The 72,089-nt window shown below is 43.9% G+C and overlaps 2 protein-coding genes across 2 annotated transcripts; one reads left to right on the forward strand and one right to left on the reverse strand.

Moving 5' to 3' along the window:
* The first annotated feature begins 26,211 nt into the window (after positions 1-26,211).
* Positions 26,212-27,180, forward strand: LOC139536706 (odorant receptor 131-2-like). Its single transcript, XM_071337312.1, has one exon. It carries the CDS (start codon positions 26,212-26,214, stop codon positions 27,178-27,180), a length of 969 nt encoding a protein of 322 aa, XP_071193413.1.
* A 186-nt stretch (positions 27,181-27,366) lies between these two features.
* LOC139537291 (protein phosphatase methylesterase 1-like) lies at positions 27,367-51,351 on the reverse strand. The gene is made up of 14 exons (XM_071338431.1): positions 51,080-51,351; positions 50,416-50,510; positions 40,955-41,046; positions 37,249-37,306; positions 37,082-37,133; positions 36,431-36,585; positions 36,130-36,220; positions 35,959-36,024; positions 35,762-35,888; positions 32,479-32,605; positions 32,304-32,348; positions 32,053-32,117; positions 28,346-28,413; positions 27,367-27,828 (listed from the first exon to the last, which is right to left on the reverse strand). The coding sequence occupies exons 1-14, from the start codon at positions 51,163-51,165 to the stop codon at positions 27,825-27,827; spliced, it is 1,131 nt and encodes a 376-aa protein (XP_071194532.1). The 5' UTR covers positions 51,166-51,351; the 3' UTR covers positions 27,367-27,824.
* Between the last annotated feature and the right edge of the window lie 20,738 nt (positions 51,352-72,089).

Here is a 72,089-nt window from a genome sequence, read left to right on the forward strand (position 1 = left end):
ATGATGATATTAAAAAAAGTGTGCAGCGCATCAACTCTGCATTTAACGGATTACAGTTTGAATCGGACAGCAGCCAATCAAATTGTGCCAGCTGAGAAAAAGTTGTGCGTTGCATTGCAGAGGGACGTTGGCGGGTGAATTCAGATGGAGCCCTCGGAAAGATGATACTCCAAATTGTTATTTTCGGATATACAGACTGCGCTAGTTCAACAAAAAACGGATTGCAACTTGCAAAACATGCAGGATGAAAATTACAGACGTAGGCTTTGTAACTTTGTTCGACATTTGAAGCTGCACAAACGGTAAGTCGTAGCTAATATAGCCGACAGCTATATATTTTATTACTTTACTGGTGTTTCATGTAGGCTAACGTAACGTTAAATCAATGAGCCTCCACACAGTCAGTCAATGCGGGAACGTGATCATTGCACCTGTCGTGTCTTTGACTATGCCAGATTAATTGCTATGACATGCTATTCTATAAAATAATTTCTCCGTAATTAATATTACCTGATTGAACTAATCAGGTAAATGTAATTAACTAGAGAGGGACACCACAAAAGAATATTTATAGAGCTGTTATCTTCCGAATAAACTCTTAAAGATTTAGTAATATTTTACATCCATAGCAGTCACATTAATCGTAATTTTATTCAGTCTCATCTGAAAGTGGTAAATCCTTGGTTATCTGCAAGAATCCTGGCTAACAAGTTGAATCAGCAATACAAAATTGGGTTTAATTATTTATTTACTAAATACCTAACTAATCACACAGAAACACACATACACAATTAAATCATAACTTGATTACAAAGTGCCGTCATAAAGAAAACGTCCCTAGCGGGCAGAATAGATATGACAGCTTGTTACACAAAGGAAAGGGGCGGGATTTTAGTGAAAGAGCGGGAGACTGGAACATAGGCGACCTGTGCTATCGTAAATACAGTATCTTATGCATTCTAAATTACCGCCCATTTGAAAAAGGAAAATGCAATAAATATTTACTCTGAGCTGCGCTTCAGTAGGTTGGTGGTAGATGGAAGACCGTATCGCCAACCCGAGTCCTCTGTCCTTTGAAGAATGTCTCTGGTGGTCACTGGACACGTTGGAGTAACGTCGTGTGTAGTAGACGGGATACTCTGACTGTCCTTCCTAACCTGCGTTTGTAGCAGCTGTTGCCAACTCAACGGCTAGGAGGTATCACTTCGGTAGTGAATACGAGTTCAAAGTTCATACCATTTACAACCAAAGTCCATGCTGATGTTGGCTTAGTTCTGTAGTTATTATCTGAACCATTCTGACATCGGATCGTCATCCTAAATGTACCCGGAACAGGAAGTTATATTTTTGTCAATGGCTTTTATAGTGGAGGGAGAGGGGTGTGTCTAAAAAGTTTATAACCCATGTCTCTTCACAGGGGCGGGCCCCTGGTTGAGCAGAAGCCAAGCTTATGAAAACACAAATCTCTCATTTGGAAGCTAAAATTACATTTAATCTCTTCACAAATAATTTCATATTCAAACATTTGAATTAAACAACAATTCCATGTGAATCCCATACCTCTGACGTTTAGACTTTCCACAGTAGAGTTTATGTCATTCTATCATTGATGAGAATGTGTCAGAGGGCAACCGAACTGACATAATATACCTTAAGTACCACCGCATATGTTCAGTTGGTCGGATTACCAGAATATAGTTCATTTCCCCCCACCTTCTGATGTCCCCAGAATCTCTATGTTAACCAAGGGGTTTTCTTATGTCACATCAGTTATAGTAGGGAGAGAGAAAAAGGGGGAAAGAGGTATTTATGACTGTCATAAACCTACCCCCACTGCCAACGTCATGACACACCCAAGATTGAGCTACAACTGGCTAGGCAGTTGGTAGTCTAAATCCTGCCTGATGTTTCTGCTGTTCCTATAACCATTGACATACCTTAGCCTACTGTTACCACACAGAGAGAGAGCGTGTGTGTGTGTTAAGGTTGGGCAATTGTGTACAAGCCTATATCGCCCGATTGCGCCCCATAGCTATCCTCGATAGTCGATCACTATTGGGGGGGGGGGGGTCTTTCTCATGGCTACCCATGGAAATATAAAATGTATTTGGAAAGTAATAAATATATAGATATTTTTAAAAGCATTCATGATTTGCGTAATTGTAATATACTATTACTCTTGTTAAATATGAAATAGTATTACATTTGGTGAAGAGCACATTATGACTTGTTTAGGACACGAAACTCAAAGTTTAGGACTTGAGACTTGACTTGATACTCGACGGTCTTGACTTGAGACTTGACTCGGGCTTGCCTGTGTCGTGTCTTTGGCTATGCCGGATTAATTGTTATGACATGCTATTCTATAAAATACTTTCTCCGTAATTAATATTACCTGATTGAACTAATCATGTAAATGTAATTAACTAGAGAGGAGGGGCACCACGAAAGAATATTTATAAAGCTGTTATCTTCCGAATAAACTCTTAAAGACCTAATAATATTTTACATCAATAGCAGTCAATATTAATCGTCACCTTATTTCAGTCTCATCTGAAAGTTGTAAATTCTTGGTTATCTTCACGAACCCTGGCTAACAAGTTGAATCAGCAATACAAAATTGGGTTTAATTATTTATTTACTAAATACCTAACTAAATCACACAGAATTACATATACACGGAAAAAATCATACCTTGATTACAAATTACGTCATAAAGGAAAACGTCCCTAGCGGGCGGAACAGATATGACAGCTTGTTACACAAAAGAAAAGGGCTGGGTTTGAGTGAAAGAGCGGGAAGACTGAGGAACAAAGGGGCGAAGCTGTGCTATCGTAAATACAATATCTTATGCATTCTAAATTACCGCCCATTTGGAAAAGGAAAATGCAATAAATATTTACTCTGAGCTGTGCATCGGTAGGTTGGTGGTAGATGGAAGGCCGTGTTGCCCAACCGGGTCCTTTGTCCTTTGAAGAATGTCTCTGCTGCTGCTGCTGAGTGGTAGACTGGACACTCTGTCTGTCCTAATTTACGTTTGCAGCTGCTGTTGCTAACAACGTCTAGGAGGTATCACTTCTATAGTGAATACGAGTTCAATGTTCATACCATTCACAACCAAAGCTCATGCTGAGGTTGGTTTAGTTCTGTAGTTATTATCTGAACCATTCTGACATCGGACCGTCGTCCTCACATCCTCGGAACAGGAAGTTACATTTTCTTCAATGGCTTATATAGTGGAGGGAGAAGGGTGTGTCTGAAAAGTTTATAACTCATGTCTCTTCACAGGGGCGGGCCACTGGTTGAGCAGAGCCCTAAACTTATGAAAATCCAAATCTCTCATTTGGAAGCTAAAATTACATTTCATCTCTTCACAAATAATTTCATATTCAAACATTTGAATTAAACAACAATTCCATGTGAATCCGATACCTCTGATGTGCAGACTTTCCACAGTAAAGTTTATGTCATTCTATCATTGATGAGAATGTGCCAGATGACAACCGAACTGACATAATATACCTTAAGTACCACCGCATATGTTCACTTGGTCGGATTACCAGAATATAGTTAATTTCCCCCCAACTTCTGATGTTCCCAGAATCTCTATGTTAACCAAAGGGGCTTTCTAATGTCACATCAGTAGAGTAGGGAGAGGAAAGGGGGGGGGAGAGGTATTTATGACTGTCATAAACCTACCCCCAGGCCAACGTCATGACACCTGTCTTGACTTGGGACTTGATTGCTAAGACTTGAGATTTACTTGTGACTTGTAAAACAATGACTTGGTCCCACCTCTGGTATTATTGGCCAACGTACTATCGTTGGATAATAAAGTGGACAAACTACAAGCATGTATATCCTACCAACGGGACATTAAAAACTGTAAAATCTTATGTTTCACCGAGTCATGGCTGAATGACAACATGAATAACATACAGCTGGCGGGTTATACTCTGTATCGGCAGGATAGAACAGCAGCCTCTGGTAAGACAAGGGGTGGCAGTCTATTTATATTTGTAAACAACAGCTGGTGCACGATATCTAAGGAAGTCTCAAGGTTTTGCTCACCTGAGGTAGAGTATCTCATGATAACCTGTAGACCACACTATCTACCAAGAGAGTTTTCATCTATACTCAATCATAGCTGTCTATTTACCACCACAAACCAATGCTGGCACTAAGACCACACTCAATGAGCTGTATACGGCAATAAGCAAACAGGAAAACTCTCATTCAGAGGCGCCGCTCCTAGTGGCCGGGGACTTTAATGCAGGGAAACTTAAATCTGTTTTACCACATTTCTACCAGCATGTTAAATGTGCAACCAAAGGGAGAAAAAAACTCTAGACCATCTTTACTCCACACACAGAGTACAAAACTCTCCCTCGCCCTCCATTTGGCAAATCTGACCATAATTATATCCTCCTGATTCTTGCTTACAAGCAAAAAATAAAGCAGGAAGCACCAGTGAAAAAAAATGGTCAGATGAAGCAGATGTTATGCTACAGGACTGTTTTGCTAGCACAGACTGGAATATGTTCCGGGATTCTTCTGATGGCATTGAGGAGTACACCACATCAGTCACTGGCTCAATTAATACGTGCATCAAATCAAATTTCAAATCAAATTTATTTATATAGCCCTTCTTACATCAGCTGATATCTCAAAGTGCTGTACAGAAACCCAGCCTAAAACCCCAAACAGCAAGCAATGCAGGTGTAGAAGCACAGTGGCTAGGAAAAACTCCCTAGAAAGGCCAAAACCTAGGAAGAAACCTAGAGAGGAACCAGGCTATGAGGGGTGGCCAGTCCTCTTCTGGCTGTGCCGGGTGGAGATTATAAAAGAACATGGCCAAGATGTTCAAATGTTCATAAATGACCAGCAGGGTCAAATACTAATAATCACAGTGGTTGTCGAGGGTGCAACAGGTCAGCACCTCAGGAGTAAATGTCAGTTGGCCGATCATTCAGAGTATCTCTACCGCTCCTGCTGTCTCTAGAGAGTTGAAAACAGCAGGTCTGGGACAGGTAGCACGTCCGCTGAACAGGTCAGGGTTCCATAGCCGCAGGCAAAACAGTTGAAACTGGAGCAGCAGCACGGCCAGGTGGACTGGGGACAGCAAGGAGTCATCATGCCAGGTAGTCCTGAGGCATGGTCCTAGGGCTCAGGTCCTCCGAGAGAGAGAAAGAAAGAAAGAAAGAGAGAATTAGAGAGAGCATACTTAAATTCACACAGGACAACGGATAAGACAGGAGAAATACTCCAGATATAACAGACTGACCCTAGCCCCCCGACACATGAACTACTGCAGCATAAATACTGGAGGCTGAGACAGTGACATCGTCCCTCACAGTGAATGTACTTACATGCCCCACCCAGAAACCATGGATTACAGGCAACATCCGCACTGAGCTAAAGGGCTAAAGGGTAGAGCTGCCGCTTTCAAGGAGCGGGACTATAACCTGGAAGCTTATAAGAAATCCTGCTATGCCCTCCGATGAACCATCAAACAGGCAAATCGTCAATACAGAACTAAGAACGAATCATACTACAGTGGCTCCGACGCTCGTCGGATGTGGTAGGGCTTGCAAACTATTGGACTACAAAGGGAGCTGCCCAGTGACACGAGCCTACCAGATGAGCTAAATTACTTCTATGTTCACTTCGAGGCAATTAACACAAACATGCATGAGAGCATCAGCTGTTCCGGACGAAGACCTTCAAACAGGTCAACATTCACAAGGCGGATTACCAGGACGTGTACTCCGAGCATGCGCTGACTAACTGGTAAGTGTTTTCACTGACATTTTCAACTCTCCCTGTCTGTAATACCAACATTTTTCAAGCAGACCACCATAGCCCCTGTACCCATGAACACTAGATCCACAGATGCTGCAATCTCTATTGCACTCCACACTGCCCTTTCCCACCTGGACAAAAGGAACAGCTATGTGAGGATGCTATTCATTGACTACGGCTCAGCGTTCAACACCATAGCCTTTTGCACACATTGTATATAGATTCTCTTTTTTTCTACCATGTTATTGACTTGTTTATTGTTTACTCCATGTGTAACTCTGTGTTGTTGTCTGTTCACACTGCTATGCTTTATCTTGGCCAGGTCGCAGTTGCAAATGAGAACTTGTTCTCAACTAGCCTACCTGGTTAAATAAAGGTGAAAAAAATTAATAAAAATAAATAAAAAATAGTGCCCTCAAAGCTCATCACTTATTTAATTTTAATTTCACCTTTATGTAACCAGGTAGGCCAGTTGAGAACAAGTTCTCATTTACAACTGCGATAAGATAAAGCAAAGCAGTGCAACACAAACAACAACACAGAGTTACACATGGAATAAACAAACATACAGTCAATAACACATTAGAAAAGTCTATATACAGTGTGTGCAAATGAGGTAAGATAAGGGAGGTAAGGCAATAAATAGGCGACAGTGGCGAAATAATGACAATTTAGCAATTAAAGACTGGAGTGATAGATATGCAGAAGATGAATGTGCAAGTAGAGATACTGGGGTGCAAAGGAGAAAAAAAAATTACAGTATGAGGATGAGGTAATTGGATGGGCTATTTACAGATGGGCGATGTACAGGTGCAGTGATCTGTGAGCTGCTCTGACAGCTGGTGCTTAAAGTTAGAGAGGGAGATATGAGTCTCCAGCTTCAGTGATTTTTTGCAATTCATTCCAGTCATTGGCAGCAGAGAACTGGAAGGAAAGGTGGCCAAAGGAGGAATTGGCTTTGGGGGTGACCAGTGAAATATACCTGCTGGAGCACGTGCTACGGGTGGGTGCTGCTATGGTGACCAGTGAGCTGAGATAAGGCGGGGCTTAACCTAGCAAATACTTATAGATGACCTGGAGCCAGTGGGTTTGGCTACGAGTATGAAGCGAGGGCCAGCCAACGAGAACATACAGGTCGCAGTTTGTGGGTAGTATATGGGGCTTTGGTGACAAAACGGATGGCACTGTGATAGACTGCATCCAATTTGCTGAGTAGAGTGTTGGAGGCTATTTTGTAAATGACATCGGGAGGATAGTTTTACGATGGTATGTTTGGCAGCATGAGTGAAGGATGCTTTGTTGCGAAATAGGAAGCCGATTCTAGATTTCATTTTGGATTGGAGATGCTTAATGTGAGTCTGGAAAGAGAGTTTACAATCTAATCCGACACCTAGGTATTTGTAGTTGTCCACATATTCTAAGTCAGAACCGTCCAGAGTAGTGATGCTGGACGGGCAGGCAGGTGCGGGCAGCGATCGGTTGAAAAGCATGCATTTAGTTTTACTTGCATTTAAGAGCAGTTGGAGGCCATGGAAGGAGAGTTGTATAGCATTGAAGCTCGTCTGGAGGTTAGTTAACACAGTGTCCAAAGAAGGGCCAGAAATATACAGAATGGTGTCGTCTGCGTAGAGGTGGATCAGAGAATAACCAGTAGCAAGAGCGACATCATTGATGTATACAGAAAAAATAGTTGGCCCGAGAATTGAACCCTGTGGCACCCACATAAAGACTGCCAGAGGTCCGGACAACTGGCCCTCCGATTTGACACACTGAACTCTGTCTGAGAAGTAGTTGGTGAACCAGGCGAGGCAGTCATTTGAGAAACCAAGGCTGTTGATTCTGCCGATAAGAATGTGGTGATTGACAGAGTCGAAAGCCTTGGCCTGTTCGATGAATACAGCTGCACAGTACTGTCTCTTATCAATGGCGGTTATGATATCATTTAGGACCTTGAGTATGGCTGAGGTGCACCCATGACCAGCTCAGAAACCAGATTGCATAGCGGAGAAGGTACGGTGGTTCCGAAATGGTCGGTGATCTGTTTGTTAACTTGGCTTTCGAAGACCTTAGAAAGGCAGAGTAGGATAGATATAGGTAACAGTTTGGGTCTAGAGTGTCTCCCCCTTTGAAGAGGGGGATGACCGCGGCAGCTTTCCAATCTTTGTGGTTGCAACAATTGCGGCGGATCATTTTAGAAAGAGAGGGTCCAGATTGTCTAGCCCGGCTGATTTGTAGTGGTCCAGATTTTGCAGCACTTTCAGAACATCGGCTATCTGGATATGGGTAAGGAGAAATGGGTGAGGCCTGGGCAAGTTGCTGCGGGGGGTGCAGGGCTGTTGACCGGGGTAGGGGTAGCCAGGTGGAAAGCATGGCCAGCTGTAGAAAATGCTTATTGAAATTCTCAATTATCGTAGATTTATCGGTGGTGACAGTGTTTCCTAGCCTCAGTGCAGTGGGCAGCTAGTAGAAGGTGCTCTTATTCTCCATGGAATTTACAGTGTCCCAGAACCTTTTGGAGTTTGTGCTACAGAATGCAAATTTCTGTTTGAAAAAGCTAGCCTTGGGGCCTCCCGGGTGGCGCAGTGGTCTAAGGCACTGCATCGCAGTGCTAGCTGTGCCACCAGAGATTCTGGGTTCGAGCCCAGGCTCTGTCGCAGCCGGCCGCGACCGGGAGGTCCAGGGGGCGACACACAATTGGCCCAGCGTCGTCCGGGTTAGGGAGGGTTTGGCCGGCAGGGACATCCTTGTCTCATCGCGCACTAGCGACTCCTGCGACCTGGCCGGACGCAGTGCACGCTGACCAGGTCGCCAGGTGTACGGTGTTTCCTCCGACACATTGGTGCGGCTGGCTTCCGGGTTGGATGTGCGTTGTATCAAGAAGCAGTGCGGCTTGGTTGGGTTGTGTTTCGGAGGACGCATGGCTCTCGACCTTCGCCTCTCCCGAGTCCGTACGGGAGTTGCAGCGATGAGACAAGACTGTAACTACTACCAATTGGATACCACAAAATTGGGGTAAAATAAAAATAAAAAAAATATATTTTTTAAGCTAGACTTTGCTTTCCTAACTGCCTGTGTATATTGGTTTCTAACTTCCCTGAAAAGTGGCAAATTGCGGGGGCTAGTCGATGCTAATGCAGTATGCCACAGGATGTTTTTGTGCTGGTCAAGGGCAGTCAGGGCTGGAGTGAACCATGGGCTATATCTGTTCCTGGTTCTACATTTTTTGAATGGGGCATGCTTATTTAAGATGGTGAGGAGAGCACTTTTAAAGAATAACCAGGCATCCTCTACTGACGGAATGAGGTCAATATCCTTCCAGGATACCCAGGCCAGGTCGAATAGAAAGGCCTGCTCGCTGAAGTGTTTTCGGGAGCGTTTGACAGTGATGAGGCGTGGTCATTTGACCGCAGACCCATTACGGACACAGGCAATGAGGCAGTGATCGCTGAGATCCTGGTTGAAGAGAGCAGAGGTGTATTTGGAGGGCAGGTTGGTTAGGATGATATCTATGAGGGTGCCCGTGTTTACAGATTTGGGGTTGTACCTGGTAGGTTCATTGATAATTTGTGTGAGATTGAGGGCATCTATCTTAGATTGAAGGACGGCCACGGTGTCTCCCGACCCCTTCTGTCTCAGCCTCCAGTATCTATGCTGCAGTAGTTTATGTGTCAGGGGGCTAGGGTCTGTCTGTTATATCTGGAGTATTTTTCCTGTCTTATCCGGTGTCTGTCCTTTGTGAATTTAAGTATTTTCTTTCTTTCTCTCTCTCGGAGGACCTGAGCCCTAGGACCATGCCTCAGGACTACCTGGTATGATGACTCCTTGCTGTCCCCAGTCCACCTGGCCGTGCTGCTGCTCCAGTTTTAACTGTTCTGCCTGTTGCTATGGAACCCTGTTCACCGGATGTGCTACATGTCCAAGACCTGCTGTTTTCAACTCTCTAGAGACAGCAGAGAGAGATACTCTGAATGATCGGCTATGAAAAGCCAACTGACATTTACTCCTGAGGTGCTGACCTGTTGCACTTTCAACAACCACTGTGATTATTATTATTTGACCCTGCTGGTCATTTATGAACATTTCAACATCTTGGCCATGTTCTGTTATAATCTCCACCCGGCACAGCCAGAAGAGGATTGGCCACCCCGCATAGCCTGGTTCCTCTCTAGGTTTCTTCCTAGGTTCTGGCCTGTCTAGGGAGTTTTTCCTAACCACCGTGCTTCTACACCTGCATTGCTTGCTGTTTGGGGTTTTAGGCTGGGTTTCTGTACAGCACTTTGTGACATCAGCTGATGTAAGAAGGGCTTTTGATATGGCAGAACTCTGCAGACTATCTCTGCAGTGATTGCAACTCCGCCCCCTTTGGCAGTTCTATCTTGTCGGAAAATGTTATAGTTAGGGATGGAAATTTCTGGGTTTTTGGTGGCCTTCCTAAGCCAGGAATCAGACACGGCTAGGATTGGCAGAGTGTGCTAAAGCAGTGAATAAAACAAACTTAGGGAGGAGGCTTCTAATGTTAACATGCATGAAACCAAGGCTTTTACGGTTACAGAAGTCAACAAATGAGAGCACCTGGGGAGTAAGAGTGGAGCTAGGCACTGCATGGCCTGGATTAACCTCTACATCACCAGAGGAACAGAGGAAGAGTAGGGTAAGGGTACGGCTAAAGGCTATAAGAACTGGTCGTCTAGTGTGTTCGGAACAGAGAGTTAAAGGAGCAGGTTTCTGGGCATGGAAGAATAGATTCAAGGCATAATGTACAGACAAGGGTATGGTAGGATGTGAATATAGTGGAGGTAAACCTAAGCATTGAGTGACGAGGAGAGAGGTATTGTCTTTAGAGACACCATTTAAACCAGGTGAGGTCACCGCATGTGTGGGAGGTGGAACAAAAGGGTTAGCTAAGGCATATTGAGCAGGGCTGGAAGCTCTACAGTGAAATAAGACAATGATCACTAACCAAAACAGCAATGGACAAGGCATATTGACATTAGGGAGAGGCATGCGTAGCCAAGTGATCATGGGGTCTAGTGAGTAGCTAGGCGGGCTGGAGACACGGCGATTCAGACAGCTAGCGGGCTGGGGCTAGCAGGCTTGCAGAAGGGCCCTCCTTTTACGCTGCTGCTACTCTCTGTTTATCATCTATGCATATTCAATTTAATAACTCTACCTACATGTACATACAGTTGAAGTCGGAAGTTTACATACACCTCAGCTAAATACATTTAAACTCAGTTTTTCACAATTCCTGACATTTAATCCTAGTAAAAATCCCCTGTTTTAGGTCAATTAGGATCACCACTTTATTTTAAGAATGTGAAATTTCAGAATAATAGCAGAGAGAATGATTTATTTCAGCTTTTATTTCTTTCATCACATTCCCAGTGGGTCAGAAATTAACATACACTCAATTAGTATTTGGTAACATTGCCTTTAAATTGTTTAACTTTTTATAAGTGAAATAATCTGTCTGTAAACAATTGTTGGAAAAATTACTTGTGTCATGCACATAGTAGATGTCCTAACCGACTTGCCAAAACTATAGTTTGTTAACAAGACATTTGTGGAGTGGTTGAAAAAGGAGTTTTAATGACTCCAACCTAAGTATATGTAAACTTCCGACTTCAACTGTAATACCTCAATTACCTCGACTAACTGGTGCCCCCGCACATTGACTCTGTACAGGTACCCCCTGTATATAGCCTCGCTAGTGTCTATTTACTGCTGCTCTTTAATTATGTTACTTTTATTTCTTTTTTTATAGGTATTTTTCTTAAAACTGCATTGTTGGTTAAGGGCTTGTAAGTAAGCATGTACCTGTTGTATTCGGCGCATGTGACAAATAATAATAATTATTATACATTTTTTGTTGTTGTATTTTTCACCCCTTTGTTCTCCCCAATTTCGTGGGGAGTTACAGTCTTGTCTCATCGCTGCCACTCCCGTACGGACTCGGGAGAGGCGAAGGTCGAGAGCCATGCGTGTTTCGTCCTCCGAAACACAACCCAACCAAGCCGCACTGCTTCTTGACACAATGCCCATCCAACCCGGAAGCCAGCCGCACCAATGTGTCGGAGGAAACACCGTACACCTGGCGACCTGGTCAGCGTGCACTGCGCCCGGCCCGCCACAGGAGTCGCTAGTGCGCGATGAGACAAGGATATCCCTGCCGGCCAAACCCTCCCTAACCCGGACGACGCTGGGCCAATTGTGTGCCGCCCCATGGGCCTCCCGGTCGCAGCCGGCTGCGTCAGAGCCTGGACTCGAACCCAGAATCTCTGGTGGCACAGCTAGCACTGCGATGCAGTGCCTTAGACCACTGCGCCACTCAGGAGGCCCGTGACAAATACATTTTGATTTGATCACGATCCCCACCACAATTGCAACACCGTCGTCCTTCTACACACCGTTCTTCAACATACTCTGTCCGTCAGCACACACTTGAAACATGGCCAAATCCTTTACAATTCTTACACTGCAATGGTTTAGGGACGAAAGCTCTTACAACGTATCTTACATAACCAAGCTTCACATGCATAGATATTTGCTCTTTATCAAAAAACAACAGGACCGACAGAAATTCTTATTTTCTCCATTCACCCAGTGGGACAGACGCCGGGCACCAACCACACCAGGAGTTCTCTTCAGGGATTCAACCTGAACGTTCTTCGTCACCCCTTAGATGACTCCTTTGACGGCTGCTCATCTCCGAAGTTCAAAACAAAAACTTCTGTTGTCCGGATTCTTTTGAGGATCACTGCAATCTTCCTCTGTTCTTCAGAAATACAATTAATCAAAGTAAGACCCCTGCTGGCCACTCTGACAGACTCCACTTTTCCCAGCGCATACTTCACCATTTTCGACACCTCAAACGGGTCTCCTACATATGCATCCTTACTCAACAAATGCATCCCAACAAGAAGCCATTCATTATCATTCATACACTTATCCTCCACTCCAATTTTAGACAATTTCCTTTTTGTTCCAGTTTTCGATACGAATGTTGTCTATTCAGAACATTTGTCTTCACCAACTTTGCTCGAGGTGCTGCTTGATTCAAACTCGTCATCCACTTCCGCCATCTTTCCCTGACACGCCTTTTCCTCCTGCACTTCTACGTCTCTACCTAAACTCGTCTGATTCTTCGCTTTACTCTGAATGTAGCCACATTTTCCGGTTCAGCGGCCTCAGGAAGTTCTTTCTTCTTCTTCGATGGGGTTTAACGGCAGTTGGCATCCAATATTAATGATGCATTACCGCCACCAACTGGACGGGGTATTGAACGAGAAAATAAAAATCTGTTGCGGGAAAGGGGGAAAAACTACATCATACAAAATACAAAAAATGGACACCTCAACAAACAATATGCATCCCACTATTCAATCACAGTTAATTCCAAAATACATAAATGTACGTTCCCAGAACAGGTGAAATGTTAACTTCCATTCTCAGAACGTTTAAAGTTGCAGGGAGTTTGAGAACGTTTTACTATGGTTCCCTAAAAGGTTTTATTAATGTTCTGAGAATGGAAATTATAGGTTATTTGAAGGTAATTAAATATCATTCTGAGAACAAGTTTCAATAAGACTTTTAATCACGCCGTTTTGGACTCCAAACAGAGATAGGACACATGGAAATTAATTTGCTTAGGCATTAATTATTGTGCCACAGCATCAATGAGATTGGCACCTATGATCTTCTGTTCTCTACCCATGGAATTAGTCCTCTGCACCACCAGGATGGAGCTATCTTGTTCATTTTAGTTTGTTCAAACAGACCCCCTTTCAAAGGAAACAAGCGCTCATTAAGATCAGGTGTGGCCAATTAGTGGGCGTGTTCAACACACCTGAACACACTTAACAAGATAGAGGAGAGTTTTGTTGATGCTGAGAATGGAATGTATATGTTTTTAAATAACATTCTTAGAATTTTTTTGGAACATTAATGTTTTTATGGAAAGTTTTCTTAATTGTCTGAGAACATGACTTCAAATAGAACCATGAGGAAACCTGCAGAAAATGTTATGCTGAAGTACTGAAACTCCCACAGAAGAACAATGTTTCTTAACGTTCTCTGAACAATTTGAGAACATTACTTTAAATAAAACCACGAGGAAAAATGTAGGAAACGTAATACTGAAATTCCCATTTAAGAAAACGTATGGTTCTCAGAAAGTTATGTGCTAGCTGGGTATCCTGCAACATTCCCAGAATTTGTAGGAAGGTTGTATGCTAAATAACCATAGGACAACCACGCTCTCACCAAGATCTAAGAAACATATGTTTCTCCAAATGTTATGTGCTGACTGGGTTGTCTCTTTTCTGTTTGTGGGCTCTCTCTTCCCCTTAGGAGTAATGTGGTCCCTGGGATATGCTGCAATTTTATTTTCTGTTGTGAATTATTGATGAACCTTCTGTAATGACTTAGGCCTATTCTTAATGACTTGGGCTACTCTTCAGTAATGACATATCCTAATTGCCTTTACAGTATGTGAGAAAACAAGTGTCAAAGGTTAAAGAAAATGGAAAAGCATTTTTTTGCTGATATCAAATAGTCCTTTATTAATCATCAATGGCCTGGTTTAGTAAATTGAAGTGTATTACAGTGTAATACTGTTATGATCACACCTGTATTTCTGTGGAGGAAACGGGTTTGTAGTGGTTTTTCTCCTTGCTTGCTCGTCAGGGATCAGGGGTCAAATGTTAAAATGATTTAACCACAGGGAAATGTAGAGTTGTCTAGCACATTCTGTCTTTCACCTGACCTCCTAAATGTCCTTTGCTGTCATCCAAAATTGACAAGGCTTGTAAATAATCCTACGGCCATGTTGTGGACATTACACATTAAGGGGTGGGGAATGTTACAGCATGAGACGCAAGAAGGCAGGGTAGGAGGTAGTGTAGGCTCTGAGACAGGCAGGTAGTAGGAATAATAGAAACATGTTTTAAATCAAAACAAAAAAATGGTTCTACACAGCAAATTAGCTATGTAGGAGAAAGCTCTGTCACCACCAGCTCTGCAACAACAAGAAAACCAACATCTTGTGATCAGAGCCAACATAAAATATACTACAGTTTACTATAGAATACTGCAGTACTTACTATAGAATGCTGTAGTATACTGTAGAATACTAAACACTGTAGTATCCCTCGATCATGTGTAGTAGTTGGTATGTCATTTTGTAATATACTGTAGAATGCTGTAGTAAATACTACAGTATTATACACAAAAAACACTAGTTAATACAGAAATGTCTGCAAAAAAACACTTTCTTACCATAGTAAATACTACAGTATTTAATTGGCATACAGTACCAGTCAACAGTTTGGACACACTTACTCATTCCATCTTTTCTTGATTTGTACTATTTTCTACATTGTAGAATAATAGTGAAGACATCAAAACTATGAAATATCACATATGGAATCATGTAGTAACCAAAAAAGTGTTAAACAAATCAAAATATACTTTATATTTGAGATTCTTCAAAGTAGCCACCCTTTGCCTTTGACAGTTTTGCCCACTCTTGGCATCAAACTCATATCATATAATCTTCAGTCCACATTACGGGATGTATTTTGAGTCTGTGTACAGTTTCACACAAACCTGTTCCTTCCTATAAATCATTACATACATGCATCTTATCCATGTCTCTACCATAACACCCAATAGTTGTTGGTAGCTGGCTCAGTATTCTTCACTTCTCCATTTCGCCACATATACAGTAGACAAGGTCTTATGGTTGTTTATTTGAATTTCAGATGCAAATCCACTTCCATAGCATTATATCCAAAGAGTTAAAGATGATACTGAGGATATTGTGCAGTGACCCTGATGTATGTGACAGAGGCCTATCTGCCATTTGTCTCTCTCTCTGGGCCCTATCAGAGGTCAGCATCCACAGTGCCACAGACGAGCTCTGGCTTCTAGTAAACACAAACATAGCAGACATTAATGATGTAAATATTGATTGAGAGCATTAATGATGGCATAAAGGATTAGAAGTCAAATCATCACATTAAATATGTATGTGTGTATTAATGAGGGGGCAGGGGAGAGGGTCAGAGGGGATGTTTCTGATCGGCACCCTGGAGCTCTGCAATAGCAGCTCCCTCCCTCTCACAGCACAGACAGACACCAGGGCCTGCTGCAATACAGCCTCTCATGTGGCATCACACTCTCATGATGAGGACTACAACTTCTTGAACTTTCACCTGCTCAGGTGCACAAGAGTGTTGTGACCATATACTTAGATGGAATGAAGTATCATCTTTGTATCTATGCCATTGTGGTGTATGTGACAGCATGGCTAGGATTGGCAGAGTGTGCTAAAGCAGTGAATAAAACAAACTTAGGGAGGAGGCTTCTAATGTTAACATGCATGAAACCAAGGCTTTTACGGTTACAGAAGTCAACAAATGAGAGCACCTGGGGAGTAAGAGTGGAGCTAGGCACTGCAGGGCCTGGATTAACCTCTACATCACCAGAGGAACAGAGGAAGAGTAGGGTAAGGGTACGGCTAAAGGCTATAAGAACTGGTCGTCTAGTGTGTTCGGAACAGAGAGTTAAAGGAGCAGGTTTCTGGGCATGGAAGAATAGATTCAAGGCATAATGTACAGACAAGGGTATGGTAGGATGTGAATATAGTGGAGGTAAACCTAAGCATTGAGTGACGAGGAGAGAGGTATTGTCTTTAGAGACACCATTTAAACCAGGTGAGGTCACCGCATGTGTGGGAGGTGGAACAAAAGGGTTAGCTAAGGCATATTGAGCAGGGCTGGAAGCTCTACAGTGAAATAAGACAATGATCACTAACCAAAACAGCAATGGACAAGGCATATTGACATTAGGGAGAGGCATGCGTAGCCAAGTGATCATGGGGTCTAGTGAGTAGCTAGGCGGGCTGGAGACACGGCGATTCAGACAGCTAGCGGGCTGGGGCTAGCAGGCTTGCAGAAGGGCCCTCCTTTTACGCTGCTGCTACTCTCTGTTTATCATCTATGCATATTCAATTTAATAACTCTACCTACATGTACATACAGTTGAAGTCGGAAGTTTACATACACCTCAGCTAAATACATTTAAACTCAGTTTTTCACAATTCCTGACATTTAATCCTAGTAAAAATCCCCTGTTTTAGGTCAATTAGGATCACCACTTTATTTTAAGAATGTGAAATTTCAGAATAATAGCAGAGAGAATGATTTATTTCAGCTTTTATTTCTTTCATCACATTCCCAGTGGGTCAGAAATTAACATACACTCAATTAGTATTTGGTAACATTGCCTTTAAATTGTTTAACTTGGGTCAAATGTTTTGGGTAGCCTACAGTGAATTATAAGTGAAATAATCTGTCTGTAAACAATTGTTGGAAAAATTACTTGTGTCATGCACATAGTAGATGTCCTAACCGACTTGCCAAAACTATAGTTTGTTAACAAGACATTTGTGGAGTGGTTGAAAAAGGAGTTTTAATGACTCCAACCTAAGTATATGTAAACTTCCGACTTCAACTGTAATACCTCAATTACCTCGACTAACTGGTGCCCCCGCACATTGACTCTGTACAGGTACCCCCTGTATATAGCCTCGCTAGTGTCTATTTACTGCTGCTCTTTAATTATGTTACTTTTATTTCTTTTTTTATAGGTATTTTTCTTAAAACTGCATTGTTGGTTAAGGGCTTGTAAGTAAGCATGTACCTGTTGTATTCGGCGCATGTGACAAATAATAATAATTATTATACATTTTTTGTTGTTGTATTTTTCACCCCTTTGTTCTCCCCAATTTCGTGGGGAGTTACAGTCTTGTCTCATCGCTGCCACTCCCGTACGGACTCGGGAGAGGCGAAGGTCGAGAGCCATGCGTGTTTCGTCCTCCGAAACACAACCCAACCAAGCCGCACTGCTTCTTGACACAATGCCCATCCAACCCGGAAGCCAGCCGCACCAATGTGTCGGAGGAAACACCGTACACCTGGCGACCTGGTCAGCGTGCACTGCGCCCGGCCCGCCACAGGAGTCGCTAGTGCGCGATGAGACAAGGATATCCCTGCCGGCCAAACCCTCCCTAACCCGGACGACGCTGGGCCAATTGTGTGCCGCCCCATGGGCCTCCCGGTCGCAGCCGGCTGCGTCAGAGCCTGGACTCGAACCCAGAATCTCTGGTGGCACAGCTAGCACTGCGATGCAGTGCCTTAGACCACTGCGCCACTCAGGAGGCCCGTGACAAATACATTTTGATTTGATCACGATCCCCACCACAATTGCAACACCGTCGTCCTTCTACACACCGTTCTTCAACATACTCTGTCCGTCAGCACACACTTGAAACATGGCCAAATCCTTTACAATTCTTACACTGCAATGGTTTAGGGACGAAAGCTCTTACAACGTATCTTACATAACCAAGCTTCACATGCATAGATATTTGCTCTTTATCAAAAAACAACAGGACCGACAGAAATTCTTCTTTTCTCCATTCACCCAGTGGGACAGACGCCGGGTTACCAACCACACCAGGAGTTCTCTTCAGGGATTCAACCTGAACGTTCTTCGTCACCCCTTAGATGACTCCTTTGACGGCTGCTCATCTCCGAAGTTCAAAACAAAAACTTCTGTTGTCCGGATTCTTTTGAGGATCACTGCAATCTTCCTCTGTTCTTCAGAAATACAATTAATCAAAGTAAGACCCCTGCTGGCCACTCTGACAGACTCCACTTTTCCCAGCGCATACTTCACCATTTTCGACACCTCAAACGGGTCTCCTACATATGCATCCTTACTCAACAAATGCATCCCAACAAGAAGCCATTCATTATCATTCATACACGTATCCTCCACTCCAATTTTAGACAATTTCCTTTTTGTTCCAGTTTTCGATACGAATGTTGTCTATTCAGAACATTTGTCTTCACCAACTTTGCTCGAGGTGCTGCTTGATTCAAACTCGTCATCCACTTCCGCCATCTTTCCCTGACACGCCTTTTCCTCCTGCACTTCTACGTCTCTACCTAAACTCGTCTGATTCTTCGCTTTACTCTGAATGTAGCCACATTTTCCGGTTCAGCGGCCTCAGGAAGTTCTTTCTTCTTCTTCGATGGGGTTTAACGGCAGTTGGCATCCAATATTAATGATGCATTACCGCCACCAACTGGACGGGGTATTGAACGAGAAAATAAAAATCTGTTGCGGGAAAGGGGGAAAAACTACATCATACAAAATACAAAAAATGGACACCTCAACAAACAATATGCATCCCACTATTCAATCACAGTTAATTCCAAAATACATAAATGTACGTTCCCAGAACAGGTGAAATGTTAACTTCCATTCTCAGAACGTTTAAAGTTGCAGGGAGTTTGAGAACGTTTTACTATGGTTCCCTAAAAGGTTTTATTAATGTTCTGAGAATGGAAATTATAGGTTATTTGAAGGTAATTAAATATCATTCTGAGAACAAGTTTCAATAAGACTTTTAATCACGCCGTTTTGGACTCCAAACAGAGATAGGACACATGGAAATTAATTTGCTTAGGCATTAATTATTGTGCCACAGCATCAATGAGATTGGCACCTATGATCTTCTGTTCTCTACCCATGGAATTAGTCCTCTGCACCACCAGGATGGAGCTATCTTGTTCATTTTAGTTTGTTCAAACAGACCCCCTTTCAAAGGAAACAAGCGCTCATTAAGATCAGGTGTGGCCAATCAATTTTGCGCGAATGCTGCCATCAATCCACGGTTTCTGGTTTGGGAATGTTTTAATAGATGCTGTGGGTACGACATTGCCAATGCACTTGCTAATAAACCCGCTCACCGAATCAGCATATTCATCAATGTTGTTGTTCGCCGCAATGCGGAACATATCCCAGTCCACGTGATCGAAGCAATCTTGAAGCGTGCAATCCGATTGGTTGGACCAGCATTGAACAGACCTGAGCGTGGGAGCTTCCTGTTTTAGTTTCTGTCTATAGGCTGGAAGCAACAAAATGGAGTCGTGGTCAGCTTTTCTGAAAAGAGGGCGGGGGAGGGCCTTATATGCGTCGCGGAAGTTAGAATAACAATGATCTAGGGTTTTGCAATCGATATGCTGATAGAATTTAGGGAGCCTTGTTTTCAGATTAGCCTTGTTAAAATCCCCAGCTACAATAAATGCAGCCTCAGGATATGTGGTTTCCAGGTTACATAGAGTCAAATGAAGTTCGTTCAGGGCCATCGATGTGTCTGCTTGGAGGGGGATATATGCGGCTGTGATTATAATCAAAGAAAATTCTCTAGGTAGATAATGCGGTCGGCATTTGATTGTGAGGAATTCTAAGTCAGGTGCACAGAAGGACTTGAGTTCCTGTATCTTGTTATGATCACACCACGTCTCGTTAATCAGAAGGCATACACCCCCGCCCCTCTTCTTACCAGAAAGATGCTTGTTTCTGTCGGCGCGATGCGTGAAGAAACCAGCTGGCTGTACCCACTTCGATAGCGTGTCTCGAGTGAGCCATGTTTCCGTGAAACAAAGAACGTTACAGTCTCTGATGTCTCTCTGGAAGGCTTGTCAAGAGACTGGACATTGGCGAGTTGTATGCTCGGGAGCGGTGCGCGATGTGCCCGTCTATGGAGTCTGACCAGAAGACCGCTCCGTCTGCCCCTTCTACGGCGTCGTTGTTTTGGGTCGCCGGCTGGGATCCGATCCATTGTCCTGGGTGGTGGGCAAAACAGAGGATCCGCTTCGGGAAAGTCGTATTCCTGGTCGTAATGTTGGTGAGTTGACGTTGCTCTTATATCCAATAGTTCCTCCCGACTGTATGTAATAAAACCTAAGATTACCTGTGGTAACAATGTAAGAAATAACACATAAAAAAAACAAAATACTGCTTAGTTTCCTAAGAACGCGAAGCGAGGGGGTCATCTCTGTCGGCGCCGGAAGTTCACCAAGGCCTATATCACCAAGCTCTATATCACCAAGCTCTATATCACCAAGCCCTATATCACCAAGCCCTATATCACCAAGCTCTATATATCACCAAGCTCAATATATCACCAAGCCCTATATCACCAAGCTCTATATCACCAAGCCTTATATCACCAAGCTCTATATCACCAAGCCCTATATCACCAAGCTCTCTATCACCAAGCCCTATATCTCAATGAGATGTGCAACAGTTTGAACCCCTCAACATATCAGTTTGAATGTTTTTCAATGATTTTAACAATAATAAAACATCTAACATGCTGGTAGATTATTATGACTTCTTTAAGTAATTCAAGATGCATTAAACTAGAGGCATCATTACTGTTACAATGAAAACACTTGTATCTGTGTGTGGTGCAGAACTCACACAGTTTTCAAAATACATGATATTTGTAAAGGCAAATTGTTAGGGTTGCAACAGCATATAGGTAAATGGGATTTACATTGACATTTTAGTCATTTAGCAGACGCTCTTATCCAGATCATTGATTTGATGTAAATAAACAATGGTAAGTATGTGGAAGGACCACCAGAGGGCAGGCTGGACTCACGGATAGTAGCCCAACTAGGCATGTGAGTCAAGGGGACCTGAGGCAATTAAGCACAGCTGATGGTACTAATGACCTATTATCTTTTCCCTACAAGAGAGAGGAGGGAACCAGCAAGAAGGAGGAAAAACATATCTCTGGAAGATGGTTACCAAGAGAGAGAAGCTAACCACGAAGACCCATTAAGACGATGACAAACCCGTGACTTTTGTTGTAGTTTAAAGATAATCGTATTGTGTTCCTGTTTCATCTGGAGAAGATGTATGGTTTTCCTTGGGAGATTTTCATTGATTATGTTGGAGTGTTTGTATTGACCAAAATCCCTCAATAAAGAACTGTGTTCAATCAAGAAACTATCTCCAGACTCGTTAATTCCACCTTTCCGCTTTAGAGTGACGCCAAATTACTTGGTCCGCTCACAGTATAATAAGGAGAAACAGTTCTGAATTATAGTATCAACAACTTGGTGGGTTAGGGTGAAACATAGTGTTAGATTTGATAGACATTTTATTTGTTGTAGGACATAAATAGTAGAATAACATTTGCTTAAAAGTGGAATATTTCAAAGATCATGTGGTCACTGTGTTGGTTGTCTATAGAAGGTTAAAGGTCAGGACAATGAGGTAAACCTAAGCATCTTATGCAGTGTGTCAGAACAGTGCAGCACGGGCAGGTGAAAGGTCAGAAAAGTATGGCACACTTTGAACAGCTAAGTTAAAAGTTCAATAGGGTACATTGGAGAGTGTGAGGCCACATACTGTATTGCAGCAGGCCCTGGTGTCTGTCTGTGCTGTCAGAGGGACGGAGCTGCTATTGCAGAGCTCCAGGGTGCCGATCAGAAACATCCCCTCTGACCCTGTCCCCTGCCCCCTCATTAATAGTGATATGGTTTGCTAACTACCCCTCTCAAAGAGTGCAGTGTATAAAGTCAGAAAATCTGCTGTCTCAGCCACTGCTAGTCACCAAGGGAGTACCCCAAAGCTCGATCCTAGGCCCCACGCTCTTCTCAATTTACATCAACAACATAGCTCAGGAAGTAGGAAGCTCTCTCATCCATTTATATGCAGATGATACAGTCTTATACTCAGCTGGTCCCTCTCCGGATTTTGTGTTAAATGCTCTACAACAAAGCTTTCTTAGTGTCCAACACGCTTTCTCTACTCTTAACCTTGTTCTGAACACCTCCAAAACAAAGGTCATGTGGTTTGGTAAGAAGAATGCCCCTCTTCCCACAGGTGTTATTACTACCTCTGAGAGTTTAGAGCTTGAGGTAGTCACCTCATATAAGTACTTGGGAGTATGGCTAGACGGTGCACTGTCCTTCTCTCAGCACATATCAAAGCTGCAGGCTAAAGTTAAATCTAGACTTGGTTTCCTCTATCGTAATCGCTCTTCTTTCACCCCAGCTGCCAAACTAACCCTGATTCAGATGACCATTCTACCGATGCTAGATTACGGAGACATTATTTATAGATCGGCAGGTAAGGGAGCTCTCGAGCGGCTAGATGTTCTTTACCATTCGGCCATCAGATTTGCCAACAATGCTCCTTAAAGGACACATCACTCTACTCCTCTTGTAAACTGGTGATCTCTTTATACCCGTCGCAAGACCCACTGGTTGATGCTTATTTATAAAAACCCTCTTAGGCCTCACTCCCCCCTATCTGAGATATCTACTGCAGCCCTCATCCTCCACATACAACACCCGTTCTGCCAGTCACATTCTGTTAAAGGTCCCCAAAGCACACACATCCCTGGGTCGCTCCTCTTTTCAGTTCGCTGCAGCTAGCGACTGGAACAAGCTGCAACAAACACTCAAACTGGACAGTTTTATCTCAATCTCTTCATTCAAAGACTCAATCACGGACACTCTTACTGACAGTTGTGGCTGCTTTGTGTGATGTATTGTTGTCTCTACCTTCTTGCTCTTTGTGCTTTTGTCTGTGCCCAATAATGTTTGTACCATGTTTTGTGCTGCTACCATGTTGTGTTGCTACCATGTTGTTGTTATGTTGTGAGGCTACCATGCTTTGTTGTCATGTGTTGCTGCCTTGCTATGTTGTTGTTTTAAGTCTCTCTTCATGTAGTGTTGTGTTGTCTCTCTTGTTGTGATGTGTGTTTTGTCCTATATTTATGTTGTATTTATTTTTAATTTTAAATCCCAGGCCCCGTCCCCGCAGGAGGCCTTTTGCCTTTTGGTAGGCCGTCATTGTAAATAAGAATTTGTTCTTAACTGACTTGCCTAGTTAAATAAATAACAAAAAATACACACAATCATATTTAATGTGATGATTCACATGTTCTATTGTAAATATTTTTGTTTTTCTGTCTGTAAGGATGTGCTGTTGCTATGTTTTTGTTGTGCCTGTTTTATTTTGTTGATGACCATGTGTGAGGTCATCAGAATTTAATCCTAGGCAGCACCCAGTAGTTAAAATACATCCTGTAGAGGAGTCCAGTGCATGTAATCACAAAGCATCTTAGAGTAGGAGTGCTGATCTAGGATCAGTTTAGCTTTATAAATCATAATGAATAAGAGAGGGGACCTGTACCTAGATCAGCACTCCTACTTGGAAACGCTTTGTGAATATGGGTCAATACAACTCACAGCATGATAGACATAGGTCTAATGAGACAGACAGGTACAGTTGCTGCCAAATATATTGGTTGTTGGTAAACACAGCTCTGATCTGTACTGCAAAATTAGTCCACATAACATTCTCTCAACATTGGGGTCTTCCTATGTTTACCAACAACCTAATTAAGCATTGAAAGAAAATGACACCCTCCCTATAATCAAACATGGGGAGGTTGGATATTGCTGTGGGGTTGCTCTGCTGCCTCTGGTACTGGGGGCCTTGAACGTGCGCAAGACATCATGAAATCAGCAGATTATCAAGGTGTTTTGGAGTGCAATGTTCAACCCAGTGTCCAAAAACTGTCTCTCAGTTGAAGGTTGTGTGTCTTCCAGCAGGACAACAACCCCAAACACACATCTATAGCACCCTGGAATGGTTCCAGAAGAAACACTGGACTGGGAAGAGTCCAGATGTAAATCACATCCAAAATCTATGGCGAGATCTGAAAACAGCAGTTGGCGGAGGGCACTCCTCAAACATTGAAGAATTAGAGCAGTTTGCTGCTGAAAAGTGGGCCAACGTGCTAGTATAAAGGTGCAGCAAGCTCATTGATTGCATAATTGTCAGCAGTTATCTTGGCTAAAGGATGTGCAACCAATGCCATTTATCTTTTTTTTCCTTCTTTTCTTTTACAAGAATAAAATGTATTCTGCAATGTTGAAAATCCAGTAACTTATTTTAGAAGACATAGGGAATTATTTAAGAAAAGTGCAAGGGTGTCAATGTATTTGGCCAGGAGAACTGTACATGTAGTGGCATTTTGAATTTACCACCATAGTGTCCAAAAAATTAGGAACACCTGCTCTTTCCATGACAGACTGACCAGGGGAATCCAGGTGAAAGATATGATCCCTTATTGATGTTACCTGTTAAATCCACTCCAATCAGTGTAGGGGCGGAGACAGGTTAAAGAAGGATTTTTAAGCCTTGAGACATGGATTGTGTATGTGTGCCATTCATAGGGTGAATGGGCAAGACAAAATATTAAAGTGCCTTTGAATGGGGTATGGTAGTAGATGCCAGGCGCACTGATTTCAGTGTGTCAAGAATTGCAACGCTGCTGGGTTTTTCACACTCAACAGTTTCCCACGTGTATCAAGAATGGTTCACCACCCAAAGGACATCCAGCCAACTAGACATAGACATCCAGCCAACTAGGCATGCCTGTGGAACGCTTTTGACACCTTGTAGAATCCATGCCCCAAAGAATTGAGGCTGTTCTGAGGACAAAAGTGGGTGCAACTCAATATGTTTTGTACAATCAGTGTATAGTTCAATATATCCTTTTTCCAACCCCATATTTTTGACAACTTTTACTTTTATTCACCTCATTCCTAAAGAAAATAATGTACTTTTTACTCCATACATTTTCACTGACACCCAAAAGTACTAATTACATTATGAATGTTTAGCAAAACAGAAAAATGGTCCAATTCACACAGTTATCAAGAGAACATCCCTGGCCATCCTTACTGCCTCTGATCTGGCAGACTCACCAAACACATATTCTTCATTTGTAAATGATGTCTGAGTTTTGAAGTATACCCCTGGCGATCCGTAAATTTAAAAAACAAGAAAATGGTGCCGTCTGGATGGCTTAATATAAGGAATTTGAAATTATTTATACTTTTACTTTTGATACTTAGTTATATTTAAAACCAAATACTTTAATAATTTGAATCAAATAGTATTTTACTGGGTGCCTTTCACTTGAGTCATTTTATAATAAGGTATCTTTACTTTTGGGTACTTTTTACACCACTGCCTATACAGTGCTACTGAAGTAAACTGGTAGAATGATCAATAAGTTGTCAACTGGCCATCTCTCCTCTCAGATCATTCTGTTCTTGGGGAGTATTGGTACCCATCTCATGTGTGTGTGTGTGTGTGTGTGTGTGTGAGAGAGAGAGTGAGTGAGTGAGTGAAAGGGTAGCCCAATCAGAGATGATCTTTACCTTAGGGCCAATGATACCATGATGTCACTGACTTTGTCCATTTATAAATACAGAGCTCAACAGCACAACTAGTCTGAGGAAGGCTCCCTCAGTCCTACCAATCACACAGGTTTGTATTTCAGATTTCGGTGTACAGATCTATGAATGACTTGTTAGAACTGTCACCTCTGATTTCTTTTTTTACAGATTTTGAATAATATTAATCAGATAAACATTCATGTTTTAGTTTCTTGTAATAATAATGTTCTAATAGGTTCTCCTCTCAATCTCTTCTCTCTTTTCAAAGGCACTCAGTATGGCAGTAACCAATGAAACCTTTCAGGACACTTCTTTTATATATGAAGAGATGATCATATTTGAGATGAATGAGAGGACTATGGTTAAAGTGGCAGTGGCAATCCTGATGGCTGTATTTTTTATCTACATAAATTGCGTGATGGTTTTTGCTATGAGTAGCAGAATGACTTTTATGGAAATTCCCCGCTACATTCTCTTCACACATTTGCTATTAAATGACTCCATGCAGTTGCTGGTCAGCTGCCTTATGTATGCGTTTGCCTTGGTTTATCTACGATTGGTAAAGGTTGTCTGTGGACTGTTTGTCATGTTTGGCAGTGGCATGTCCCGTGTTGCCCCACTTAACTTGGCGTTGATGTCTCTAGAACGCTATGCAGCCATCTGCCTCCCTCTACGGCATAGTGACATAGCCACACCCAAAAGATCTGGCATTGCCATTGCTGTCATCTGGCTTGTCATATTCATAAATCTTATAATTGATATGCTTTATTCTACAGCAAAAGATCCCGGCTTTTTTGTTACCCCGATATTTTGCACACGGCAGAAGTTATTCATTGCATTGTGGCAGATGCAAGTGTTTCAGGGGTTCAATGCTTTTTGCTTTGTAGCTGTGTCTCTCATCATCATTTACACATACATTGCCATAATTGTCACAGCCAGGTCTGCCTCCTTTTCTGACAAAACTAAAGCCAGTAAGGCCCACAAGACAGTGCTGCTGCACCTGGTTCAGCTGGGTCTTTCTCTCTCCTCTTTTCTGTACGCACCCATAGAAAGTGCACTGGCCAGTGTAAGCAGTACTACCATCTTTATTGACCTGCGATACTTCAACTTCCTCTTCCTTATCATCCTGCCAAGATGTCTGAGCCCACTCATCTACGGGCTGAGGGATGACGCCGTACGACCCCTGTTCCTACACTACTTAACTTGCAGAACTAGAAAGGTCAAGGCTGCTGTGATGGTACAATAGAAAACTTGGCACTATTTTTCTTCATGTTCCTTCAAGCCAGATAACTGACCGGGCAGGTTAAGACAATTGGGAGCCCATCGTCAGTCTTGTACACTGGCAGAATAGTCCCTAATGGGTGTCTCTGTTCACCATGGAAGTAAACAGTGCATAAACCAGACATGCAACAGAAATGAAAAGATCTGTAGAAATTGTCCTAATGCATTTTTAATCATCATTCTTAAAATCCAACGATGTTAAATACATAGCACAACATGGAGTTACCCAAAATTGAACAAGAAACATGCAAGCCATCACAGGAAATGAAAAGAAAAAAAGGTTGAGTGGGATGGGTGAAACCAAATCCCTGCATTATTAAAAAACTAAAAATTCAAAGTCATATTGGCAAAAGATCTACATGTACATTTCGCAAAGTAATAATTACAAAAGCTAATTTAAATTTAAGAATCAAAGTGCTGAGAATTTTGCAGTTGTATAGTGCTCATGTTTATTTAATTTATCCCGATCTATTTTCTTCCAGTTGGGAGTAATTGGCAGAAGATGGTGTCCATGAGTTTCGAGGCAACTCCTCCATAAGTGCTGTTTGGGTCCAGGGCAAAACTGGGACTTTTCTATGTAGTATACTATTTATTTGGATCCCATTCCCATTAGCTGTTACAATTTGACAAAAAAAAAACAAGAACACGAAAGCATAAACACATGCCTTCTGGTTTTCCTGTACCAGTTAGCATCCCATTAGATATAAAAAATAATTACTTGTGTTAAAACAGACATTATACAGTAACTACCAATATTGGTGTCAGCAATCGTTACAAAACCTTATATTGTATGACGTCCATAATTTATGAGTTGATTCTTTTAATGTATATATACACATTGAGGGTTTTGTTTTTTATTTGACCGAGGAGAGATAGACAGAGTGAGTCACAAAGGCAGTGGGACGGATTTGTACCCCCGCCGACACTGGCAAGCATGTGTTGTAGGCAGCAGTCCTAACTGATAGACCACCCAGGCCACAAATCATGTGATTTTAACAGTGCAGAGAAGCGATACATGCTTATGCAGGTCTTAACAATGAGATTGTACATTGACTATTGGACAAGCAGAATTAAAAGTAATAAACAATGATAAGTGTGATAAGTTTCTATTCGAGTTAAATGAGTCTTACCACAGGAAACCTTCCTTGAGTTCAGTGAACTTGTGACGGACCATGAACGAGGCCAGAGCGTCTGCTACCTGGGGAAACAAAAGCAATGTGGGTTTAGTTCCCAGACTTTACTTCCCAGACATTGAGAATAGGGTTGGGCGGTATACCGTATTTAACGATATACACCGGTATTTATGCACGGACCGGTTTGGGTTTTTACTTTACCTTCTATAACGGTATTTGAATGTTTGGTTTGTTAAATCTGATACGCCGTGTGTAACGTCCATTTTTATAGTTTACTCCGCTACTTGAGTCATCCCTCTCCACTCCCTCTCTCCATGCCGCTTTCCACACAGACCTAGTCCCATCCTGTCACTCAAGGTGCGCATTTGTTGTTGCTTGACCACGAGACACTTCCGTTCAGTCTGCATGGTCAATGCAGCACATGCAACAATGTTGATGACAACGATGTTGTTTCCACTTTGATCTTAATATAAATCCACAAGCGATCTATAATTACAATATTAGTTTTTGTTTCTTACATCTGCAAACAGCTAGATTGTATTTTCTTAGCAAGTTAAGCTAAATCGTGTTAGCCACTAATGCTAATCGCTAGTTAGCTGGCTATGGTAGGAGACTAAACTCAGCAAAAAAGAAACGTCCCCTTTTCAGAACCCTGTCTTTCAAAGATAATTAGTTAAAATCCAAATAACTTCACAGATCTTCATTGTAAAGGGTTTAAACACTGTTTCCCATGCTTGTTCAATGAATCATAAACAATTAATGAACATCCACCTGTGGAACAGTCGTTAAGACACTAACAGCTTACAGACGGTAGGCAATGAAGGTCACAGTTATGAAAACTTATGACACTAAAGAGGATTTCTACTGACTCTGAAAAACACAAAATGAAAGATGCCCAGGGTCCCTGCTCATCTGCATGAACGTGCCTGAGGCATGCTGCAAGGAGGCATGAGGACTGCAGATGTGGCCAGGGCAATATATTGCAATGTCCGTACTGTGAGACGCCTAAGACAGCGCTACAGAGACAGGACGGACAGCTGATTGTCCTCGCAGTGGCAGACCACATGTAACAACACCTGCACAGGATCAGTACATCCGAACATCACACCTGCGGGACAGGTACAGGATCGCAACAACAACTGCCCGAGTTACAACAGGAACGCACAATCCCTCCATCAGTGCTCAGACTGTCCGTAAAAGACAGAGAGGTTGGACTGAGAGCTTGTAGGCTGTTGTAAGGCAGGTCCTCACCGGCAACAACGTCGCCTATAGGCACAAACCCACCGTCGCTGGACCAGACAGGACTGGCAAAAAGTGCTCTTCACTGACAAGTCGCGGTTTTGTCTCACCAGGGGTGATGGTCGGATTCGCGTTTATCGTCGAAGGAATGAGCGTTACACGAGGCCTGTACTCTGGAGCGGAATCGATTTGGAAGTGGAGGGTCCGTCATGGTCTGGGGCGGTGTGTCACAGCATCATGGGACTGAGCTTGTTGTCATTGCAGGCAATTTCAACGCTATGCGTTACAGGGAAGACATCCTCCTCCCTCAAGTGGTACCCTTCCTGCAGGCTCATCCTGACATGACCCTCCAGCATGACAATGCCATCAGCCATACTGCTCGTTCTGTGCGTGATTTCGTGCAAAACAGGAATGTCAGTGTTCTGCCATGGCCAGCGAAGAACCCAGATCTCAATCCCATTGAGCACTTCTGGGAACTGTTGGATCGGAGGGTGAGGGCTAGGGCCATTCCCCCCAGAAATGTCCGGGAACTTGCAGGTGCTTTGGTGGAAGAGTGGGGTAACATCTCACAGCAAGAACTGGCAAATCTGGTGCAGTCCACGAGGAGAAGATGCTGCATTAACTACTGCAGTGCTGGTGGCCAATCCAGATACTGACTGTTACTTTTGAACCCCCCTTTGTTCAGGGACACATTATTCCATTTCCATTCGTCACATGTCTGTGGAACTTGTTCAGTTTATGTCTCAGTTGTTGAATCTTGTTATGTTCATACAAATATCTACACGTTAAGTTTGCTGAAAATAAACGCAGTTGACAGTGAGAGGATGTTTCTTTTTTTGCTGAGTTTATAAAACAGTAAGTACCTCAATGGACCGCAAAGGTAATCACTCCACAAACTTTCACCGTGCCCTTAAGGAAAACACAAATATTATGGACACATTAGAAATAGTGTATATATGGAGACTAAAAATCCCCGACCTAGTGAGATATACGGAGGAGACATAAGCTAGTCGTCTTAACTACTTTTTCTCTTTCTCTCTTGCATCAAAGTTTTAAAAACTTTTAATAGGAGACAGAATGTGATTGGATCATCATCTAATTGGCATTCACATAACTCTTATAGATTTTCCACGTGGACGGGGATATTGGAAATTTAATCAAAGTTTCCTGGAGGATAACTTATTTTTAACTAAGACAAAATAATTTAAACTGAATTTTCCCAGTATAATATAGGTTCAGCAAATCCCCTTATTGTTTGGGATACCTTTAAAAATGTACCTTTAGAGGTCATTCAATTCAATATTCATCAATAATAAAAAAGCAGTTTCTGGCTAAAGTGACAAGACTAACTAATTCATGCACTAATAGTTTAGGTAGATAGAAATAAAAATGATACTACAGATACAAAATAAGTTAGAGGAAAAACAAAAATAACTTGAGGAACTTTTTCAAGAACAATCTAAAGTAATCTATTACAAAAATAAAGCAAAAGATCTGAAAAATGAACTAAATTCTTCCTGAATCTCCAATACGGAACGCTAACAAAAAGAATTTGCAGAAACTCGTTACTGAATACGGAGTCATCTATGATTCTCCGAATTATATTTTAAGAGAGGAAGTGAATTCTTTTAGGCAGATGTTCTTTCCCGTCTCATCCTCCCCCACTGAATGAAGATTACGGTAAGGAATTATTTCTAAATAATATAAAAAAATAGAAAATTAAATGTACAGAAAGATCAGCGCGAAGGCCAAATTACAGAGGAATAACTGAGGCTATTAAATCCTTTCAGTCTGAAAAACCCCAGGGCATGATGGCATACCGTTACAGGTATGTGAAGCCTTTTTTTGATATACTAAAAGCTCCATTGTTAGATTGTTTTAACTACTCCTATAGAAATGGTAGTCTGTCAGGTACTCAGCAGGAAGGTCTGATTTCTCTATTACTAAAACAAGACCCAGATGGCAAATATAAAGACCCAGTCTATCTAAAAAACTGGAGGCCCCTTACACTTCAATGTTGTGATGCAAAAATACTAGCGAAATGCATTGCACTCAGAATTAAAAAAGTGTTTTACCAGGTATTGTTCATCCTGATCAGACAGGTTTTTTACATGGACGATACATTGGAGATAATATACGACAACTACTATAAATAATAGAACAACATCAAAGAGCCCACTATTAATTATATAGTATCATCAAGTACTCTCCCTGCTTGCTAGACAATTGTGAACTGCCGGGCGCAGTGGTCTAAGCAGTGCGCTCTGGATCTGAGCGTCGTGTGTTCCAGCCCAGAGCTCTGCCGTAGTTTTACATTTTTGGGGTGAGCGCCGAGGACAGCATATATCGACATTCTCTTTTCAAACGTCCAAAATCGACATGCGTTTCTAGTGACCTGCCTGCACATGCACCAAGCAGTTGTTCAGCCTCATACCTTCATATCCAGACGGTTAAAACCCACTCACTTTTTCAGGGGCGTCCTCATGGACAGCATGGCCACACTGAGGGAGCACCTGCATCTGGAACTTCCCTGAACACAAACAGAACACAAAACTTCATGTGCAACACACTTCTATTGGATTTAAAGGATGTGACTGTAAACCAACAAGGAGTGGGTGGGGGAAGATCTACAGTGGGATTTCACGGTCACTATCGGAGCCATAATTGTAAACAACCAACCAACCTAACACACATTAATCTATGAGGCCGTCCTCACCTTGCATCTGTCCAATTGTGAGATCTTTATCAAGCCTGTCCACACCTGTAAAGAGGGAAATATTATATCAACAATGTGTGCTCTAGTCTAATGTCAAAGACAAAAAGGCATTTTAATTATATTGAAAACAATTTAAAGTCATGTGGATTAAAACTGACTTAACTAAGGGACTCACCAGCGAGCAGGAGCAGTTTTGGCACAGGGCAGGAGAGGAAGAGGGCAGACAGTCCACTGAACCAGCCCTCCCAGTACTTCTCTGTCTTTGACAGATCAACCTGCCAGGTATAGAGGCTCTCCTTCACCTAAAGAAGGCCAAGAGACTGTTTATTTAACTAGGCAAGGTCAGTTAAGAACAAATTCTTATTTACTAATGACAGCCTACCCTAGCCAAGCCCTAACCCGGACGACACTGGGCCAATTGTGCGCCGCCCTGTTAATTTACTCTTCATGTACACACTACAACAGACTGTGTAAAGGTGGGAAATGTAATACACACTTCCCCAAGATGACATATGCACCCAGATGTATACACCAACTGGGTTGTTCCAAGAAGAAAAAAAAAAAAAACATTTTATATTTTAAGTAGAAATTGTGCACCAATATTGAATTTTAAAAGCCTGATATTAAATTAAGTTCCCTTTAATATAGACCACATGGAGAATTCAATACATCAGAATTTTTATATATACACTGAACAAAAATGTAAACGCAAAATGTAACAATTTCAATGATTTTACTGAGTTACAGTTCATATATGGAAATAAGTCAATTTAAATAATTTCATTAGGCCCTAATCCATTGATTTCACATGACTGGGCAGGGGCGCAGCCATGGGTGGGCATAGGCCACAAAAGGGCTTTATTACAGACAAAAATACTCCTCAGTTTCATCAGCTGTCCGGGTGGCTGATCTCAGACGATCCCGCAGGTGAAGAAGCCGGAAGTGGAGGTCCTGGGCTGGTGTGGGTACACGTGGTCTGCGGTTGGGAGGCCGGTTGGACATACTGCCAAATTCTCTAAACTGACGTTGGAGGCAGCTTATGGTAGCAAAATTAGCATTCAAATCTCTGCCAACAGCTCTGGTGGACATTCCTGCAGTTAGCATGCCAATTGCACGTTTACTCAAAACTTAAGACATCCGTGGCATTGTGTTGTGTGACAAAACTGCACATTTTAGTGGCCTTTTATTGTCCCCAGCACAAGGTGCATCTGTGTAATGATAATGCTGTTTAAGAAGCTTCTTGATATGCCATACCGGTCAGGTGGATGGATTATCTTGGCAAAGGAGAAATGCTCACTAACAGGGATGTAAACAAATTTGTGCACAACATTTTAGAGAAATAAGCTTTTTGTGCTCATGGAAAATTTTGGGGATTTTTTATTTTAACTCATGAAACCAACACTTTACATGTTGTGTATACATTTTTTGTTCAGTATAAATAAAGGCTCGCTAAGGGGGCAAAATTCAGTATTTTGACATGTCTCTCCGTCAACACTATCACTTCCAGGAAGATTTTAAACAGAATCGAAAAGCCCTAGTTATTTTGTTGCTTTCGATTCATTTATTTATTTCATGTGATTAGTTATTCATTTGTCCCTCATTTTATGGTCACCCCTATAACGTGAACTGAGCTCTCGTTTTAACATGGTGAAACCATTCATAAAAATAAAATGTCTAAAGAAACAAGTTACACTTCTCAACATGCACCGAATTTGTGGAACAGCCCAGCCACTAATGCCTAAGACTCATGCATACAAACCCACCTGAACACATACAGTACATTCGGAAAGTATTCAGACCCTTTCCCCACATTTTGTTGCGTTACAGCCCTATTCTAAATATATGAAATAAAATGTTTTCCCATCAATCTACACACAATACCCAATAATGACAAAGCAAAACAACGTTTAGAAATTTTAGTATTCAAAATAAAAAAAACAGAAATACCTTATTTACATAAATATTCAGACCCTTTGCTATGAGACTCAAAATTGAGCTCAGGAGCATCCGGTTTCCAATTTATCATCCTTGAGATGTTTCTACAACTTGGAGTCCACATGTGTTAAATTCAATTGATTGGACATGATTTGGAAAGGCACACACCTGTCTATTTAAGGTCCTACAGTTGACAGTGCAAGTCAGAGCAAAAACCAAGCGATGAGGTCGAGGAAATTGTCAGTAGAGCTCCGAGACAGGATTGTGTCGAGGTACAGATCTGGGAAAGTGTACCAAAAAATGTCTGCAGCATTGAAGGTCCCCAAAAACACAGTGGCTTCCATTATTCTTAAATGGAAGACATTTGGAACTACGTAGACACTTCCTAGAGCTGGCTGCCCGGCCACACTGAGCAATCGTGGGGGAAGGGCCTTGGTCAGGTAGGTGACCAAGAACCCAATGGTCACTGACAGAGCTCCACTGTGGAGATGGGAGAACCTTCCAGAAGGACAACCATCTCTGCAGCACTCCACCAATCAGACCTTTATGGTAGAGTGGCCAGACAGAAGCTACTCCTCAGTCAAAGGCACATGACAGCCTGCTTGGAGTTTGCCAAAAGGCACCTAAAGGACTCTGAGACCATGAGAAAGAAGATTCTCTGGTCTGATGAAACCAAGATTGAACTCTTTGGCCTGAATGCCAAGCGTCACATCTGGAGTAAACCTGGCACCATCCCTACGGTGAAGCATGGTGGTGGCAGCATCATGCTGTGGGGACGTTTTTCAGCAGCAGGGACTGGGAGACTAGTCAGGATCGGGGGAAAGCAAAGTACTGATAGATCCTTGTTTGAAAACCTGCTCCAGAGTGCTCAGGACCTCAGACTGGGGCGAAGGTTCACCTTCCAACAGGACAGTGACCCATAGCACACAGCCAATACAATGCAGGAGTGGCTCCGGGATAAGTCTCTGAATAAGTGTGGCCCAACCAGAGCCCGAACTTGAACCCGATCGAACATCTCTGGAGAGACCTGAAAATAGCTGTGCAGCGACGCTCCCCATCCAACCTGACGGCGCTTGAGAGGATCTGCAGAAAATAGGAGAAACTCCCCAAATACAGGTGTGCCAAGCTTGTAGCGTCATATCCAAGAAGACTGTCGTGGAAATTCAGTACTGAGAGAGAGACTTGGTCTTGGTAATTTCTTCAAACAATCATCTATTTAATATCGATTAATTATTGAAATAATGAGACCGTCAGCCCACTATTCTTGACTGACTATTAGGCTGAGAGTCTAGCGTTTACAGATGATGCACAGATTTTCTATAGCTGATACCAAGATTGCTTAGTCAGTCACTTCTAACCTTCCCATAAGCCACCTTGGTTATCTACACAGGATGGTATTCTCTCTCTCTCTAAAATGTGGAAAAAGTCAAGGGGTCTGAATACTTTCCAAATGCACTGTAGGTATAAAATGTAGTTATGTTTTTAAATCAACAACATTTCCCACTAATCAGCTCAGCCCTGACCTCTTGGTCGTCCTCCTTCTTTCTCTTGTGATTGGATTCTCCTTCCTCCTCCTCCTCCTCCTCCTCTTCAATGATGACTTCACCGATACTTTTGGAGACACCTGGACTGTTGAGGGGTTCCTCACATCTATGGAAGAGGTAAAAAACTGTATTTAGTTACAGGTCCTGAACAGTCACATCTTAAAGTCCAGACTTACTTTTTCACCTGGCCTCCCATGGACACCCGGGCTGACTCAACGTTTCGGATCTGTCCACTCTTCACACTGATGGGGGATGGACAAGTTCAGAGAACACATTACTTGGATTATGCTCTATTAGTAAAGCATTTGAGTATTTTTACACTTCAGCGTGTATGGACAGCATCTCACCTCCACTCAATGGCATTCTCCACAGACTTAAAGGTCTTTGGTCGACTCCTGAGGAAATTCTGCATACTGTTCAAGGCATCCATTGCTGTGCCTGAATAAATACAATAACATAAATATGATTAACTAATCAGTCAATCAATAAATTGATGAATACGCCTAGTTGTGTCAAATCACTTTACTAGAAGCATATAAAACAATGAATTAATCCGTTCTCTTTTTTCAGCTCCCCAACTGCTGCTTATTTGATCATCAAAAGTCCCGATCATGGGACAAAAAAAACAACACAAGTACTATAAATCACCTTCCACGACGTCAATGACGCAAAGGCCAAGTAACGACGGCACGTGGTTGGCTGCAGCGGTATGAACTGCTATAGCTCCACCCATGCTGTGTCCAATCATCATGATCGGAGGCGGGTTTTCTCCATAGAGTGCTTCAACCACTTTGCCAATGTCCCTGGTGGAGACAACACCAGCATCAACCAACTGCAGGAACAATCTCACTCATACAAACCAGCCTTATTCAGCTCCTCAAACAACCACAGAAAACAGAATATGGACAATATAGGAATCTCTGTCCCTTAGTTTCCAGAGCAGAGACAGAAAGAGATGTCAGTGTCTTCCCACTGGCACTTTGTTGATATAAACACTATTTTGGGGGATGCAGCAAGCCTGTTTTCTCCTTGCATCAAACAGCAGATTAGTGTCTCAGTGAGAAGCAGCAGCAGCAGATGGTTCATCTGACTCAGTCCTCTCTCCAGCAGGTTCTCTTCACCCCCCTGCAGTACACCTACACCACTGCCTCCTGTCCTGTCCTGTCCCCTCCCATACCATCTCAACAACCCAATACCTCCCTCATCACTCGCCCTGCAGAACACTCATCTCTGAATGACAGAGCGTGTGGGTAATTTTATCTGTAAATGTTAGTAGCCAAAAAATTCCTGACAACTTACTTGGCCATTGTTTCCGCTGAGAGATCGTCAGAATTCTTTACTTTGGTGTCACCTGTGTGGGACAGAAAATTAAATAAAAAAAAATAAAAAACGAATACTATTGAGACGATGAATATGAGGTAACCAGATGAAATGTGTGTTATCATGAGGAAGAGTTAGCCACTCACCATGGGCTCTGAGGTCCATAGCCACCACCCTGCAGTTAATTCTGCTGTATATCACCTCCTGAAAACACAAACACACTCTGTGTAAACTGTTAACTCTGGCATGAATGCAGTGTCAATCTGTGCTATAAGGCAGGCTCACAAACATCCTGCTCCATATTCAACAGTCACTTAACACAACCTTAAATGCAAGACATGTTGTGATGGTACAGTGGTTCCTCCTTTAAAAGTTGCGTTATACTGCAGCACACCTTGCGGACTGCTGCAGCATTCTATGGCACGTTATTTAATTGTCAGACATTTTTTTTTACGTTAATGCAAGTTAGTGCTAGTTTGACCACCAGAGGGCAACTTTGAGAAGCATTTGATAGTCTCCCATATTGGCATTACTAGATAATTGAAAACCTTTTTTGTAATAACATAGTATATGGGATTGATTAAGAAATTTGGCTTTATTAATTTGATTCATATTATGGTGTTTCTATTCCGAGAAAAACAAAACCCTCAGGGTTTCCATTAGGATGGAATGGAAAATATGGCGCTGTACAACGTGACAGTTGGGAGTAGGCTACAGCATAAGAGGATTGGAGGATTCTAAATTAATATCTAACAGGCATAACATTTCCACACCATAACTGTAGTGTAACCAATGCTCATTTTGCCTATGGCAGGCATACAGTATATCAAAAAAGATTTTTTTCAATGATGTGACTTTCCACCAATAACTACATTTAGAGGATTTGAGGATTTTACATTAATATCTAAGGGGCATTTTCTGTTAGGATCTGTGAGAATATCTAAGGGGCTTTTATATAATTCTAAATTAATGAATAATAATAGCTTGTTTAACTTCTTGGAACTATAGGGGGTGCTGTTCCGCATTAGCATATTTGGGTCTCCAAATTAAACTGCCTCGTGCTAAATTCTTGATCGTACAATATGCATATTATTGTTATTATTGGATAGAAAACACTTTCTAGTTTCTATAAGAGTTGGAATTTTGTCTCTGAGTGGTACAGAACAATATCTACAGCACTTTTCATGACAGGGGTCAGATTTCAGAAATTTTTACCCCTGATCTGGAGTCTGTTTTTAAGGCGACAGTGAATGCTATGAAGAAACCGACACTGCCTACGTCTTCCTCTGGGTGTCTGTACTTCATCACGTTTTGAATGGAATCGATTGCACAATCACAGCCATTATAAAAGAACAAAATGTATAGGTACCTCCCTTTCTCGTCGCGCGCCTGAAGCGTGAAGGACATCGGACTTGCCTCATTCCAAATCGTTGTCTAACCAGCAATATTTCTCCGGTCATGTTTTCAGTCGTTATAGTTGTTAAAAACATCATAATGTAGTTAATTTGAACCGTTTTATAGCAATTTATATCCGTTTAGTGCGATTTTGAGGAATTTCTTTGTTGTGCACTCTGAAACTTTGGACACGTTTTGTGGTCCCGTTCGATCGTTAGTGGATATTTCGAAGGACAGAGGACATCTATCGACCAAAAGAAGATTACAACATAGAAAGGATACATTGCCCAAGAATCTGATGGAAGAACAGCTCAAAGTAAGCAATATTTAATATGATAAATCGTTGTTCTGTCGAAATATTTTAAACGCATATTTCGCCATTTTGTTTGTTATCGCGTCACTTGGCGAACCCTGTATTGAAAAGTAAGGATAATTTTAAAAATGTAAGTCAGCGGTTGCATTAAGAACTAATTTGTCTTTCGATTCCTGTCAACCCTGTATTTTTTAGTCAAGTATATGATTAGCTTTCAATTAAACTAGATCACTCTGATAGATGACGTCAGACATATTGAGGCTTGATTTCCTAGTATTTTTATTGTGTAACCACGGTTTTGTATGGCTAAATATGCACCTTTTCGAACAAACTGTATATGTATGTTGTAAAATGATGTTACAGGAGTGTCATCGGAAGAATTCTGAGAAGGTTAGTGAAAAAATTAATATATTTTGGCGGTGATTACGTTATAGCGCTCTTTGGCTGGAATCGATGCTCTGGTAACGTTTTCACATGTGGTATGCTAACTTATCGATTTATTGTGTTTTCGCTGTAAAACGCTTAGAAAATCTGAAATATTGTCTGGAATCACAAGATCTGGGTCTTTCCATTGCTATGCTTTGTCTATTTTTATGAAATGTTTTATGATGAGTAAATTGGTCATACACGTTGCTCTATCTAGTAATTCTAGTCGATTTGTGATGGTCGGTGCAATTGTAAACTGTGATTTCTACCTGAAATATGCACTTTTTTCTAACAACACCTATCCTATACCATAAATATGTTATCAGACTGTCATCTGATGAGTTTTTTTCTTGGTTTGTGGCTATCAATATCTTAGATTAGCCGAATTGGTGATAGCACCTGAAGTAGTAAGAAACTGATGGAGTTAGAAAAGTGGTGTATTTTGCTAACGTGTTTAGCTAATAGATTTACATATTTTGTCTTCCCTGTAAAACATTTTAAAAATCTGAAATGGTGGCTTTATTCACAAGATCTGTATCTTTCATCTGGTGTCTTGGACTTGTGATTTAATGATATTTAGATGCTACTATTTACTTGTGAAGCTATGCTAGCTATGCTAATCAGTGTGGGGGGGGTGGGGGGTGCTACCGGATCCGGGTTTCTGAGGCAGTAGAGGTTAAAAAGTAAAGATATTGGAGATTTCGTTTTCATTTAACCTAGAGTGAGCGAGAAAAAGGCAATTCTTGAACATGGGGTGAGACATTCTCACTAATTTGTAAATAAAGCCAGTTTGCTATTTAGAATCATTTATTTCTGGAGAAACCTAACTTGATTATTTAGCAGACATCACTTGCTTATATTCTGTCAACACAGAAGGATTAGTCTGACAAGTAAACATAGCCTACAATACATACTGTAGTAAACATGGGAAAGTGCCTAATTCCTTACATAACGGAGAGCAGGCCATGTCCAGACTTTCCCGGTGACCTCAAGTACCCTCAATAATGGCTGTAATAGAGAATGCGGGCAAGCGGGAGACTGGGGTTCAATTCCCCGATGGGGAGTATGGAGTAGGCTGTGTCCTTGTAAATTAGAATTTGTTCTTAACTGACTTGCCTAGTTAAATAAAGGCTACACTAAGAGCATAACATTTCTACACCCTAATTTTCTAATCCTAGTCTAACCAATACCCAAACGGAGATTCAGTGAAAATAAAAATCTCGTTGATTTAGCAAGACAAGTCCCCATGCTTGTCTCAGAGCAGCGCGAAACGGTGCTAAAATAGTTGTAGGCTATTGCGTCTAACTTCAATATGCTCTTTAAATAAATAAGACCTACACCACTTAACAGCAAAGAGCTAAATAATCCTAACAAAATAAAAGAAAAACCTTAGTGTAACAGTTTTAGTAAGTAATACTGAAGTCGTGCACAATTATCAGTTTCACTGACAGCTGCAACTTAATTTTTTATTTTATTTTATTTTTATGTCGCCCATTCATTGTCAGACACATAGTAGGACCCAAAAGCATAATCAGAACTCTATTTCCCCCTTGTGCTGGTTTGGAGCAATGACGTGGTGACGCAGGGTACCGTACTAAATCACAAATTACCTCTAAGTCCCGCGGCGTAATGTTGCAACATTTAAAGGAGGAACCACTGTAGTGTGTGTACATAAAACAGGATGGGTGCTCTATCTGGTATTTGATAGTATTACTCACAGTGAACACAGCCCAGGAGAGAGCAGAGTGGCCTCCTCCATGGAGTAGTAGAAGCACAGGACCATGCTGGCCACTGCTATAGATTCTGAACGTGTGCAGAGTAGTCAAGGAATATAGAGTACAGACACATCAGGGCTTCTGTTAAAGCCGATAAAAAAAATATCCTATGGCAAAATAATGCTTTATATTCATTGATGGAAATACCAATTGATGGAAATACAGTAGACTCTCATGCTTATCGGTCTATAGGACAATTTCCACAACTTTGTGGAATTTGGCCATGAGTCATCGTGCATCTTATTTATCCAACAACTATCACAACTAAACTCAGCAAAAAAAGACCGTCCTCACATTGTCAACTGCGTTTATTTTCAGCAAACTTAACATGTGTAAATATTTGTATGAACAAAACAAGACTCAACAACAGACATAAACTGAACAAGTTCCAAAGACATGTGACTAACAGAAATTGAATAATGTGTCCCTGAACAAATGGGGGGGGGGGGGGAGGGTCAAAATCAGAAGTAAAAGTCAGTATCTGGTGTGGCCACCAGCTGCATTAAGTACTGCAGTGCATCTCCTCCTCATGGACTGTACCAGATTTGCCAGTTCTTGCTGTGAGATGTTACCCCACTCTTCCAACAAGGCACCTGCAAGTTCCCGGACATTTCCGTGGGGTGGGGGGGGGGGGGCTAGCTCTCACCCTCTGATCCAACAGGTCCCAGACAGACGTGCTCAATGAGATTGAAATCCGGGCTCTTTGCTGGCCATGGCAGAACACTGGCATTCCTGTCTTGCAGGAAATCACGCACGGAACGAGCAGTATGGCTGGTGGCATTGTCATGCTGGAGGGTCATGTCAGTACCACATGAGGGAGGAGGATGTCTTCCCTGCAACGCACAGCGTTGAGATTGCCTGCAATGACAACAAGCTTAGTCCGATGATGCTGTGACACACCACCCTAGACCATGACGGAACCTCCACCTCGATCCCGCTCCAGAGTACAGGCCTCGGTGTAACACTCATTCCTTTGACGATAAACGTAAATCCGACCATCACCCCTGGTGAGACAAAACCGCACTTTTTGTGAAGAGTGAAGAGCACTTTTTGCCAGTACTGTCTGCGTCCAGCGACGGTGGTTTTGTGCCCATATGTGCCGGTGATGTCTGGTGAGGACCTGCCTTACAACAGGCCTACAAGCCCTCAGTTCAGCCTCTCTCAGCCTATTGCGGACAGTCTGAGCACTGATGGAGGGATTGTGCGTTCCTGTTGTAACTCGGGCAGTTGTTGTTGCCATCTGACAAGTAAACATGGCCTACATACAATACATACTAGAGGTCGACCGATTAATTAGGGCCGATTTCAAGTTTTCATAACAATCGGTAATCGGCATTTTTGGACACCGATTATGGCCGATTACATTGCACTCCACGAGGAGACTGCGTGCCAGGCTGACTACCTGTTATGCGAGTGCAGCAAGGAGCTAAGGTAAGGTTCTAGATAGCATTAAACTTATCTTATAAAAAGCATTAAACTTATCTTATAAAAACAATCAATCTTAACATAATCACTTGTTAACTACAAACTATTTAGTTTGTCCTGCGCTGCATATAATCAATGCAGTGCCTGTTAATTTATCCTTGAATCACAGCCTACTTCGCCAAGCGGGTGATTTAACAAGCGCATTCGCGAAAAAAGCACCGTCGTTGCACCAATGTGTACCCAACCATAAACATCAACACCTTTCTTAAAATCAATACACAAGTATATCTTTTTAAACCTGCATATTTAGTTAATATTGCCTGCTAACATGAATTTCTTTTAACTAGGGAAATTGTGTCACTTCTCTTGCGTTCTGTGCAACAGAGTCAGGGTATGCAGCAGTTTGGGCCGCCTGGCTCGTTGCGAACTGTGTGAAGACCATTTCTTCCTAACAAAGACAGCCAACTTCGCCAAACGGGGGATGATTTAACAAAAGCACATTTGCGGAAAAAAAAGCACAATCGTTGCACGAATGTACCTAACCATAAACATCAATGCCTTTCTTAAAATCAATACACAGAAGTATATATTTTTAAACCTGCATATTTAGTTAAAAGAAAATCATGTTAGCAGGCAATATTAACTAGGCAAATTGTGTCACTTCTCTTGCGTTCATTGCACGCAGAATCAGGGTATATGCAACAGTTTGGGCCGTCTGGCTCATTGCGAACTAATTTGCCAGAGTTTTACATAAATATAACAACATTGAAGATTGTGTAATGTAACAGCAATATTTAGACTTAGGGATGCCATCCGTTAGATAAAATATGGAACAGTTCCGTATTTCACTGAAAGAATAAACGTTTTGTTTTCTAAACGATAGGTCATTAATATGGTCAAATCCGTAAACTAAGGCTCGTATTTCTGTATGTTATTACATTATAATTAAGTCTATGATTTGATAGCGCAGTCTGACTGAGCGGTGGTAGGCAGCAGCATGCTCGTAAGCATTCATTCAAACAGCACATCCCTGCGTTTGCCAGCAGCTCTTCGCAATGCTTCAAGCATTGCGCTGTTTATTCAAGCCTATCAACTCCCGAGATTAGGCTGGCAATACTAAAATACCTATTAGAACATCCAATAGTCAAAAGGTATATGAAATACAAACGGTATAGAGAGAAACAGTCCTATAATAACTACAACCTAAAACTTCTTACCTGGGAATATTGAAGACTCATGTTAAAAAGAACCACCAGCTTTCATATGTTCTCATGTTCTGAGCAAGGAACTTAAACGTTAGCTTTCTTACATGGCACATATTGCACTTTTACTTTCTTCTCCAACACTTTGTTTTTGCATTATGTAAACCAAATTTAACATGTTTCATTATTTATTTGAGGCTAAATTGATTTTATTGATGTATTATATTAAGTTAAAATAAAAGTGTTCATTGTTTATTCAGTATTGTTGTAATTGTCATTACTACAAATATATATATAAAAATTGGCCGATTAATCGGTATCGGCTGTTTTTGGTCCTCCAATAAATCGGTATCGGCGTTGAAAAATTATAATCGGTCGACCTCTAATACATACTGTAGTAAACATGGGAAAGTGCCTAATTCCTTACATAAGGGAGAGCAGGCCATGTCCAGACTTTCCCGGTGACCTCAAATACCCTCAATAATGGCTGTAATAGAGAATGCGGGCAAGCGGGAGACCGGGGTTCAATTCCCCGATGGGGAGTATGGAGTAGGCTGTCCTTGTAAATAAGAATTTGTTCTTAACTGATTCCATATGTGTTACTTCATAGTTGTGATGTCTTAACTATATTCTACAATGTAGTGTTGGATTCAACATTGAGATATTAAATAAATGATAGAGAAGAAGCATAGAATATTAGGAGTGAAAGAGACGACTGGGTTTTATGTCAGAAGTTAATGGTTTTCTGTAGAAAGCCAGATGGCGTTGGAATGTGTTGGGGGACGGGAGGAGAGCACCGTGCTGATACAGGAAAGACAGATGGACATCTGTGGATTAGGTAAGGAGGTGAGGTCAGATCCCCTTAAGCGAGTAATAAGGGTTTGGTATCCTGTTACCCTTTTCCTGTTGCACCATAAGATATAAGGATTGGAGGAGTGTCTTAAGTGGGATGTATATAACTGTGATGGTGAGAAATGTTTTGCTGTCTGAATACAGCTGTACAGAACCTTTGGGAAGTATTAAACTTGGTTAAGCTTCTCTAGTGTCTGTGAGTCATTTACTCTGAAAAATAAGAACCTAACAGTAGAAGTTAAAATAAAGAAATCCTGGAATGAGTAGGTGTCCAAACTTTTGATTGGTACTTGCTTAATTAATTTGATTAATTACAAATGTCGCAACAGTTGTTATTGTACCTGTCCCGCAGGTGTGATGATCGGATGAACCGATCCTGTGCAGGCGTTTTTACACATGGTCTGCCACTGCGAGGACGTTCAGCTGTCCGTCCTGTCTCCCTGTTGGGCTGTCTTAGGCGTCTCACAGTACGGATATTGCAATTTATTGCCCTGGCCACATCTGCAGTCCTCATGCCTCCTTGCAGCATGCCTCAGGCACATTCATGCAGATGAGCAGGGACCCTGGACATCTTTCTTTTGGTGTTTTTCAGAGTCAGTAGAAAGGCCTCTTTAGTGTCCTAAGTTTTCATAACTGTGACCTTCATTGCCTACCGTCTGTAAGCCGTTAGTGTCTTAACGACCGTTCCACAAGTGCATGTTCATTAATTGTTTATGGTTCATTGAACATGCATGGAAAACAGTGTTAAACCCTTTACAATGAAGAGCTGTGAAGTTATTTGGATTTTTACAAATTATCTTTGAAAGACAATGTCCTGAAAAAGGGACATTTATTTTTTTGCTGAGTTTATGTGCACAACATAAAGAACCTATTTTAAAGGGGATTTATTTTGCTTCTCCATAGCCCATTCATTGAATAAAAATTCTAAAAGCAATTGCCTGTTAAGAACAGTTTCAATGCGTGATAAAAAAAAAGCTACAATTTTTATTGGTAATTGAAGCACCATTAAACTGCAGGCAACAGGCTATCAGCGCATCACCCACCACTTTACAATGTGAACTGGAAGCAGTATGCATTTTGAAAAAGAAAACAAATTAATTGTTTGAAACCTGAATGTTTTACTTATATGATGAGGCATGTCTTAGCTTGCTTCAAAGCAGCCTATCTCTGCAGCGCTCCACCAATCATAGTGGTGACGAGAATGGACAGACAGAAGCCACACCAGAACAAAGTACTGAGAGATCCATGATGAAAGCCTGCTCCTAGAGGGCTCAGGACCTGACTGGGGAGAAGGTTCACCTTCCAACATGACAACGACCCTAAGCACACAGCCAAGACAACGCAGGAGTGGCTTCGGGACAAGTCTCTGAATGTCCTTGAGTGGACCAGCCAGAGCCCGGAGTTGAACACGATCTAACATCTCTGGAGCCACCTGAAAATAGCTGTGCAGCAACGCTCCCCATCCAACCTGACAGAGCTTGAGAGGATCTGCAGAAAAAAATAATGGAGAAACTCGCCAAATACAGGTGTGCCAAGCTTGTAGCGTCATACCCAAGAAGACTAGAGGCTGTAATCGCTGCCAAATACCTAAGTAAAAAGCTGTAAAGTAACAAAAATGTGGAAAAAGTGAAGATGCATCTACCGTAGCTTTGATTGCACTGTCAATATCATACTTTCAAAATCTTAGCAGGCAAGCAGTCATCATGAATCATGTCAACAATCTACTGGCAAATCCTTTTCAATCCTTGTCATATGAAGATAAACTTAGATAAAACGTTTTGGTGCTCATCGGCCATTGGACAAACATTAAACAACAAGTTGGAAATCTCAAATTCAACAATGAGTGGTTTGGAAGGAATCAGTGGCTAACTGCAACCGTTGCAAAGCAATCACTATTTTGCTTCCCCTGCCTGCTATTCGGTGGAGGGCGTGTGGTCCAAGTCTGGGTTTAAGGCTGTCTTTTCCAAGCTTAAAAGATTAACATTCACATGCAACACTATGGGCCAGAAAAGGTTGAATACATTGGTCATGCTGTCAATCCAGCATGACTTCTGCCGCGTTCAAGACAAATGGATACTCGGAACTGGGTAATTTCAGACTTCAGTGAGTTCAAGACCTATGGGAACTCTGGAAAAAAACGAGCTCCAACTGGGAAAATACGTTTTGAACGGTGATCCAACTCAGAATTCCAAGTCGTGAACTCGGGCCTCTAGTTTTTTTCTGAGTTCCCAGTTGTCTTGAGCACCACAAATCCAGAGAATGCAAGACTTTGATGACAACGTTTCATGACAAAATTTGCCCAAAAGATGGAGCGCCGCGCCAACTTCCTGTTCAAGTGCGCGCAGCACAACGATGACTCCAAAAATGTCTTGTATGCTGCTGCATAAATGATATAATATGCCAAGGAGATACGTATACTGTAGCTAAGAAAGTAATACTAAGTGTATGTTGTGTAGTAAGCTGTTAGTAGCCCATGTGCCTCACCCTAATAATTTGGTCCCTTTCCCCCTCAGAATTTAGCCTACTGTTCTGACTTGGTGGTGGTGCACATGTAGCCTATAGCATCTTTTAGAGAAATGTTATCATCGAATATTGAAAGCTTTCATTGTCTGCTTATATGACCCCGTTATTTATACCACGGTTCTGACTTGGTATACAGGGCGAAAACTAAGAACAGCCCATGTTCTGAATTCTGTCGCTGTACATTTCAAAAGTCCCGAACAAATAGTTATATTGACTACGTCCGTCTTAGCTCGCTCATCAATGTCCTAATCAAAATTACAGATCGCCTCTTATCTCATCATTCCCTTATGCCATAGTTTGTACATCTCAATTGTAAGTAGAAACCACATTTGTTTAAGCAAGTCATCTATATCAGCTGTTTTTTAGTTTTTTTTTTTAAAGGCAGTAAATGAGGCTAAATGAACTGTTTCGCTGCCAGACAAGGCTCTGCTGAAAGCCAGGTGTAGCAGTGGTAAGAAATCACTCCATGGTGCTGAAAAGAAAGCTCTGCTGTTGGGACAGCTTTATGTAGACCCTAACAGTTTGTGGGCACCGTTTGTCACCATTATAGTGCAATTCATGTATTGTTTAGTGGCTTTGCTGGAATGCATAAGTATATTAAAAAATAAAAAATGTTAAAGGAGTTTGCCCCACCAAGATTTACATGCCAAAATCGCCACTGTTCAAGGCACATTATCTTCACACATACAGTGGGGAGAACAAGTATTTGATACACTGCCGATATTGCAGGTTTTCCTACTTACAAAGCATGTAGAGGTCTGTAATTTTTATCATAGGTACACTTCAACTGTGAGAGACGGAATCTAAAACAAAAATCCAGAAAATCACATTGTATGATTTTTAAGTAATTAATTTGCATTTTATTGCATGACATAAGTATTTGATCACCTACCAACCAGTAAGAATTCCGGCTCTCACAGACCTGTTAGTTTTTCTTTAAGAAGCCCTCCTGTTCTCCACTCATTACCTGTATTAACTGCACCTGTTTGAACTCGTTACCTGTATAAAAGACACCTGTCCACAACCTCAATCAAACAGACTCCAACCTCTCCACAATGGCCAAGACCAGAGAGCTGTGTAAGGATATCAGGGTTAAATTGTAGACCTGCACAAGGCTGGGATGGGCTACAGGACAATAGGCAAGCAGCTTGGTGAGAAGGCAACAACTGTTGGCGCAATTATTAGAAAATGGAAGAAGTTCAAGATGATGGTCAATCACCCTCGGTCTGGGGCTCCATGCAAGATCTCACCTCGTGGGGCATCAATGATCATGAGGAAGGTGAGGGATCAGCCAGAACTACACGGCAGGACCTGGTCAATGACCTGAAGAGAGCTGGGACCACAGTCTCAAAGAAAACCATTAGTAACACACTACGCCGTCATGGATTAAAATCCTGCAGCGCACGCAAGGTCCCCCTGCTCAAGCCAGCGCATGTCCAGGCCCGTCTGAAGTTTGCCAATGACCATCTGGATGATCCAGAGGAGGAATGGGAGAAGGTCATGTGGTCTGTTGAGACAAAAATAGAGCTTTTTGGTCTAAACTCCACTCGCCGTGTTTGGAGGAAGAAGAAGGATGAGTACAACCCCAAGATCACCATCCCAACCGTGAAGCATGGAGGTGGAAACATCATTCTTTGGGGATGCTTTTCTGTAAAGGGGACAGGACGACTGCACCGTATTGAGGGGAGGATGGATGGGGCCATGTATCGCGAGATCTTGGCCAACAACCTCCTTCCCTCAGTAAGAGCATTGAAGATGGGTCGTGGCTGGGTCTTCCAGCATGACAACGACCCGAAACACACAGCCAGGGCAACTAAGGAGTGGCTCCATAAGAAGCATCTCAAGGTCCTGGAGTGGCCTAGCCAGTCTCCAGACCTGAACCCAATAGAAAATCTTTGGAGGGAGCTGAAAGTCCGTATTGCCCAGCGACAGCCCCGAAACCTGAAGGATCTGGAGAAGGTCTGTATGGAGGAGTGGGCCAAAATCCCTGCTGCAGTGTGTGCAAACCTGGTCAAGAACTACAGGAAACGTATGATCTCTGTAATTGCAAACAAAGGTTTCTGTACCAAATATTAAGTTCTGCTTTTCTGATGTATCAAATACTTATGTCATGCAATAAAATGCAAATTAATTACTTAAAAATCATACAATGTGATTTTCTGGATTTTTGTTTTAGATTCCGTCTCTCACAGTTGAAGTGTACCTATGATAAAAATTACAGACCTCTACATGCTTTGTAAGTAGGAAAACCTGCAAAATCGGCAGTGTATCAAATACTTGTTCTCCCCACTGTATTTAAGATACTGTTCACTGACAGCAGCAACTCAATAATCAGCTGGGACTATTGCCACCGGCGCTGCCCAAATTGCGGGCACCCCCAAATAGGCATAGGTCTACGAGTTTATGATTTAAAACAATTCACAGCTATTTTTCTTTTAATAAGTTAATGATTATCAATTCCGCTGTGGCCAAGTCATATTTCCATTTACTTTCCTATTGGATCCACCGCTATGCCATTTCTCTCCTGTGCTATTGGTTTTCATCTCAACTTTCTATTGATGTCCAGAAGCCAAAGACACCATACTGTACTAGTCATAATAGCAACCCATCCTAGTTGTTGCATCTTTAGATTAACCCTCTATTCTAAGTTTCTAACATATGGAACCGCTATAAGGTTTGCTGTTTAGAATGTTGTTTTCCCACGAATTGCATTTTGGCAATTGCTTGAAAATGAAGTTCTATTGTCTGCTTCATCACAGGAGTTACACGTTATGTTAAAATGCATTAACATAATCCAAATGTGATGCATGTCATTCTGAGCACCATGGGTGGACGCCCTAATGGGTTCTTAAAGGCGCTGCATGGTCAATCCGCCTTCTGTATTGGCCGTGCAGCATTTACAGACACAAGGGCATTCATACCTCTTCCACTTCGCGGAGAAGTGCAGAGCTGTTGTCAAGGAAGTGAGTTTGTGTTTCCAGGACCTCCTGCCCCCACCTAATGTCAACCAATCATGTCAATGCAGAGCTATATGGAGCCCACCGCATTGTTACAAAATGTGGGCAGCGCATGGTGATGCAGTACAGAGCTCAATAAGGCCTCTGTATGCCTCCTGAGGCTCAGCAATTTACACATCCTCCATATGGAGTCTCTGACCACATTTTCGGTTCAAGCACAAATTGTCTCTTACAATTAAAATTTCTCAAATGGCCGGTAAATGTAAATCTTCCCGGTCAAGATTTTGTCCAGTGCCACATTATATGCTCATGATGCACTGGATCAGGATTTACACACTGTATGAAAGGCTTTGTATTATTTTTAAAAAATCCAATACATTATTCATGGTTCTATTCAATGTGTAGAAGTACAGTAGCAAGCTTATGGGCTCCGCAGTAAAGGATATATCTTTGCCGTTATCGTTTTCCACTTCAACATCTTCCATCGTTTCAAAGTATTGACTCCAGGACAGAGGGGAGAAGTCTCTCTTCCGTCCAGGTCTGTCTCAGGTGGAGTATAAGAAACAGGAAGATTATTTTAAACAAACAGTGTAGTCAGTCCTACATTATCCCCTAGTTCAAGCACAGTAGTACACACTCAAATAACAATAGTGATGAATATGGAGGCAGCACAACCCATAAAAGAGTCGTAGCTAGCAAGCTTAGCAACTGCTTTCAGAACGGTCACTTGACTCGGACTCAAGTTACTGATGATGACAGCCTTCTGACCTGTCAAAACCAGCTGTCTGTCGCACTTGAATGGAACAACAAGTGAATAAGACCATTGTTCACGACAAGATAATACAATTGAAACGCCTCACTAGTTTCAGTACCCAATGTCAACTGTCAGATAGATTGAACTGTTACTTTAGCTAGCTTGCTAACCTTACCCATTTAGCTTGCTAGCAATGTTGTGAACTTAGCTAGCTAGCTTTGCCACAGTTAAAAATAGAAAGAGACTTGTTGGCTCATGTTAGTCAGCTATGCATTCTCCAGTTGCAGTGCTTAGTCACAACTATCAGAGAAAACCTCGCCAAGCACCTCAACTACTGTACTGACTATGAACTCACCCCATTCTCATTTTAGACCCAGACTGCAAACCTCCTGGCACGGGAGGTCTGGAGGCTAACAAATTCAAATGCAGCTGTTTCTCCATTCAATCGAACGCGGGGCCAAGGCCGTTCAGTCAACTACCAAATCTTGCCCCTCCTTCGAACCAACCATACGCTACGATTTTTCTTCCAATACCGGGTAGCTTTTTCGCAGCAACAAATTGAAAGGAAATCTGCAAATGCAGCTAATATTGTTCTCATTTCACGACACAACCAATCCTCTCCCACAACCCGTTTGCCACATTGCACTCTGGGATATGTCTGCACACTGTACACCATTCTCAACTAAAACATCGAGATACAGACATACAAAAACTACATTTCCCGGAAACATGGCTTGACATATGTAAATAGTAAAAGATGACGTAATCATTTTTACAGAAATTATAATCATTATCATAATACCAACGGTTATAATCATAATAATCATAACTGGAAACCTAATCATCATCATCATCATCATCATCATCATCATCATCCCTGGGGTGCAAGTTAATGTAATACCTCTATGGGTGAAAGGCATCAGTTCCCTGCATAGAGGTATGTACCCCTTTGTGTGCAAGTGTGCATCAATAAAAGGAGGTAAAGTATATTACTGGTAGGCACTACCATACAGTAACCAGTAGAAGGCAGTGTGATGCAGGGCAGAGATGAGCAGTGCCCTTTTTATACACACCTGAATTCTGACATGTGCAATGATGTGTGTATGTTCTTGTGTGTCTGTGGTAACAGGGATTGTTACACCATGCCATCATCATCATCATTCTTCAATCTGCCCCATCATTCCCTTCCCCCCTGACCAGGATGAAGGTTGATATTTCTGAGATTCCGTTGTGAGGTGCTGAATGCCATGAGGTAACAGCACACATATTATGTAGTCATGGAGAACACAGGCAACAACCCCGGTTACTGCTATGTCCTTCAGTTAACCTTCTATACTCAAACAGATGTCTTCCTCTATCCTGAAAGTATGCAAACTGTCATTAATGAAAATAGAGTCATCCCCTATGTATATGGTCATGTCATCTATTAAATTACCTAGGTGACTCCTACTACTAGAGAATATCCCTCACTGCAACAAAGCACTAGAGGGCAATACAGAAGATATTATCAGAGCTCAACTACAGACCAGTATAACCCTGTAGAGCTCTCTCAGGAACAAACTGTCCTTGGCTACAGTGAGTGACTGAGTAATAGATAAATTATTGTTAACGGTTCCCCTCTACACTGTACATAAAGTACATACAGTATAACACCCTCTGTTTCCGTATCATAACTCAGCAGACATAACAGTTGTTGGTGACGTTGTGGCTTATTGATGTGATAGAGAATATAAAGCTGTGGTTTGATAACTTCCTGGCACTGTTAACTTGAAAGAGGTGGTGGGAGACTATCATTGAGCACAGACATAAACACATACACACTCTCTTGCTCGCTTCAAGCACGAACACACACTCAAGAAGTCTTTCAGATGTCAGCTGTGAAGCTCTCCAGTGTTTAAAGGGCCTCTCATACTAGTAATACTAGTGACACAGAAGGAAATAAACCGTCAGGCTTATAGAATCAGAGTTTTACATGGAACAAACAAATCCCCAATGTTCCTCAGAGGAACCTATTTCCCTGTATCACAGCATTTACTTTCTGCACATGCAGCAGGTGCTCAATGTACCACATGTATACTGTATGTACTTTTACCCATTACTGAATCAGCGTACAAGGCCTTGTAGACATTTTGATTCCAATATGTTTTATATAGTATCAGTGAAACCAAGTGCTGGCAGGCAGACTCTGGCTGCTATTGCCATGGTTTTCATGTAGAGATATAGTGCACAACACTAATCAGTAGGCAGTAGGTGCTGCCCTAAATGCTTAGGAGACTGAACAAACACCTACTTCCGAATGCTTGCAGAGCATCCATTTTCTAATATAGTGAGTCAAGAAACACCCTTCTCCTTTGTTTACTCAGTTTGCCATGTAGAGGAGCAATGCTGTACTGAAGTGACTATTGCTACGAGAGGACATGATTTGATTTTAACAGACAGTACTAGTATCTGCCACCCCAGACTATTATTTATCCTCACTCGGTGTTGCTGTATTTTGTTTTGCTGTATATCACATTTATGTGAGTTTGTTTTGTCTCACCTTTTATTTATGCAAGAAGGAAATATCCTTTTGGTTGACTCAATCTAATTCTGATGATTGATGTTTGATCCAGTTTGTAAAGACCAAAACAGTGTTCCTCTTAATTTAGCCTCTTGATGGGCTGCAATTGTGTATACACATTCCACTCTCTCTCTTGCCTTTCCTATGCATCAAGGGGAAGAATGAACAGATGTTGCTCTAAACCAGTGGTTCCCAAACCTTTTATAGTCCCGTACCATTTCAAACATTCAACCTCCAGCTGCGTACCCCCTCTAGCACCAGGGTCAGCACACTCTCAAATGTTGTTTTTTCCCATCATTGCAAGCCTGCCACACACACACACACACACACTATACGATACATTTATTAAACATAAGAATGAGTGTGAGTTTGTCACAACCCGGCTCGTGGGAAGTGAGAAAGAACTCTTATAGGACCAGGGCACAAATAATAATATAATAATAATCAATAATTTTGCTCTTTACTAAGCCAGCTTACATATAAAACCTTATTTGTTCATCAAAAATTGTGAATAACTCACCACAGGTTAATGAGAAGGGTGTGCTTGAAAAGATGCACATAACTCTACAATGTTGGGTTGTATTGAAGAGAGTCTCAGTCTTTTTCCACACACAGTCTATGCCTGTATTTATTGTTTTCATGCTAGTGAGGGCCAAGAATCCCCTCTCACATAGGAACGTGGTTGCAAAGGGCATCAGAGTCTTAACAGCGCGATTTGCCAAGGCAGGATACTCTGAGCGCAGCCCAATCCAGAAATCTGGCAGTGACTTCTGATTAAATACAATTTTCACAGAACCGCTTGTTGCAATTTCGATGAGGATCTCTTGTATATGGATAACGAATCCAGTTGTTTGTGTCATCCGTTTCCAGAAAGGACCTGCGTAATTGCGCACCCAACTCAGGTGCTTCGCTATATCACATTTGATATTGTCCATAAGCTTGAGTTCCTTTGCACACAAAAAATAATACAATGATGGAAAGACCTGTGTTGTCCTTGTTAATGCAGACAGAGAAGAGCACAATTTTGTCCCCCACATTGAATATAGTTGCAGAGAGTCCCTGTAATCCTAGATTCAGATCATTCAGGTGAGAAAAAACATCACCCAGATAGGCCAGTCGTGTGAGAAACTTGTCAGCACCAAACTTCCTAAGAATTAAGTCCTCCACAATTGTATGGGGCTTGCCTGTCCTAGCCACTCGGTAGCTCACCATATAAGACGCTTCTAGCCCCTTCATATTAATGGTATCTGTTGCTTTTATACATGTCTTACTACTCGAAAGTCGTTTTAATTCTCGCTCAAAAAAACTCCCGTGGCTTATTTTTCAAATTGGCATGTTTTGTTTCTAAATGTCTGCGCAAGAGTGAAGGTTTTATCGAGTTGTGAGATAGTACTTTTGCACATACAGTTGAAGTCGGAAGTTTAGTGATTAAGTTTAGTCATTAAAACTCGTTTTTCAACTACTCCACACATTTCTTCTTCACAAACTATAGTTTTTGTCATGTTTTGTCATTGATTATCATGTCTTGTCCCTGTGCTTCCCTTCTATTCGTTTCCCTCTGCTGGTCTTATTAGGTTCTTTCCCTCTTTCTTTCCCTCTCTCGCTCTCTCTCTCTATCGTTCCGTTCCTGCTCCCAGCTGTTCCTCATTCTCCTAACTACCTCATTTACTCTTTCACACCTGTCCCCTATTTTGCCCTCTGATTAGAGTTCCTATTTCTCCCTCTGTTTTCCGCTTCTGTCCTTGTCGGATCCTTGTTTGATGTTTGCTGTTCTGTGTCCTTGTTCCGCCCTGTCGTGTTTTTGCCTTCTTCAGATGCTGCGTGTGAGCAGGTGTCTATGTCAGCTACGGCCTGTGCCTTCCCGAAGCGACCTGCAGTCTGTGGCCGCGTCTCCAGTCGTTCCTCTCTACTGACGAGAGGATTTCAGTTTTCCTGTTTTGGATTTACCTAAGATAATATCCAGGAGTTTCGTGTTTTGTTTAAGACTGGAATACCTAAGATAATATCCAGGAGTATCGGTTTTTGTTTAAGACTGGAATAAAGACTCTGTTTCTATTAAGTCGCTTTTGGGTCCTCATTCACCAGCATAACAGAAGGATCCGACCAAGAATGGACCCAGCGACTACGGATTCTCGCAACACTGCCGTCGAGTTCCAGGGAGCAATGCTCGGCAGACACGAGCAGGAATTGTCTGCTGCTCGTCATGCCGTTGAGACCCTGGCCGCTCAGGTCTCCGACCTCTCAGGACAGTTTCAGGGTCTTCGTCTCGTGCCACCAGCTACTTCCTGGTCTTCCGAGTCTCCGGAACCTAGGGTTAATAACCCACCATGTTACTCTGGGCAGCCCACTGAGTGTCGCTCCTTTCTCACCCAGTGTGATATTGTGTTCTCTCTCCAGCCCAACACATACTCAAGAGAGAGAGCTCGGATCGCTTACGTCATATCACTCCTTACTGGTCGGGCTCGGGAGTGGGGCACAGCTATCTGGGAGGCAAGGGCTGAGTGTTCTAACGATTATCAGAACTTTAAAGAGGAGATGATAGGGGTTTTTGATCGTTCAGTTTTTGGGAAGGAGGCTTCCAGGGCCCTGGCTTCCCTATGTCAAGGTGATCGATCCATAACGGATTACTCTATAGAGTTTCGCACTCTTGCTGCCTCCAGTGACTGGAACGAGCCGGCGTTGCTCGCTCGTTTTCTGGAGGGACTCCACGCTGAGGTTAAGGATGAGATTCTCTCCCGGGAGGTTCCTTCCAGCGTGGACTCTTTGATTGCACTCGCCATCCGCATAGAACGACGGGTAGATCTTCGTCACCGAGCTCGTGGAAGAGAGCTCGCGTTAACGGTGTTCCCCCTCTCCGCATCTCAACCATCTCCTCCCACCGGCTCAGAGACTGAGCCCATGCAGCTGGGAGGTATTCGCATCTCGACTAAGGAGAGGGAACGGAGAATCACCAACCGCCTTTGCCTCTATTGCGGTTCTGCTGGACATTTTGTCATGTCATGTCCAGTAAAAGCCAGAGCTCATCAGTAAGCGGAGGGCTACTGGTGAGCGCTACTACTCAGGTCTCTCCATCAAGATCCTGTACTACCTTGTCGGTCCATCTACGCTGGACCGGTTCGGCTGCTTCCTGCAGTGCCTTGATAGACTCTGGGGCTGAGGGTTGTTTTATGGACGAAGCATGGGCTCGGAAACATGACATTCCTCTCAGACAGTTAGGGAAGCCCACGCCCATGTTCGCCTTAGATGGTAGTCTTCTCCCCAGTATCAGATGTGAGACACTACCTTTAACCCTCACAGTATCTGGTAACCACAGTGAGACCATTTCCTTTTTGATTTTTCGTTCACCTTTTACACCTGTTGTTTTGGGTCATCCCTGGCTAGTATGTCATAATCCTTCTATTAATTGGTCTAGTAATTCTATCCTATCCTGGAACGTTTCTTGTCATGTGAAGTGTTTAATGTCTGCTATCCCTCCTGTTTCTTCTGTCCCCTTTTCTCAGGAGGAACCTGGTGATTTGACAGGAGTGCCGGAGGAATATCATGATCTGCGCACGGTCTTCAGTCGGTCCAGAGCCAACTCTCTTCCTCCTCACCGGTCGTATGATTGTTGTATTGATCTCCTTCCGGGGACCACTCCCCCTCGGGGTAGACTATACTCTCTGTCGGCTCCCGAACGTAAGGCTCTCGAGGATTATCTGTCTGTTTCTCTCGACGCCGGTACCGTGGTGCCTTCTTCCTCTCCCGCCGGAGCGGGGTTTTTTTTTGTTAAGAAGAAGGACGGTACTCTGCGCCCCTGCGTGGATTATCGAGGGCTGAATGACATAACGGTTAAGAATCGTTATCCGCTTCCCCTTATGTCGTCAGCCTTCGAGATTCTGCAGGGAGCCAGGTTCTTTACTAAGTTGGACCTTCGTAACGCTTACCATCTCGTGCGCATCAGAGAGGGGGACGAGTGGAAAACGGCGTTTAACACTCCGTTAGGGCATTTTGAATACCGGGTTCTGCCGTTCGGTCTCGCTAATGCTCCAGCTGTCTTTCAGGCATTAGTTAATGATGTACTGAGAGACATGCTGAACATCTTTGTTTTCGTTTACCTTGACGATATCCTGATTTTTTCACCGTCACTCGAGATTCATGTTCAGCACGTTCGACGTGTACTCCAGCGCCTTTTAGAGAATTGTCTCTACGTGAAGGCTGAGAAGTGCGCCTTTCATGTCTCCTCTGTCACATTTCTCGGTTCTGTTATTTCCGCTGAAGGCATTCAGATGGACCCCGCTAAGGTCCAGGCTGTCAGCGATTGGCCCGTTCCTAAGTCACGTGTCGAGTTGCAGCGCTTTCTCGGTTTCGCTAATTTCTATCGGCGTTTCATTCGTAATTTCGGTCAAGTGGCTGCCCCTCTCACAGCTCTGACTTCTGTCAAGACGTGCTTTAAGTGGTCCGGTTCCGCCCAGGGAGCTTTTGATCTCCTCAAGAAGCGTTTTACATCCGCTCCTATCCTTGTTACTCCTGACGTCACTAAACAATTCATTGTCGAGGTTGACGCTTCAGAGGTGGGCGTGGGAGCCATTCTGTCCCAGCGCTTCCATTCTGACGATAAGGTCCATCCTTGCGCTTATTTTTCTCATCGCCTGTCGCCATCGGAACGCAACTATGATGTGGGTAACCGCGAACTGCTCGCCATCCGCTTAGCCATAGGCGAATGGCGACAGTGGTTGGAGGGGGCGACCGTCCCTTTTGTCGTTTGGACTGACCATAAGAACCTTGAGTACATCCGTTCTGCCAAACGACTTAATGCACGTCAAGCTCGTTGGGCGTTGTTTTTCGCTCGTTTCGAGTTCGTGATTTCTTATCGCCCGGGAAATAAGAACACCAAGCCTGATGCCTTATCCCGTCTCTTTAGTTCTTCTGTGGCTTCTACCGACCCCGAGGGGATTCTCCCTGAAGGGCGTGTTGTCGGGTTGACTGTCTGGGGAATTGAGAGACAGGTAAAGCAAGCACTCACTCACACTGCGTCGCCGCGCGCTTGTCCTAGTAACCTTCTGTTCGTTCCTGTCTCTACTCGTCTGGCTGTTCTTCAGTGGGCTCACTCTGCCAAGTTAGCTGGCCACCCCGGCGTTCGGGGTACGCTTGCTTCTATTCGCCAGCGGTTTTGGTGGCCTACTCAGGAGCGTGACACGCGCCGTTTCGTGGCTGCTTGTTCGGACTGCGCGCAGACTAAGTCAGGTAACTCTCCTCCTGCCGGTCGTCTCAGACCGCTTCCCATTCCTTCTCGACCATGGTCTCACATCGCCTTAGACTTTATTACCGGTCTGCCTTCGTCTGCGGGGAAGACTGTGATTCTTACGGTTGTCGATAGGTTCTCTAAGGCGGCACATTTCATTCCCCTCGCTAAGCTTCCTTCCGCTAAGGAGACGGCACAAATCATCATTGAGAATGTGTTCAGAATTCATGGCCTCCCGTTAGACGCCGTTTCAGACAGAGGCCCGCAATTCACGTCACAGTTTTGGAGGGAGTTCTGTCGTTTGATTGGTGCTTCCGTCAGTCTCTCTTCCGGGTTTCATCCCCAGTCTAACGGTCAAGCAGAAAGGGCCAATCAGTCGATTGGTCGCATATTACGCAGCCTTTCTTTTCGAAACCCTGCGTCTTGGGCAGAACAGCTCCCCTGGGCAGAATACGCTCACAACTCGCTTCCTTCGTCTGCTACCGGGCTATCTCCGTTTCAGAGTAGTCTTGGGTACCAGCCTCCTCTGTTCTCGTCCCAGCTCGCCGAGTCCAGCGTTCCCTCCGCTCAGGCTTTTGTCCAACGTTGTGAGCGCACCTGGAGGAGGGTCAGGTCTGCACTTTGCCGTTACAGGGCGCAGACTGTGAGAGCCGCCAATAAACGTAGGATTAAGAGTCCTAGGTATTGTCGCGGTCAGAGAGTGTGGCTTTCCACTCGTAACCTTCCCCTTACGACAGCTTCTCGCAAGTTGACTCCGCGGTTCATTGGTCCGTTCCGTGTCTCTCAGGTCGTCAATCCTGTCGCTGTGCGACTGCTTCTTCCGCGACATCTTCGTCGCGTCCACCCTGTCTTCCATGTCTCCTGTGTCAAGCCTTTTCTTCGCGCCCCCGTTCGTCTTCCCTCCCCCCCCCCGTCCTTGTCGAGGGCGCACCTATTTACAAGGTACGGAAGATCATGGACATGCGTTCTCGGGGACGTGGTCACCAGTACTTAGTGGATTGGGAGGGTTACGGTCCTGAGGAGAGGAGTTGGGTTCCATCTCGGGACGTGCTGGACCGTTCGTTGATTGATGATTTCCTCCGTTGCCGCCAGGGTTCCTCCTCGAGTGCGCCAGGAGGCGCTCGGTGAGTGGGGGGGTACTGTCATGTTTTGTCATTGATTATCATGTCTTGTCCCTGTGCTTCCCTTCTATTCGTTTCCCTCTGCTGGTCTTATTAGGTTCTTTCCCTCTTTCTTTCCCTCTCTCGCTCTCTCTCTCTATCGTTCCGTTCCTGCTCCCAGCTGTTCCTCATTCTCCTAACTACCTCATTTACTCTTTCACACCTGTCCCCTATTTTGCCCTCTGATTAGAGTTCCTATTTCTCCCTCTGTTTTCCGCTTCTGTCCTTGTCGGATCCTTGTTTGATGTTTGCTGTTCTGTGTCCTTGTTCCGCCCTGTCGTGTTTTTGCCTTCTTCAGATGCTGCGTGTGAGCAGGTGTCTATGTCAGCTACGGCCTGTGCCTTCCCGAAGCGACCTGCAGTCTGTGGCCGCGTCTCCAGTCGTTCCTCTCTACTGACGAGAGGATTTCAGTTTTCCTGTTTTGGATTTACCTAAGATAATATCCAGGAGTATCGGTTTTTGTTTAAGACTGGAATAAAGACTCTGTTTCTATTAAGTCGCTTTTGGGTCCTCATTCACCAGCATAACAGTTTTGGCAAGTCGGTTAGGACATCTACTTTGTGCATGACACAAGTAATTTTTCCAACAATTGTTTACAGACAGATGATTTCACTTATAGTTCACTGTATCACAATTCCAGTGGGTCAGAAGTGTCACGTTCCTGACCTGTTTTCTTTTGTCTTGTATTTATTTAGTTGGTCAGGGCGTGAGTTGGGTGGGTTTGTCTGTGTGATTTTCTATGTTGGGATGTTTGTGTTCGGCCGGGTATGATTCTCAATCAGAGGCAGCTGTCAATCGTTGTCCCTGATTGAGAATCATACTTAGGCAGCCTGGGTTTCACGTGTGTGTTGTGGGTGTTTGTTTCCGTGTTTGTATTCGTGCCACACGGGACTGTTGTCGGTTGTATTCATTTTGTTATTTTGTTTCATGTTAGTGTTCAGTTTCGATTTAATAAATTATCATGAGCACTACCCACTCTGCGTGTTGGTCCGATCCATGCTCCTCCTCGTCTGAGGAGGAGAACGACTATGACGACCGTTACAGAAACACCCACCCCAAAAGGATCAAGCAGAGTGGGAACAGACAGCAGCAGCAGCAGAGACCGAGGACACAGGACTCGTGGACTTGGGAGGAGATCCTGGACGGCAAAGGACCCTGGGCTCAGCCAGGGGAATATCGCCGTCCCAAGGCGGAGTTGGAGGCAGCGAAGGCAGAGAGGCGCTGGTATGAGGAGGCAGCGCGGCGACGCGGTTGGGAGCCCGAGAGTCAGACCCAAAAATGTCTTGGGGGGGGGGGGGGCACACGCGGAGTGTGGCAAAGCCGGGTAGGATACCTGAGCCAACTCCCCGTGCTTACCGTGGAGTGAGAGGGCGTCGTACTGGTCAGACACCGTGTTATGCGGTAAAGCGCACGGTGTCCCCAGTACGCGTGCTTAATCCAGTGCGGGCTATTCCACCTTGCCGCACTGGCCGGGCTAGGTTGGGCATCGAGCCGGGTGTCATGAAGCCGGCCCAACGCATCTGGCCTCCAGTGCGTCTCCTCGGGCCGGCGTACATGGCACCAGCCTTACAAATGGTGTCCCCGGTTCGCCAGCATAGCCCAGTGCGGGTTTTTCCACCTCGCCGCACTGGCAGGGCTACGGGGACCATTCAACCTGGTAAGGTTGGGCAGGCTCGGTGCTCAAGAGCGCGTGTCCTCCTTCACGGTCCGGTTTTTCCGGTGCCACCTCCACGTACCAGTCCTCCGGTGGCAGCCCCCGCACCAGGCTGTCTCTCCGTCTTCTCTCTCCAGTTGCTCCCACCTGTCCAGCGCTGTCAGAGCCTTCCTCCTCTCCAGCGCAGCCAATGTCTGAGCTGCCTGCCTGCCCAGCGCTGTCTGAACTGCCTGCCTGCCCAGCACTGTCTGTACTGCCTGCCTGCCCAGCGCTGTCTGAACTGTCTGCCTGCCCAGCGCTGTCTGAGCTGCCTGCCTGCCCAGCGCTGTCTGAGCTGCCTGCCTGCCCAGCGCTGTCCGTCTGTCCCGAGCCGTCAGAGCTGCCCGTCTGTACTGAGTCTTCAAAGCCGCCCGTCTGTACTGAGCCTTCAAAGCCGCCCGTCTGTCCTGAGCCTTTAGAGCCGTCTGCCAGACAGGAGCCGCTAGAGCCTTCTGCCAGACAGGAGCCGCTAGAGCCTTCCGCCAGACAGGAGCCGCTAGAGCCTTCCGCCAGACAGGAGCAGCCAGAGTCTTCCGCCAGACAGGATCCGTCAGAGCCGTCCAGCCAGGACCAGCCAGAGCCGTCCAGCCAGGACCAGCCAGAGCCGTCCAGCCAGGAACAGCCAGAGCCGTCCAGCCAGGATCCGCCAGGGCCGCCAACCAGCCAGGATCCGCCAGGGCCGCCAGCCAGCCAGGATCCGCCAGGGCCGCCAGCCAGCCAGGATCCGCCAGGGCCGCCAGCCAGCCAGGATCCGCCAGGGCCGCCAGCCAGCCAGGAGCTGCCAGAGCCAGCCAGCCAGGATCCGCCAGAGCCAGCCAGCCAGGATCCGCCAGAGCCAGCCAGCCAGGATCCGCCCCTCAGTCCGGTGCTGCCCCTCAGTCCGGTGCTGCCCCTCAGTCCGGAGCTGCCCCTTAATCCAATGGGGTTTATATGGAGGGTGGCCATTGGGAAGAGGCCACGGAAGCGGGGTTTGACTATGGTGGGGTGGGGACCACGACTAGCGCCAGAGCCGCCACCGTGGACAGACGCCCACCCAGACCCTCCCCTGGAGTTTATGCTGGTGCGCCCGGAGTTCGCACCTTAAGGGGGGGGGTTATGTCACGTTCCTGACCTGTTTTCTTTTGTCTTGTATTTATTTAGTTGGTCAGGGCATGAGTTGGGTGGGTTTGTCTATGTGTGATTTTCTATGTTGGGATGTTTGTGTTCGGCCGGGTATGATTCTCAATCAGAGGCAGCTGTCAATCGTTGTCCCTGATTGAGAATCATACTTAGGCAGCCTGGGTTTCACGTGTGTGTTGTGGGTGTTTGTTTCCGTGTTTGTATTCGTGCCACATGGGACTGTTGTCGGTTGTATTCATTTTTTTATTTTGTTTCATGTTAGTGTTCAGTTTCGATTTAATAAATTATCATGAGCACTACCCACTCTGCGTGTTGGTCCGATCCATGCTCCTCCTTGTCTGAGGAGGAGAACGACTATGACGACCTTTACAAGAAGTTTACAAACACTAAGTTGACTGTTCCTTTAAACAGCTTGGAAAATTCCAGAAAATGATGTCATGGCTTTAGAAGCTTCTGACATCATTTGAGTCAATTGGAGGTGTACCTGTAGATGTATTTCAAGGCCTACCTTTCAACTCATTGCCTCTTTGCTTGACATCATGGGAAAATCAAAAGAAATCATTCAAGACCAAAATTGTAGACCTCCACAAGTCTGGTTCATCCTTGGAAGCAATTTCCAAACGCCTGAAGGTACCACGTTCATCTGTACAAACAATAGTACGCAAGTATAAACACCATGGGACCACGCAGCCGTCATACATCTCAGGAAGGACACGCATTCTGTCTCCTAGAGATGAACGTACTTTGGTGTGAAAAGTGCAAATCAATCCCAGAACAACAGCAAAGGACCGTGAAGATGCTGGAGGAAACACAAAAGTATCTATATCCACAGTAAAACGAGTCCTATATTGACATAACCTGAAAGGCCACTCAGCAAGGAAGAAGCCACTGCTCCAAAACCGCCATAAAAAGCCAGACTACAGTTTGCAACTGCACATGGGGACAAAGATTGTACATTTTGGAGAAATGTCCTCTGGTCTGATGAAACAAAAATAGAATTGTTTGGCAATAATGAACATTGTTATGTTTAGAGGAAAAAGAGGGAGGCTTGCAAGCCGAAGAACACCATCCCAACCGAGACGCACGGGGGTGAAAGCATCATGTTGTGGGGTGCTTTGCTGCAGGAGGGACTGGTGCACTTCACAAAATAGATGGCATCATGACAAAGGAAAATTATGTGGATATATTGAAGCAACATCTCAAGACATCAGTCAGGAAGTTAAAGCTTGGTCGCAAATGTGTCTTCCAAATGGACAATGTCCCCAAGCATACTTCCAAATTTGTGGCAAAATGGCTAAAGGACAACAAAGTCAAGGTATTGGAGTGGCCATCACAAAGCCCTGACCTCAATCCCATAGAAAATTTGTGGGCAGAACTGAAAAAGCGTGTGCGAACAAGGAGGCCTATGAACCTGACTCAGTTACACCAGCTGTCAGGAGGAATGGGCCAAAATTCACCCAACTTATTGTGGGAAGCTTGTGGAAGGCTACCTGAAACGTTTGACCCAAGTTAAACAATTTAAAGGCAATGCTACCAAATACTAATTGAGTGTATGTAAACTTCTGACCCACTGGAAATGTGATGAAAGAAATAAAAGCTGAAATAAATAATTCTCTCTACCTGTAACGTCCTGACCAGAGTTCTTATGTGTTGTGCTTGTTTTAGTGTTGGTCAGGACGTGAGCTGGGTGGGCATTCTATGTTGTGTGTCTAGTTTGTCTGTTTCTGTGTTCAGCCTAATATGGTTCTCAATCAGAGGCAGCTGTCAATCGTTGTCCCTGATTGAGAATCATATATAGGTGGCTTGTTTTGTGTTGGGAGTTTGTGGGTGGTTGTTTTCTGTGTCAGTGTTTGTACCACACGGGACTGTTACGGTTAGTTATTTTGTTATTTTGTAATTGTTTTCGTGCATATTAAATCATGGAAACTTACCACGCTGCACATTGGTCCTCCGATCCTTCTCGCCTCTCCTCGTCTGAGGAGGAGGACGACTTAGACTGCCGTTACAAAACCACCCACCTAACTTGGACCAAGCAGCGTGGCTACGGGCAGCAGCAGCGGCCCACTACACAGGACTCCTGGACATGGGAGGAAATTATGAACGGTAAAGGACCCTGGGCTAAGGTTGGAAAGGATTGCCTCCCATGGGAACAGCTGGAGGCAGCTAGGAGAGCAGAGGCAACCGGAGAGAGGAACCGGCGTTATGAAGGTACGCGGCTAGCACGGAAACCCGAGAAGAAATCCCAAAAATTTCTTGGGGGGTGGCTAAAGGGTAGTGTGGCGAAGGCAGGTAGGAAACCTGCGCCCACTTCCCATGCTTACCGTGGAGAGCGGGAGTACGGGCAGACACCGTGTTATGCGGAAGAGCGCACGGTGTCTCCTGTATGTGTGCATAGCCCGGTGCGGGTTATTCCACCTCCCCGCACTGGCCGGGCTAGATTGAGCATTGAGCCAAGTGTCATGAAGCCGACTCAACATATCTGGCCTCCAGTACGTCTCCTCGGGCCGGTGTACATGGCACCAGCCTTACGCATGGTGTCCCCGGTTCGCCAACACAGCCCAGTGCGGGTTATTCCACCTCCCCGCACTGGTCGGGCTACGGGGAGCATTCAACCAGGTAAGGTTGGGCAGGCTCGGTGCTCAAGGGAGCCAGTACGCCTGCACGGTCCGGTATATCCGGCGCCACCTTCCCGCCCCAGCCCAGTACCACCAGTGCCTACACCACGCACCAAGCCTCCTGTGCGTCTTCAGAGCCCTGTACGCACTGTTCCTTTGTTCCTTCTCCCCGCACTCGCCCTGAGGTGCGTGCCCTCAGCCCGGTACCACCAGTGCCGGTACCACGCACCAGGCCTATAGTGCGCCTCGAGAGTCCAGTGTGCCCTGTTCCTGCTCCCCGCACTAGCTTTGAGGTGCGTGTCTCCAGTCCGGTACCACCAGTTCCGGCACCACGCACCAGGCTTACTGTGCGCCTCAGCAGGTCAGAGTCGGCCGTCTGCCCAACGCCGCCTGCACTGCTCGTCTGCTCAACGCCGTCTGAGCCATCTGCCTGCCCAGCGCCGTCTGAGCCATCTGTCTGCCCAGCGCCGTCTGAGCCGCCCGTCTGCCCAGCGCCGTTAGAGCCGCCCGTCTGTCCCGAGCCGTTAGAGCCGCCCGTCTGTCCCGAGCCGTTAGAGCCGTCCGTCAGTCAGGAGCCGCTAGAGCCGTCCGTCAGTCAGGAGCTGCCAGAGCCGCCAGCCAGTCAGGAGCTGCCAGAGCCGCCAGCCAGTCAGGAGCTGCCAGAGCCGCCAGCCAGTCAGGAGCTGCCTTCCAGTCATGAGCTGCCCTCCAGTCATGAGCTGCCCTCCAGTCATGAGCTGCCCTCCAGTCATGAGCTGCCCTTCAGTCATGAGCTGCCCTTCAGTCATGAGCTGCCCTCCAGTCATGAGCTGCCCTCCAGTCATGAGCTGCCCGCCAGTCATGAGCTGCCCGCCAGTCATGAGCTGCCCTCCAGTCATGAGCTGCCCTCCAGTCATGAGCTGCCCTTAAGTAATGAGCTGCCCTTCAGTCATGAGCTGCCCTTCAGTCATGAGCTGCCCTTCAGTCATGAGCTGCCCTTCAGTCATGAGCTGCCCTTCAGTCATGAGCTGCTACTCAGTCCGGAGCTGCCACTCAGTCCGGAGCTGCCACTCAGGACCTCTCTGTCCTGAGCTACCTCTCTGTCCTGAGCTACCTCTCTGTCCTGAGCTGTCTCCTCTATCTAGGGGGGACCTTTGTGAAGGTTCCTAGACCAGGGTCGGGGGCGAGGGTCGCCACTCAAAGGACGCTAAGGAGGGGGACAAAGACAATGGTGGAGTGGTGTCCTGCGCCGGAGCCGCCACCGCGGACAGATGCCCACCCAGACCCTCCTCTTGAGTTTTAGGGGTGCGTTCGGAGTCCGCACCTCAGGAGGGGGGTACTGTAACGTCCTGACCAGAGTTCTTATGTGTTGTGCTTGTTTTAGTGTTGGTCAGGACGTGAGCTGGGTGGGCATTCTATGTTGTGTGTCTAGTTTGTCTGTTTCTGTGTTCAGCCTAATATGGTTCTCAATCAGAGGCAGCTGTCAATCGTTGTCCCTGATTGAGAATCATATATAGGTGGCTTGTTTTGTGTTGGGATTTTGTGGGTGGTTGTTTTCTGTGTCAGTGTTTGTACCACACGGGACTGTTACGGTTAGTTCTTTTGTTATTTTGTAATTGTATATTGTTTTCGTCCATATTAAATCATGGAAACTTACCACGCTGCACATTGGTCCTCCGATCCTTCTCGCATCTCCTCGTCTGAGGAGGAGGACGACTTAGACTGCCGCTACCCTACCATTATTCTGACATTTCACATTCTTAAATTAAAGTGGTGATCCTAACTGACCTAAGACAGGGAATTTTTACTAGGATTAAATGTCAGGAATTGTGAAAAACTTAGTTTAAATGTATTTAGCTAAGGTGTATGTTAACTTCCGACTTCAACTGTATAACACACTGTGGCTGAGGAAAGGCACTACTCCCAATATAAGTGAACCCCATATCAATGTAGTTCTCATCATATTTGCGCCTCTTCGATGGTCCAACATCCCTGTCTGTTGTTCGTTGCTTTCCTGGATAAGGTGGCAGTAGCTCTTCGGCTGCATCAGATTCACAACTGTCAGTGTACATGCTAGCTGGGCTAACAACAAAATTATTACTGATGCTAGCATTGGATGTGCTCGTGGAAGTAGAACAACTTGTGTCGTCGACAAGTGTAGTACTACTACCAGTCGAGCTGATATGTGTCTCTATGGACGCGGGCCTTACTTAAAAAAAAAACATTTATAAATTTCTTTTCGAAAAAATCGCACCCAAATGTATAGCCCTGTTGGAAAATATAAAATGGGCTGTTTCAAAATGTGAAGAAAAAAAAAGATTTAAAAAATCTGATTTTTTAAATGTGAATCACATTTTTATTTGGCGTACCCCACAACGTGCTTAGTCATTGCCGATAATGATGGGAAAAACACTGGACCTGAGGATTTATGGTGGATATGGACCATATGGTTCAGTTACTCTCATCTGTAACAGGTGATGTATCCTTTAGAAAGGAGGGGGGACTGTCTAGGGCATACACTATATGTTCCTCTCCCTCACATGACCTTGTAAGATGTATCTCATCTCTCAATACATCCCACACGTATCCCTACAACCTCCCCTACCACTCCCCCAACAACAACCACTGAGGAGCAACTCACATCTCTCCATTTTGCCTCCTTCTCTCCTCCGGTTCCCCCAGTATGATCAGTGGTGAAAAAAGTACCCAATTATCATACTTGAGTAAAAGTATAAATAATTTCAAATTCCTTATATTAGCCAAACCAGACAGCAGGATTTGCTTGTTTTTTTAAATTTAGGATAGCCACACTCCAACACTCAGACAACAGTTACAAATGAACAGTGATGGAAAAAGTACCCAATTGTCATACTTGAGTAAAAGTAAAGATACCTTAATAAAAAAAGACTCAAGTAAAAGTGAAAGTCATCTAGTAAAATACTACTTGAGTATAAAAAGTATCTGGTTTTAAATCTACTTAAGTATCAAAAGTAAATGTAATTGCTAAAATATACTTCAGTATAAAAAGTAAAAGTATAAATCATTTCAAAATCCTTACATTAAAACAACCAGACGGCACAGTTTTCTTGTTTTTAACATTTACAGATAGCCAGGGGCACACTCCACACTCACACATAATTTACAAACTAAGCATTTGTGTTTAGTGAGTCCGTCAGATCAGAGGCAGTAGGGGTGACCAGGCATGTTCTCTTGATAAACATGTGAATTTGAAAATGTTTCTGTCTTGCTAAGTATTCAAAATGTAACGAGTACTTTTGGGTGTCAGGGAAAATGTATGGAGTAAAAAGTATATGGTTTTCTTTAGGAATATAGTGGAGTAAAAGTAAAAGTTGTCAAAAATACAAATAGTAAAGTAAAGTACAGATACCCCAAAAAACGACTCAAGTAAACTCAGCAAAAAAATAAATGTCCCTTTTTCAGGACCCTGTCTTTCAAAGATAATTCGTAAAAATCCAAATAACTTCACAGATCTTCATTGTAAAGGGTTTAAACACTGTTTCTCATGCTTGTTCAATGAACCATAATCAATTAATGAACATGCACCTGTGGAACGGTCGTTAAGACACTAACAGCTTACAGACGGTAGGCAATGAAGGTCACAGTTATGAAAACTTAGGACACTAAAAAGGCCTTTCTACTGACTCTGAAAAACACCAAAGGAAAGATGCCCAGGGTCCCTGCTCATCTGCATGAACGTGCCTTAGGCATGCTGCAAGGACACATGAGGACTGCAGATGTGGCCGTACTGTGAGATGCCTAAGACAGCGCTACAGGGAGATAGGACGGACAGCTGATCGTCCTCGCAGTGGCAGACCATGTGTAACAACGCTTGCACAGGATCGGTACATCCGAACATCACACCTGCGGGACAGGTACAGGATGGCAACAACAACTGCCCGAGTTACAACAGGAATGCACAATCCCACACAAACGCACAGAACGGGACTACCGAGTGCTGAAGCTCGTAGCGTGTAAAAATCATCTGTTCTCGGTTGCAACACTCACTGCCAAGTTTCATACTGCCTCTGTAAGCAACATCGGCACAAGAACTGTTTCACAGGAGCTTCGTGAAATGGGTTTCCATGGCCGAGCAGCCGCATACAGGCCTAAGATCACCATGCGCAATGCCAAGTGTCCTCTGGAGTGGTGTAAAGCTTGCCACCAATGGACTCTGGAGCAGTGGAAACACGTTCTCTGGTGTGTTGAATCACGCTTCACCATCTGGCAGTCCGACGGACGAAACTGGGTTTGGCGGATGCCAGGAGAACGTTACCTGCACCAATGCATAGTGCCAACTGTACATTTTGGTGGAGGAGGAATAATGGTCTGGGGCTGTTTTTCATGGTTCGGGCTAGGCCCCTTGGTTTCAGTTAAGGAAAATCTTAACGCTACAGAATACAATTACATTCTATACGATTCTGTTATTCTAGCTATGTGGCAACAGTTTGGGGAAGGGCCTTTCCTGTTTCAGCATGACAATGCCCCTGTGCACAAAGCGAGGTCCCATATAGAAATGCTTTTTCGAGATCGGAGTGGAAGAACTTGACTGGTCTGCACAGAGCCCTGATCTCAACACCATCAAACACCTTTGGGATGATTTGGAATGCCGACTGCGAGCCAGACCTAATCGCCCTACATCTGTGCCCAACCTCACGAATGCTCTTTTGGCTAAATGGAAGTCCCCGCAACAATGTCCCAACATCTAGTGGAAGACTTCCCAGAAGAGTGGAGGTTGTTATAGCAGCACAGGGGGGACCAACTACATATGCCCATGAGTTTTGAATGAGATGTTTGACGATCAGGTGTCCACATACATGTAGTATATATCCTCTCTCCTCCTGTGTGTGTGTGTGTGTGTGTGTGTGTGTGTGTGTGTGTGTGTGTGTGTGTGTGTGTGTGTGTGTGTGTGTGTGTGTGTGTGTGTGTGTGTGTGTGTGTGTGTGTGTGTGTGTGTGTGTGTGTGTGTGTGTGTGTGTGAGAGTGCGTGCGTGCGTGCGTGCGTGCGTGCGTGCGTGCGTGCGTGCGTGCGTGCGTGCGTGCGTGTATTGCTTGAGTTAAACAGTGTCTCTATTTAATACTGTATCTCTGTACCGGGATCCTGTGTTGCTCTGACTAGTAAACCCATACTATTCCTTCTAGAATCCCCTCATTAGAAGCAGGAGCCTCTAGAATCCAAAAGCACAGAGTGTGGTACCCTAGTACAAAACGGCACACCAACTAAGCATTTGATGTCTTTTGGACATATTTTTTTGGTCCTCCATCTTTTTTTGGTGCGGTCCGGCCCAGCCTTGATTTCAACGTCCACGGATGTTGATTTTTGTTCCGGACCGGACCAAATCTAAACCAATCATAGACGTATTGTATTGTACCCTACTTTACTCTAATGTACTCTACTCTACTGAATTAAACTATACTGTTCTGTTGTGTACTGTACTCTACTCTACTGCACTCTACTAAATTAAACTGTACTGTGCCGTACTGTACTCTACTGAATTAAACTATACTACTACACTGTACTGTACTTTATTGTACTCTAATGAATTAAACTCTACTGTACTGTACCATACTGTACTCTACTGAATAAAACTCTACTCTCCTGTACTGTACCATACCGTACTGAACTGTACTGTACTCTTCTGTGTTTTAGTCTGCTCTGCTGTACTAAACTGTGCTGTACTGTACTGTGATGATCAAACTTGTGAAACATAGACTAGACGTCTATGATTCGTTCAGATTTGGATCTGGTCCGCATCTAGTTTGTTTTACATTTACACTTTGGTCATTCAGCAGACGCTCTTATCCAGAGTGACTAACAGTCAGTGTATTCAACTAAGGTATACTGTATAAACATTATGTATAAATACATAAGACGTATTTTTGACGTCCGGAAAATATGTCTTCCAACCTTTCATTCAGCACCTGAAATGCATGTGATGTCTGGAAAAGACATCTAAAATAAGTATTTTCAACACCATTTTTCTTACTTGGCACTTTCCTCTCTCTGTATTTTAGCCTTCCGCCCCAATCTCACCCTCATTGCTCCTGAACAGCATGTGCTATATTGTTCCAGAACAGCATGTGCTACATTGTTCACAGTGTCAGTAACCAGTTTTCCGTTCTTTCTTCCATATCAGGGGTGTAGTGGAGGGTATACCCAGGTATAGAATGGTGGTGCTGGGGCCTCCCGAGTGGCGCAGTGGTCTAAGGCACTGCATCGCAGTGCCACTAGAGATTCTGGGTTGGAGTCCAGGCTCTGTCGCAGCCGGCCGCGACCGAGCGGCCCATGGGGCGGCGCACAATTGGCCCAGCGTCGTCTGGGTTAGGGAGGGTTTGGCCGGCAGGGATATCCTTGTCTCATCACGCACTAGCAACTCCTGTGGCGGGCCTGGGAGCAGTGCACGCTGACACTGTCGCCAGGTATACAGTGTTTCCTCCGACACATTGGTGCGGCTGGCTTCCGGGTTGGATGGGCATTGTGTCAAGAAGCAGTGCGGCTAGGTTGGGTTGTGTTTCAGAGGACGCATGGCTCTCGACCTTCGCCTCTCCCGAGTCCGTACGTGAGTTGCAGCGATGAGACAAGACTGTAACTACTACCAATTGGGGAGAAAAAAGGGGTAAAAAATAAGGAGGAGGAGGAGTCTACCATGTCCAGATGCAACTTCACTATTCATTTTCAGGATTCAGGTTATTTCAAACACCATTTTAAGCTTTGTTTTACTATTGACAGTAACAGCTGATTTCAGAGTTGTATATCAATTAGCGCTCCTTAAATATTTGTCATCTGATGTATTCGTTTCAGTCTCTGAATTGTTTAATCAAACTTTTCGCCGCCAGTTCCTGATATCAGGGCATAAAAACTACAATCTGTGTCCTGAATTATCCTAGTGTGCTCCCAGCTATATCCTGTCCCGAATTTGTTTTCCCCGGTTTTCCTTGGCTAATCCACTGAGGCACAGAGTTTCTAAACCAAGGTGCAATACAGGAGACTTCTGGGAAC

The sequence above is a fragment of the Salvelinus alpinus genome, chromosome 13 (genome assembly GCF_045679555.1).
Source record: "Salvelinus alpinus chromosome 13, SLU_Salpinus.1, whole genome shotgun sequence".
Taxonomy (NCBI): Eukaryota; Metazoa; Chordata; class Actinopteri; order Salmoniformes; family Salmonidae; genus Salvelinus; species Salvelinus alpinus.

Coding starts and splice junctions, on each gene's coding strand:
- LOC139537291 (XM_071338431.1), bottom strand. CDS start 51,165: ATGGAGAAACAGCTGCATTTGAATTTGTTAGCCTCCAGACCTCCCGTG. Junction 41,047..50,415: donor AAACGATAACGGCAAAGATA/TATCCTTTACTG, acceptor CTACTCTGCACA/CGTTCAGAATCTATAGCAGT. Junction 36,586..37,081: donor TCAGCGGAAACAATGGCCAA/GTAAGTTGTCAG, acceptor TGTCTCCACCAG/GGACATTGGCAAAGTGGTTG.
- LOC139536706 (XM_071337312.1), top strand. CDS start 26,212: ATGGCAGTAACCAATGAAACCTTTCAGGACACTTCTTTTATATATGAA.